We start from the raw sequence: 56,318 nt of genomic DNA on the forward strand, positions 1-56,318 counted from the left end.
GGAGATCGGGGTTTGATTCCCGGGTCTGGAAGATCCCCTGGAGAAGGAAATGACAACCCATTCCAGTATTCTTGCCTGGGAAATATGGACAGAGGAGCCTGGCAGGCTATGGGATTGCAAAGGGTCAGACAAGACCGAGCGCACATTCACACACGCACTGTAGGGATAGAGGACACGTCAGTGGTTGCCAAGTTAGAAGCAGAAGGAAGAGCACGATCTGCCCGGGTGGTGGGGACAATTTCATCCCGGTGGTGACCGAGGGCCTGTGTACCTTCAAAAGCCTGCATGCACCAGGTGATCCACTGTGTGGAAATTGTACCTCCGAAAACCCGACATAAAGAAATGCGAATGGCACTGATATATTTTAAATGGATAACCAGCAAGGACCTGCTGTACAGCACAGGGAACTCTGATCAATGTTATGTGGCAGCCTGGATGTGACAGGAGTTTTGGGGAGAGTGGGTATATAGGGCTGAGTCCTTCACTGTCCACTTGAAGCTATCACAACATAGTTAACTGGCTATAATCCAATAAAAAGTAAAAAGGTTTTCTTAAAAAAAAAAAAGAAATGCAAGAGGTAAGACATTTATTGCAGCAATGTTTAGAGGAAATACCTTTAAATGCCCCATTGTAGAGAATGATCAAACAAATCATACCACCTCTGTATAATGGAGGGATGCACAGCTACTAAATGGTAGAAAGAGAGGTTTATGGACCAAAATGAGATGATCTCCAAGAGTTACAATTATGTGGAAAACAGTGGGTATGGTGTTTATCATCTATGTAAAAAAGATATAGATTGATATAAGCTTGTATGTTGGAGAAGGCAATGGCACCCCGCTCCAGCACTCTTGCCTGGAAAATCCTATGGACGGAGGAGCCTGGTGGGCTACAGTCCATGGGGTCGCTAAGAGTCGGACACGACTGAGTGACTTCTCTTTGACTTTTCACTTTCATGCATTGGAGAAGGAAATGGCAACCCACTCCAGTGTTCTTGCCTGGAGAATCCCAGGGATGGGGGAGCCTGGTGGGCTGCCGTCTACGGGGTCGCACAGAGTCGGACACGACTGAAGCGACTTAGCAGCAGCAGCGGCAAGCTTGTATGTGCATAAGATATCTCTAGAAAAATGCAAAGATCTGATAACTGGATTTTATCTGAAAAAACTGAAAGTAGCTGAGTGGTGAGAAAATCTAACCTTTACACTCATAGATATTGCTTACATTAATTTTTATTTATTTATTTTTGTTGAAGTGTAGTTGATTTGCAGTGTCATGTTGGTTTCAGGTGTACAGCAAAGTGATTCTGTTTTGGGTATGTGTATATATATGAAACTGTTAGTCTCTCAGTCTTGTCCGACTCTCTGAGATCCCGTGGACTGTAGCTCGCCAGGCTTCTTGTCCATGAAATTCTCTAGCAAGAATACTAGAGTGGGTAGTCACTCCCTTCTCCAGGGGATCTTCCCAACTAGGGATTGAACCCTGATTTCCCGAATTGCAGGCAGATTTTTTACTGTCTGAGCCATCAGGGAAGCCCATATAGATTCTTTTTTGAGATTCTTTTCCATTTTTAGATTTTTTTTCCATCATGGGTTATTATGAGATACTGAATATAGTTCCCTGTGCTATACTGTAGGGCCTTGTTGTTTATCTTCTATTTATAGTAGTGTATATCTGTTACTGCCAAATGCCTAATTTATCTTTCTCCCCACCTTCTTTCCTCTTTGATAACTATAAGTTTGTTTTCTATGAGTCTATTTCTATTTTGTAAATAATTTCATCTGTGTCATATTTTAGATTCTACATATAAGGGATATCATATGATATTTTCCATCCTAAAGGAAATCAGTCCTGAATATTCATTGGAAGGACTGATGCTGAAGCTGAAACTCCAATACTTTGGCCACCTGATGCAAAGAGCTGACTCATTGGAAAAGACCCTGATGCTGGGAATGATTGCGGGCAGGAGAAGGGGATGACAGAGGATGAGATGGTTGGATAGCATCACTGACTCAATGGACATGGGTTTGGGTGAATTCCGGGAGTTGGTGATGGACAGGGAGGCCTGGCGTGCTATGGTTCACGGGGTCGAAAAGAGTCGGACACGACTCAGTGACTGAACTGAACTGATCTGATATTTGTCTTTCTCTGACTCACTTCACTTGGTCTGATCATCTCTAGGTCCGTCCATGTTGCTGCAAATGGTATTATTTCATTCTTTTTAATGGCTGAGTAATATTCCATTGTATATAGTATAATGTATATATATATATACATGTTTTTAGATACGTGATCACATTGATACTATTGCCATTAACATTTAGTGCTTTATAAATACCCTGAGGCTTTCTGGACTATTTCTTGGAATTCTTCAATACAAAAACACTTCCTGGGTGGGATGTCCCATCTCTAATGATCCTGCAAGCACTCTAGGTCCAGAGGGGGCCCAAAGCCCACCCTATAAGATGGGAATCTCAAGCTTTCTTACAGTCTCACTGTGGAAATGAAACAAATGAGTTTATGTAAAGCCCTATGTATACAGAGGTGCTTAATACATTTCTCTCTGCCTTAATCATCTAGTACCCACTGCATTTTTCAGTCCAGGTTTTAGGTGACTGGGGAGAAAATTCATGTTAACCATCACACTCCACTAACAAGGGCCATTTGAGGGTTGACTGTATTGTCTTTCTCGTTTCAAAAGACGGAAGAATACAATCAGTAGAATAGGGTTACGTGTGTGTGTGCTAAGTCGCTTCAGTCGTGTCCAACTCTCTGCAACCTCATGGACTGCAGCCGGCCAGGCTCCTCTGTCCATGGAATTTCCCAGGCAAGAATACTGGAGAGGGTTGCCATGCCCTCCTGCAGGGGATCTTCCCGACCCAAGGATTGAACCCACATCTCTTACATCTCCTGAATTGTCAGGGGGGTCCTTTACCACTGGGACCACCTGGGAAGCCCTCAAAAGGGAGAGGGGACCCCACAAATCAAGCACCCCTCTTGTCGAATATCTTGAGACTTTATTGCCACTCCCACCAACCAAGGAGGGGAGGAAGTTTCTTGATGGAATGAAAGTATTGGTATAGAATGGAAGGTTGAATGCTTTTTCTGGAGTAACAAAACCCTCAACCTAGACTCCCATTCATCCATTTAGTCCTGTGTCAGGTGCTGGGAGTTAATGGCGAAGCCAAACAGACGTGGCAGAGCCCTGCCAATGAGCTCACATCCCTCACCTTCCTTCTTAAGTTCAGGTTTGTTGAAGTATAATTTACATACAGTAAAAACCATCCCTTTTTTTGTTGCTCAGTTGCTCCGTTGTGTCTGACTCTTTGTGACCCCATGGACTGCAGTGACCCCAGGCTGTCCTGCACTATCTCCCAGAGTCTGCTCAAACTCATGTCCATTGAATCGGTGATGCCATCCAACCGTCTCATCCTCTGTTGTCCCTTTCTCCTCCTGCCTTCAATCTTTCCCAGCATCAGGGTCTTTTTCCAGTGAGTCAGGTTTTCACATCAGGTGGCCAAAGTATTGGAGCTTCACCCTTTTTAGTGGATGGTCCTATGAGTTTTGACAGATAGTTGCATAACCCCATCACCATCAAGATACAGGACAGTGCTGCCATCATTCCCAAATTTTCTCCTTCCCCTCCGGTCAATCTCCCTCTCACCGCCAGCCCCATCGATCTGTCTTCTGTCCATGCAATCATACAGGATGTGAGTCTAGCTGCTTCCACTGAGCTTAATCCATCTGAGATTCATTCCTGCTCTTGTGTGTGCCAAGAGCTCATTCTGATTTTTTACCCCTGAGTGGTATCCCATGATGTGCATGGACCACTCTGGTGCCATCCTGGGGACAGAGAGAGAAGGGAAACAACTAGCCTTGACCACCTTGACCCTGAGTTGATTGGAGGTACTGGAGTGGACCACATTCTCCCATAGGCAGAGTTAAGTGTGGAAAGGCAGATTTGATTATTTACTGAAAATATACAAATGCCATTTCTTGCACCTCCAACTCTTGTCGACTGAAAAACTCATTCATGTTGTTGGTTGTTTTGTTTGGGTTTCCATTGGGCTGCTATGGTCCCAGCAGGGGGTAAGTGAGCCGGTGCAGGGTGGGGACGGCCAGGGGGCCGCCCAGGAGGGCACCACTCCCAGGCTTTATGACAATAGCACCGAGTCATAGAGGCCCTGCCCATCCCTAAGAGAAGCCCCTTCCCCTTCCTGTGGTGCCTTGGCCTCCCCAGGGTAGACTTTTGCCCTAGCGGGGCTGATGGGGGAAGATGGAGTTTCTTGGAACGACTCAGACCGCCACTTACTGTGGTCCCAAGAAACCCTGTGGCGGGAGCGCGCTGCCCTCGGTGGCGTCCGGCCCGACCGTCCAGGAGTGCTACCAGCCCTACTACTTGCCAGGGTACCGCTACCTCAACGCTTGGAGACCCAGCCTCTTCTACAAGGTGGCCAATGCCCAGACCTGCCTGGACGAGGGGGCCACCTGCCGCAGCGCCCTGCGGCCGCCCACCATCCTGCCGGCCGTCCGCTCCGCCCTCTTCTGTCGCTACAGCCCCCAGGACTGGGACCAGTCCAACCGGCTGCAGTTATGTGGGGCTGAGGCGTCACGGCTCTGGGCCGGCCGGATGACGGGCGACTCCATGCGGCTCATGCAGGACAAGGATCAGCTGACGCGCCAGATGCAGGAGGGGACCTGCCGGAACCTGGGCCAGAGGCTGTCGGACATCGGCTTCTGGAAGTCGGAGCTGAACTACGAGCTGGAGAGGCTTCTGAACGAGAACCACAGCTTGGATGCCATTAAGAGGCGGCTGGAGTGTGCGGCTGAGGAGCTGGGGTGTCCATTGCAAGTGAGCATGCGGCAGGGAGGGGGTCCTGGGGGTGACTGGGATGTCAGCCCTGCAGTACAGTCCCACACACCTCCCTTGAGTGAAGGTCAAGTTGACAGGCATCTTGAAGCTCAGTTTGAGCTGCATCATCATCTATCAGTTCAATTTAGTCGCTCAGTCATGTCCAACTCTTTGTGACCCCATGGACTGTGGTACCCCAGACCTCCCTGTCCATCACCAACTCCCGGTATTTACTCAAACTCATGTCCATCAAGTCGGTGATGCCATCCAACCATTTCATCCTCTGTTGTCCCCTTCTCCTTCTGCCTTCAATCTTTCCCAGCATCAGGGTCTTTTCCAATGAGTCAGTTCTTCACATCAGGTGGCCAAAGTATGGGAGTTTCAGCTTCAACATCAGTCCTTTCAATGAACATTCAGGACTGATTTCCCTTAGGATGGACTGGCTGGATCTCCTCGCTGTCCAAGGGTCTCTCAAGAATCTTCTCTAGCACCACAGTTCAAAAACATCAATTCTTCGGTGCTCAGCTTTCTTTATAGTCCAACTCTCACATCCATACATGACTACTGGAAAAACCATAGCTTATGGACTAGATGGAACTTTGTTGGCAAAGGAATGTTTCTGCTTTTTAATATGCTGTCTAGGTTGGTCATAGCTTTTCTTCCAAGGAGCAAGCGTCTTTTAATTTCATGGCTGCAATCACCATCTGCAGTGATTTTGGAGCCCCCCAAAATAAAGTCTCTCACTGTTTCCACTGTTTCCCCATCTATTTGCCATGAAGTCATGGGACCAGATGCTGTGATCTTAGTTTTCTGAATGTTGAGTTTTAAGCCAACTTTTTCACTCTCCTCTTTCATTTTCATCAAGAGGCTTTTTAGTTCTTCTTTGCTTTCTGTCCTAAGCGTGGTGTCATCTGCATATCTGAGGTTATTGATATTTCTCCCGGCAATCTTGATTCCAGCTTGTGCTTCATCCAGCTCAGCGTTTCTCATGATAAGTTTCTCATGATAAGTTAACTCTGCATATAAGTTAAATAAACAGGGTGACAATATACAGCTTTGATGTACTCCTTTCCCGATTTGGAACCAGTCTGTTGTTCCATGTCCAGTTCTAACTGTTGCTTCCTGACCTGCATACAGGTTTCTCAGGAGGCAGGTCAGGTGGTCTGGTATTCCCATCTCCTTAAGATTTTCCCACAGTTTGTTGTGATCCACACAGTCAAAGGCTTTAGCATAGTCAATAAAGCAGAAATAGATGTTTTTCTGGAACTCTCTTGCTTTTTCAATGATCCAATGGATGTTGGCAATTTGATCTCTGGTTCCTCTGCCTTTTCTAAAACCAGCTTGAACATCTGGAAGTTCGAAGCCTAGCTTGGAGAATTTTGAGCATTACTTTAACTAGCATGTGAGATGAGTGCAATTGTGTGGTAGTTTGAGCATTCTTTGGCATTGCCTTTCTTAGGGATCAGAATGAAAACTGACCTTTTCCAGTCCTGTGGCCACTGCTGAGTTTTCCAAATTTGCTGGCACATTAAGTGCAGCAGTTTCACAGCATCATCTTTTGAAATAGGATTTGAAATAGCTCAACTGGAATTCCATCACCTCCACTAGCTTTGTTCATAGTGATGTTTCCTAAGGCCTACTTGACTTTGCATTCCAGAATGTCTGGCTCTAGGTGAGTGATCACACCATCATGATTATCTGGGTCATGAAGATATTTTTTGTACAGTTCTGTGTTTTCTTGCCACCTCTTCTTAATATCTTCTGCTTCTGTTAGGTCCATACCATTTCTGTCTTTTATTGTGCCCATCTTTGCATGACATGTTCCCTTGGTATATCTAATTTTCTTGAAGAGATCTCTAGTTTTTCCCATTCTATTGTTTTCCTCTATTTCTTTGCATTGATCGCTGAGGAAGGCTTATCTCTCCTTGCTATTCTTTGGAACTCTGCATTCAAATGGTTATATCTTTCCTTTTCTCCTTTGCCTTTTGCTTCTCTTCTTTTCACAGCTATTTGTAAGTCCTTCTCAGACAACCATTTTGCCTTTTTTCATTTCTTTTTCTTGGGGATGGTCTTGATCCCTGCCTCCTGTACAACGTCACGAACCTCCGTTCATAGTTCTTCAGGTACTCTGTCTATTAGATCTAATCTCTTGAATCTATTTCTCACTTCCACTGTATAATCATAAGGGATTTGATTTAGGTCATACCTGAATGGTCTAGTGGTTTTCCCTACTTTCTTCAATTTCAGTCTGAATTTGGCAATAAGGAGTTCATGATCTGAGCCACAGTCAGCTCCCGGTCTTGTTTTTGCTGACTGCATAGAGCTTCTCCATCTTTGGCTGCAAAGAATATAATCAATCTGATTTTAGTATTGACCATCTGGTGATGTCCATGTGTAGAGTCTTCTCTTGTGTTGTTAGAAGAGAGTGTTTGCTATGACCAGTACATTCTGTTGGTAAACTCTATTAGCCTTTGCCCTGCTTCATTCTGTACTCCAAGGCCAAATTTGCTTGCTATTCCAGGTATTTTTTGACTTCCTAGTTTTGCATTCCAGTCCCCTATAATGAAAAGGACATCGTTTTGGGGTGTTAGTTCTAGAAGGTCTTGTAGGTTTTCATAGGTCTTTTCAGCTTCTTCAGCATTACTGTTTGGGGCATAGACTTGGATTACTCTGATATTGAATGGTTTGCCTTGGAAATGAACAGAGATCATTCTGTCATTTTTGAGACCACATCTAAGTACTGCATTTCAGACTCTTTTGTTGACTATGATGGCTCCTCCATTTCTTCTAAGGGATTCTTGCCCACAGTAGTAGATATAATGGTCATCTGAGTTAAATTCACCCATTCTAGTCCATTTTAGTTCGCTGATTTTACTCCTCTGATTCCTATCATCATCTATAGTCAGCTTTAAGTTAAATATATATGTATGTATATATATATATATATATTTACATGTGTGTGTGTGTGTGCTTAGTTGCTCAGTCATGTCCAACTCTTTGCAACCCCATGGACGGTAGCCTGCCAGGCTCCTCTGTCCATGGGATTCTTCAGGCAAGAATACTGGAGTGGGTTACCACGCCCTCCTCCAAGGGATCTTCCCAACCCAGGGATCGAACCCAGGTCTCCCACATTGCAGGCAGATTCTTCACTGTCTGAGCCACGAGAGAAGCCTATGAGCACTGGAGTGGGAAGCCAATCCCTTCTCCAGGGGATCTTCCTGACCCAGGAATTGAACTGGGGTCTCCTGCATTGCAGGTGGATTCTTAACTACTAAGCTATGAGAGAAGCCCATTTATACATATGCATATATACATAATATATATTGTTGTGCATATATATTATGTATGCATACATATATTATGTATATATACATGCATATTATATACATATAAGTTATATATAACTTAGTCAGTTGACAATAATCCCAGTGCAATCAGGGTTCCTCAAACTGAACGGAATTTCCTTTCTCCTGAGGTTACAGCAGAATCACAGGTGCTTCATAAAGACATCACAAGCACACATGTATGTATATGTACGTGATGGTTTTTAGAAGACGTGTTTCAATTAACTGCTTTATTTTTCTCCGTAGCCCTTGAGACCCTGCTAATATACTAGATAATTTACATTTTTTTCTTATTTACTGTTTTGCTCCATGCACTAGAATATAGGCTCCTCGAGGGCAGGGATTTCTGTCCCCTTTTCCAGCAAAGACTGCTGTTCAGCTGCGAGGGACCAGTATGTCTATGAAAAGTGAAATGAAAGTGTTATGTCCCACTCTTTGCAACCCCATGGACTGCAGCACGTCAGGCTTCCCTGTCCTTCACCATCTCCTGGAGTTTAGCCCATTTGCTAGAACTCTTATAGGCTTCCTGGCTGCAGAGGAGTCTGAGTAACTGAGAATTTGTCCCTGGGTCCTGGCCCAGACATTTTGGGTGGAGGGACTGGCATTATCCGCCTTGGGCTGTGGAAGATTATTGTGGCCACACGAGACAGTGTCCTGCTGCTTCCTGGAGCACGTGGGGACGCAGACATCCTGCCTGCCGACCTCCTACATCTGCATCTGCTCTTTGTCAGGCATGGGGACACCTGAGGGGCTCTGCCTCCAGATCCCTTGGAGACATGGAACAGGTTCTGACCACTATGGGGTGGTGGGGGTCCCAGCTGTTTCCCTACACCCCCAGGTTGCCCACCTGGAAGGACAGTGGGCAAGGACTGCCACTCAGAGATCCAGGGTAGCATCCGAAATCCAGAGCTCCCCCCACTGCCTCCAACCCTCCTCACTCATCGAGCCTGTCTGGAAAGCCCAGCTCTGCCTCATTATGTATGGCCCCCTGTGACAGCCAGATGGAGGCACAGGGACCAGAGACATATTACTTCTATGCACTTGTTTCCAAGTCCAAGCTGACCACCTTGTTCCAGGTGCTTCTCAGTGAACCATGATGACAGCCTCCTTCCTGGCCTCCTGACTTCTGCTCCCTTCAACCCATTTTCCAGACAGTAGCCAGAGGGATGGTTTTAAACATTAAACTAGATCTCTGCTCCTGCCCACTAAAACCCCACAATGGTTTCCTCACGCATTGGAGGGGTTAACATCCGAGTTTCTTGTCACAGCCCCAGTGCTTCCTGTCTGCTGCGCCTCCTACCCCAGTGTCTTTGCACCAGCTGTTCCTGCTTCCTGGCACAGTATCCCCATTCATTTCTGCTGCTTCTCATAATTCAGTCATGATCTGCCACCTCCTTAGGGAAGTCCTCCCTAACCACCCGGTCATTCCTTCACCACCCACTCACAGTCCCTTATTTTCATCCCAGCCCACATCACAGTCAGAAACAACTGAGATTCCTTTCTCTGTTCACGTGTGTTTATGTTCTTGCTTTTCTATTCAAACTCCACATGAGCAAGGGCTGTCTGTTTAGTTCACGCAGTGCCCCCAGTACCTTGATGGATGGTGACACAGAGAAGAGGGGGCCGTCAATTCTCCTGAAATCAAGGGCTCCTCCCCCTCCTTCCTGAGTTCCCAGATGTTTTTGCATCCCGATGCCAGATGTCCTGCTATGCTCCCTGACCCCTTCTCCTCCCATGCTCTTTGTGACACCACAAGCCCATGGCCCGTGACCATTCTTTCTCAGTCTGCTGCTGCAGGAGCTGCTCTGAGCATCTGCTCCCCTGACTGCTATTCCACTCTGCTCATGTCACATCTTTCATGGCTCGTAAGGGCCATGTGGCAGGGTTGCCTGGGTCTCACTTGGCCTCAGCCACTTTCCAAAGCTCTCCCCCCATTTAGAGATCTCCAAAGAGGGGTTTTCACATATACGTATTCATCGGTGATACTTACAGACAGTATTTTAAGTGCTTTATACTTGTCGAGCTGACTTAACCAGCATGACCTACTTGAGGTGTGCACTAATTTTACACCTGTGTACCATCTCAGCATCCCACAGCCCCCATCTCCCTTAGCATCTCGAAGCCCCCCCCTGATGGAGAAGGGGAGGCAGAAGCCCAGTCAAACACACAGTAATGGGGCCCCATGAAACATCCAGGTTTCCCAGGAATGAAACACATCATGGCAAAGGTATAAGCGAGTCACTTCCACTCAGGGTCTACAAACAGCCGCAGGGAGAACACACGATTTCTCATCACTCCATGCAGGTGGCCCTGGAGTGTCTGTACCAGCGAGAGAAAAGGATCGGGATTGATTTGGTCCATGACAACGTGGAGAAAAATCTTATCCGGGTAAAGTGCCCCCTGGGTCTGGCCAACTCCCTAAGGGAAGTGGAAGATCAGCTGGTCAGAGAGGTTTCTGAGCTGCCAGTCAAGAGTAGAAGCCACATGAGTCCCCCCCTCCCCGACCCAGCCCCCCCCACGCCATGCAAAGTTAGGACTCAGAAAGTGGGGCAGGGGTTAGGTTGCAATTTAGAAATAGTGAGAGATGAGGTCATTTGACCTGTTCATCTCCACAGTGGGCATTATGATAGTGTGCGCTGTGGTGTCACTTCAGTCATGTCCCATTCTTTGGGACCCAGTAGCCCACCAGGCTCCTCTGTCCATGGGATTCTCCGGGCAAGAATATTGGAGAGGGTTGCCATGCCCTCCTCCAGGGGATCTTCCTGACCCAGGGGTCAAACCTGAGTCTCTTGCATCTCCTGCATTGGCAGGTGGGTTCTTTGCCACTAGCTCCACCTATCATGATAGTAAAGTAAAGTACAAAGTAAAGTAAAGTTGCTCAGTCGTGTCCGACTCTTTGCGACCCCATGGACTATAGCCTACCAGGCTCCTCTGTCCATGGGATTTTTCCAGGCAAGAGTACTGGAGTGGGTTGCCATTTCCTTCTCTAGGGGATCTTCCTGACCCAGGGATCGAACCTGGGTCTCCAGCATTGCAGACAGACGCTTTACTGTCTGAGCCAATAGCCAGTGTTTATTGAACACCTATTGCATGTCACACACTGTCACATATCGTTTCATACGCATTATTTAATTCAATGATAAGATGTTCTATGCATGGACCCGTGGCACATAGTAGGTGCTGCATCTTCTTTTATTCTGGAGGTATGTAAAGGAAAGGACAGGAGGGACATAGAACGTACAGCTTCCACAATCGACTGTCAGTTGCCCGGCCAGGGGATCATGCGGGTTGAGGCTGGAAATGGACTCCACCCTGACATTTCACCTCATGGGATGGAGAGTGGGCAGTGAGAGGTGAGGGGTGGGGCGCTGGCCTGGGAGACAGGGTGCTGAGTTTCTGAGCTCTTTCTGACATCTTTCATTGCAGGAAGTAGATATGATAAAATGTTGCCAAGAACAGATGAGAAAACTAGCTCAAAGGATTGATATCCAGATGCGGTAAGAGCTGTTTTCTCCTCCTCCTCTTGGAGTTTGTTTGGGGTATCCCAGGTTTCTAGGGGGCAAGACGGAAGGGTCCCCCATCTCCACGTGGTTCTTTTGATCAGTGGTGTGTTGGTAAGAGTTTAACAATCAGCTCTCCCCAGGAAAAGAGAGAAATCCTGATTTGTCACGTTTGTCAATTTCAGGGATGTAAATACTACCCCCATGGCTGATCTCAGTCTACCAATAGGATGCTACTGATTGATTTTCATGAGTCAGCACATCACTGGTGGTTCTTGTTGGCAGTGTGAGTCCTTTGGCAAAAGAAATTAGGTTCCCTGAGGGTCCTCTTAGCCTGTGGCTTCCCCGTGTGAGTCGTGAACTTTGGGATACATCCAAGAGTGAGTGGCATTGGCCATCAAGGTGAGGGGGCCTGGGAATCTCCAGAAGGGAGCTGATGGACGTCTTGAGCCATCATTCCTTTGAGTCTTCAAAGGAATCAGCTTTTTTTTTGTTGGAAGATTATGCACCTGGTGTCATGACAAGCCAGGAACCACCCCACCCCGAACCCCCCCAGCCCCCCTATAATTGAAGGGGAGGCTTGAGTTTTACAGGACTTGTGAGATTCATAGCTGAGCCCTTGGCACTCAGATCGCCTGGAGGTAGCAGCCTGGTTCTTGAGCTGGGCACTTGCAGGGCAGGCTGTTCTACTGGTTTCTCCATTCTTCATTTAGATGGGCTGGCAACCTTACCAGGACTGCCCCTTCCTGCTGTGTAGGGCAAGTGGGCAGCCTGTATGGGATGCTAAAGGGTCTGGGAGCTTATACTCAGGCTCTGGGAGCTTGGTACCCTGGTCCGCTGTATCCCCAGAAACAGCAGTCACCCCCACCTGATAAACACAGCAGCTCCCTGACCCCACTGAGGCTGTAAAAAGGGTGGCAGGGTTGGAGAGAATTGTCCAGGATAAAATGTCATCCAGGGCAATGTCGAAAAGCTACCTGCAGATCTAAGGGTGCAGTCAGGGACAGAGGAGCTGGGAAGACTCAGGGAGACCTCAGAGGTGGAGAAATGTCAAAATGAGATGCAAATACAGTGGTGACTGAGGTGGCAGTTGAATGGATGAAAGGAGAGTTGAATACCATATTTGTGCTTCTGTCCTGATTTCTGGCAGTTCATCTACTGCTTGGACTAAATTTGCTTAATATTTGTCTATAAATTAACTAACTTTTAAAAAAGGCTTCAGCAGTTGTATTTAGAACAGGAAAGTTTTAACAAAGAGAATTCTCTGGGCAGCAAATGTCTTTATTGGATTTTTCTTACCTTTATGTTTGTTGATGTTGTTGTTGAGTCGCTATGTTGTATCCGACTCTTATGAGATCCCATTGGACTGTAGCCCACCAGGCTCCTCTGTCCATGGAATTTCCCAGGTAAGAATTCTGGAGTGGGTTGCCATTTCTTTCTCCAGGGGATCTTCCTGACCCAGGGATTGAACCCGAGTCTCATACATCTCTTGCATTGGCAGGCAGATACTTTACTACAGAGTCACCTGGGAAGCCCTGCCCTTATGTTTATGATTGCCTATTTTTTTTTTTTTCCCAGCAAAGGAGCATGCTTTTGCATTTGTGGTTGTCTTGGGGCTGTGACAAAATTCTGTGTCGGAGTGACAGGAGGCCTGTAGTTTGGGAAATGGGACAGTTTGAGCCGAAAAAGTGAACAAAATCCAAGACTTGAAACTGGGGAACTGGACCCTGGAAGAGAAATCTTGAAACTGGAGTGAGCAGAGGGCTGCTTGTGCAGGAAAACTAGAATGACCAGCGTGGTCTCCTTGACTGGGAGACATAGGATGAGAGAGACAGAGCGAGAGCTGGTGTCAGAGGGAGAGAGAGACAGAAAGAGAAAGACATGAAGCTGTAAACAGAGAGAGATGACGAGCAGAGAGACAGAGGGCCAGAGAGGGACATAGACATGCTGGACAAACAGAAAAATCAAGACTGAGAGAGCTGGAAAAGACAGACACGGAGAAAGAGCAAAAGAGAACAGGAGAGGCTGGGAGGGAAGCCGTCGAGGCAGTGCAAGTCTGGGGGAGATGAGAGCAGGTGGACGGGACTCTGCTATTTGCCAGGATCAGAGGTCTGCTCACCCTGGAGAGAGTGACCTTGGGCAGCGGCTGACCTTGTGTGTCAGAGGATGCCTGTCATCTCGGAGGGTGGTGGCTCGAGTGGCCAGGGCAGCCCGGCTAACCAAGAACTGGCCGCAGCCTCATCAGAGGGTCAGAACTCAGTATGCCCTGACCCCGTGGGAAGGCTCTATCACTGACCCACCTGGGGCCACCCTGGCCCTGAGCAGGTGCTGGGCTGTGGACTCAAGGTTTTCTAAACGAGGCCTGAGGCCTGCATCTGGGCAGGGTTGAGTCCTCACCTTGCCAGATGCCCCAGCAAAGCAGAAAAGGCTTTCCTGACTGGGCAGGAGCCAAGTTCAGGCTTTTCCCGGTGGGACAAGCTTTGGCACTGGCCAGAATCTCCTACTGGGGGTGACGGGCTGCCCCCTCCTTCCCTGGGCCTCATTAGCTGGGGTTAGGAGCTGGACCGACTAACCCGTGAGTCTGAGGCCCCAGGTCCTCCTCTGATGCTCTGGTATGCGTCTCTCCTACATTCTGGTCTTTTTTTTTGTTTTTGTTTTTTTAATCTTTTGGCCTTGCCACGTGGCATGAAAGTGAAAGGGGCTTCTCTCGTGATGCAGATGGTAAAGAATCTGCCCATAATGCAGGAGACCTGGGTTCGATCCCTGGGTCGGGAAGATCCCCTGGAGAAGGGAATGGCTACCAACTCCAGTATTTTTGCCTGGCGAATTCCATGGACAGAGGAGCCTGGTGGGCTATAGTCCATGGGGTCACAAAGGTGCATGTGGGATCTTATTTCCCAGACTGGGGATCGGAACCCATGCCTTCTGCAGTGCAAGTATGGGTTTTAACCACTGGACCACCAAAGAAGTATCCCATTCTGGTCTGTCTTCACATTCTGGTTCATAGGGTAGGATGGAGCCCCATTTCTCCATGGCTTTGCCAATTCCAATGGCCCCAAGGGCCCCAGTAGGGCTCTTCCTGCCCCAACATGACTCTCGGTGCATCCTGATGGGGGGAGACCCAGCGTGAGGATTTAATTTATTTGCTCCTGACCTGTTTTTGAAGCCTTAGGTCAGCAAACTACAGTCGGAAGGCCAGAACTGGCCCACCATCTGTTTTTGTCAATAAAGTTTTATTGGAACCCAGCCATGACCATTCATTTACAGATTAGCTATGACTGTTTTCCTACATAGTTGAGCAGTTAGTTGCAACAGAGACCACATGACCCGCAAAACCTAAAATATATAGTATTTGACCCTTTACAATAAATGTTTACTCTCTCCTGTTCTAAGTGACAACAGGTCTGTTTGGACTGGGGGGATGGGAGGGAGAGTGGGAGGAGGCCCTGGGTGTGTGGTGGGGCCTTAAGGTGGGAAGAGGGCTGGAAGTTACTGGGGGTGGACAGAACATCCTCCTGGGGTCCAGAGACTCGGTTTCCAGCAGTGGCTCTGCACTGATCTCCCCTGTGACCCTGGGTGAGGGACTCTGGGTGGAAGCACAATCTAGGGACACGTCCTTGCCTCCTAGTGATAACCGAGATGCTCAGCATGCCCTGGAGAGGGACCTCGAGGACAAAAACTCGGCCGAGTTCATTGATGAGAAGTGCCTTAACCTACGGAACACGTCAGACTGCATCAGCTTCTTCCACGGGGTGGAGAAAATTGATGGCATGTAAGTACCGGGCTCTCAGTCCCCACCTGGCTGTGCCCGAGGGGAGCCACGAGGGGGCTTTGGGTCCACTCCTGCCAAGGAATGGAAAAGGGGCATCAGGCCCCAGTCAAGTGTGGAGCCGTGGGCTGAATGGGTCGTGGGTTGAATTCAGTTGCATGCCACAGAATCTGATTCTGGCTAAGCTATGATGGAATTTACTGGAAGGCTGTCAGGGAGCCTGAGGCTCCAGGGGAAGGCTGTAGGGGGAGGTTCTGGAAGCCTGAATGAGCTAATCGGCTTTGGTGTTGGAGCACCACTGTCTTGCCCACTTCACCAAGACCCAAGTTCCAGGAAGGGAGCACAGCTGATTGGCTTGTGAGGGTCCCACAGCCGCTGCTCTTGGGGTACCTGGGTTGGCAGGTGCATTGAACAAATTACAAGACAAGATGGCTTTAACCAGGAGGAGGAGGAACAAAAGCTTGGTTGGGAGAGCCGATTGATGCCTGCCCACTCTGGTTAAGTGTGAGTTCTGGGACTTCCAGGGCCTAAAATTCCATACTTTCAATGCAGGGGGTGAGGGTTCAGTCCCTGGATGGGGAACTAAGATCCCACATGCCTCACTGTGTAGCCAAAAATAATATAAAAAGCTTAAAAAAAAGAGTGGATTCTGGAGCCAGGTTGCCTGGTTTCAGATCCAGGCTTCAATTAACCCTCAGGACAAAGGACTTAATCTCTCCGGGCTCCATTTCCCCGCCTCTACCACTGGAATAAAAATAACATCCACCTCCCAGAGTTTCTGTGAGAGTGGAAACGTGGGCGTCTGAGGCACCGAGCACAGATCCTTGCGTCGGGAATGATGATGGCTAACATTTATTGAGCGCTTGCTGTGTGACCTGATTTTCTTGTCACAACAACCATAAAATAGGTGCCTCCTGTCTGCCTGGACTGCTGTGGGCATGTCCCAGCATCACGGAATTGCTTGAAAATGAAAGCGAGCTTTCCCCATTGGTAGTTTGAGGCCTGGGATAACGACGGATGGAGAGATATGCTCTGGGTACACGCAGAGGATGGGGTCTCGGATTTCCTTCAAGAAAAAAACCCTCTAGCACATAGAATTGTGCTTTTCACATAGTCAGTGTGCAATAAATGTCTGTTGACTGAGAAAATGAATGAAAGGGAGGAGGGAGGGAGGGGAGAGAAGGAAGGGACCCTTGGCTCATGCTGGGGTCGCTTTCTGGATTGTATTAAACATGCGGCTATTGAAAGAACCCTTTGGGGTTTCCTGCAATGACAACTTCCAGGGGCCCTTCTCCTTGTCTGGGCAAATTTGACTTCCCCACGGCGGTGGCAAGGTGAACAAGGCCTTGAGGGGGGCCCAGTCCCCTCAGCCACAGCTGCCTATTTGGACAGGGAATCTGGAAGGTTCCCTTCCCAAGTAAATGTCTTCCTGGAAGCTGGGAGGCCAGGCTGGTTGGTGGAGACTGATTTCCATGCCCACGAGGGGTCTGCTATTTCAAGGAGTCTGCTATTCCAGTGACTCCAGCTGGAAGGCCAGAGCTGCCATTTGGGATGACTAACTGCTCCCTAGATGTGCTAACTCGAGGCTTTGTATATGGTTTTTTTTTTTTTTTTGCCACACCTGGCTGCACGTGGGATCCTAGTTCCCCAACCAGGGATCAAACCCAGGCCCCCCTGCATTGGTAGCATGGAGTCTTAACCACTGGACCACCAGGGAAGTCCCAGTGGGGTTTCTTAAGGCGAGGCCATGTCTCGGTAGGTCACAGCACGTTTGGAGTTTGCATTGCCGTAACTCTGTTCATGGAATTTCTCATCACCTTGGATGATGTGGATGAAGATGCTAGCCGTTGCCTTTTACCCGCTGTTTGCTATAGGCTGGGCACTATGCTGAGCCCCTCCAGAGCATTTCGTGAAAAATAAACATTTATCAAGTGCTTTCTATTGTCAGGTGCCATGATAGGGGGTCTCACATTTAGTCAGTCAGCAGCCTCCAGGGAAGGCACCATTTTTATCCCCATTTCACAATGAGGAACCTGAGACTCAGAGACGTATAGTGACTGGTCCAAGCTCACACAGCAAGTGACAGAGCCTCAGTCTGAGTCACGTGGGACACTGGGACCCTGTTTTACCACCGTGCCTTCCTGCCTTCCCAGCAAAGCCTGCTGTGTCCTCCTGTTTTTAGAGGACACAGGCTCCAGAAAGCATGTCCCCCCCTCCTGAGGCACGCCACCCGTGAGGAGACAGGCTGCCGCGGCAAACCTCCCCAGGGAGAGTGTGAATAAGTGGGCTATTTTCCCTGCGGAGCTCAGCTGTCTGCTCCTGGGGAGGGGGGCTTTGCAGCTGCTGCCCTTGACTTTGATAGCATCCCACTGAACAGCAGCAGGTACCCTCAGAGTCCATCTGTGGGTGGTTCTTTGCTCTCTTTGGTGCCTCCTCCTTCCTCGATTGATGGTGAGTAGCTGTGTGACCTTGGGGAAGACACTTCACCTCTCTGAGCCTCAAGTCAGTGTTGGATGAAAGCTCTGGATCAGACTCAGTGGCCTCTCACATCTCTAGAAGCCGAGACCTCTCCAGAAGTTTGATTTTAACTCCTGCAAAAGCCAGACAAAACAAGCACATGTTGTATGCTTTTTAAAATATTTCTAGTCACCATGCAGTCTAAGTGCTTTAAAATGTCCTGAAAGAGCCTTCTATTTCAGATGATTGAATCTCTTTTTTCCTGCTGTCTGAGAATAAAAATCTGCTTTATTTTAAGAACTGGAGACTTCCCGGCTAGAAAAGACCTCAAAAATGTATCTAATCTGGTTTACCTGGGGACTGAAGTCAGCTCAAAGGAACATGTGTATGTGTCTCTCTTTCTCAAAGGCTTCCCGGAGGAGAAAACTCTTATTGCACGGATTTACATACTCAACCGGGAAGAACTTTCTCTTCCCTAAACTGAATCCCTTATGTGTCACCGCCTCCAAGAAGCCTTCCCAGCCTGCCTTTTCTAATGTAGCCTGAGCTCTCTTCATCCTTCCAGATCCATTCTCTAGCTGCCCTGGTGTGAGTCCGATAGAGGAGTTTGCCCTCTACAAACTGCCTTTCCTGGGTGTTTGCCATCTGGTTCCCAGCAGGGTTCAGCCAATAAGAGGGTCACCAGAAGGAGATGAAGGAGAAGGATGTTGAGGATTTATTCTCCATGGCTTCCTCTCTTTTCCTTTCACAGCTGGGGTGGTGACAACTTTGTGCACTCGCTAATCTATGAGCCCCTCCGTGTTCTCTGAGTATAAATTCCATCTATTTCCTTTTATGACCTAGACTGACACATAATGACCCACTCTACTTGTCTCTCTTCCTCATTCTGCTTCTAAATTCCTTCCCAGAACGTAACACCAGGTGTAAACATCTTATTAATTTATTGTCTATCTCCCTCCCCTGGAAATTCATCACCATGAGGACGAGGATGTCACCTGCTCTATCCCAGGTGACTGGAAAAAGTCTTGGCGTGTGGTAGGTGTTCAGAGAACATTTGCTGAGTGAATAAGTCAGTGCAAGTAGTGTGGCCACAGGCTCATCCCTGAATGGAAGGGGCCCTGCAGCCAGCAACATGCCTGATGTCCCCTTCTTGAATCTATGTTTTTGGTGGAGAAGGAGGGAAGGTTAAAGAAAAGAACCCATCCAGGGGATCTCTCCCCTCTTGCAATTCACCAAGTGCCCTTTGAGGAAGCCAGCCAGGCTGCAGTTGCTTTATCTGTAAATGAAGGGTTTGGATCAGCTCAGTGGCTCAGCTAGGGGTCATTGTTCCTCCTCCTCCAAGGAACATTTGGTAGTTAGTGTCTAGAGACATTTTGGCACCCCAATCCAGTACTCTTGCCTGGAAAATCCCATGGACAGAGGAGCCTGGTAGGCTGCAGTCTGTGGGGTCCTGAAGAGTCAGACACGACTGAGCGACTTCACTTTCACTTTTTACTTTCATGTATTGGAGAAGGAAATGGCAACCCACTCCAGTGTTCTTGCCTGGAGAATCCCAGGGATGGGGGAGCCTGGTGGGCTGCCGACTATGGGTTGCACAGAGTCGGACACGACTGACGCGACTTAGCAGCAGCAGCAGCAGAGACATTTTTGACTGTAACAGGGAGAGAAGCATTACTCCCGGCATCTATCTAGTGGTTAGAGGCCAGGGATGCTATTAAACATCCTACAGAAGACAGCCCATCATCCCCACCCCAACAAAGAATTGCCTGCATGTGTACTAAGTCGCTGTGTCCAACTCTGTATGACCCTATGAACCGTAGCCTGCCAGGCTCCTGGGTCCATGGGATTCTTCAGGCAAAGATACTGGATTGGATTGCCATGCCCTCCTCCAGGGGATCTTCCCGACTCAGGGATTGAATCCGAGTCTCTTACGTCTACCTGCACTGGCAGGTGGGTTCTTTACCACTAGCGCCACGAGGGAAGCCCCAACAGAGAATTATCCTGACCCGAACGTCAGAAGCGCCAAGGCTGAGAAACCCCGGATGCAGAGATCTCCAAGCCTGCCGCAGATCCCCCATCCTCCTCGCCTGGTAAATTCTCTCTCCTGCCTCTCCTAGGATCTCCGTACCAGAGACGTGGGCCAAGTTCAGTAACGACAACATCCGGCACTCGCAGAACATGAGGGCCAATTCCATCCGGCTGCGGGAGGAGGCGCAGAACCTCTTCGATGTGTTGGCAGACCAGCTGTGGAGGCAGTTCACCAACACCAACCTGGCCTTCAACGCTCGCATCGCGGAGGAGACTGACGTGAAAAACAAGCTGCAGACGCAGTTGGCTAAGGTAAGCGAGATGCCCGGGAGGACCGTCGTCCACGCTGCCAGGACCTCACCACGTGCCTCCCCTCCCCCACTCCTGGATCTCCGCGGCTTCTGGTTGCTGCTGCAATGGTCCACGGTTTATGAGCCTGTTCACCCAAAAGGGGGTGGAGGCTGTGAGCTTCCTGAGGAGACTCCAGCATCCTGTGGGTAACTCTTCCTTGCTCACTAGATGATGGAGCTTGGCCTAGCTGGCATAGCAGCACCCAAAGAGGCTGCTGATGGCCCCCAGGGTCCTTCAGTCTACCTGAGGGCGACGTGGCTGAGCGTGACCAGTGAGAATGGTTGTCAATGCCAGACCCCCAGGAAACAGGTCTGAGCTAATCTTAAGATCTTAAGAAATGTCACATCAACATCTTAAGAAATGTAACCTCTTGACCTTCAAAGGCTTCAAGGGCACCCCCGTGGAGGGGTGGGGTGCTTTTTGAATTGGAGGAGCCACAAGGATAGCTTAATCCTGCCAGAATCCTCTGCTATTTCCTCACCGACAAGCCCCTTTCCTTACTGCTGCATCTGAACCATCATGCTGTTTCCCAACCCTGGGGGAAGCTCTGCTGCATGGAATCTATCCTCTCTGCTAAATTTAGAGCACCTACTGGGTACCAGATGCTGGGCTAGGGACTGGAATGAGAAGAGGAGCCACACGAACAGTCTCCTGGTACCCATCTTCAGGGGGCTTATGGTAGCTGTGGTGGGAAGCAGTGGTGGCTGCCAAATTTATACACAGTAAGGACTTAGGGATGACAATCTGGTTCGGGTGCGGGGGAGGCAGGGGACTAGCATTGAACCTGAACTTGCAAACACTACCCCTTTTTATTGTATATATGTTTGGTGAGGTTTAGTGGGCTGCAGCCAGGGTTTAATGGATATTATGGGGGCACTCTAAGGCCACCCACATAGGCCACCCTTTGGCGTGGAGTATGGAGTGCTATGCTTAGTCACTAAGTCATGTCTGACACTTTGTGACCCCATGGACTGTAGCCTGCCAGGCTCCTCTGTCCATGGAATTCTCCAGGCAAGAATACTCGAGTGGGTTGTCATGCCCTCCTCCAGGGGATCAAACCCAGGACTCCTGAATTGCAAGTGGATTCTTTACTGTCTGAGCCACCAGGGAAAGCCCAAGCATTCTGGACTGGATAGTCTATCCCTTCTCCAGGGGATCTTCCTGACCCAGGAATTGAACCAGGTTCTCCTGCCTTGCAGGCAGAGTCTTTACCAACTGAGCTACCAGGAAAGCCCAGTGTTAGTCGCTCAGTCGTGGGGTCACAAAGAGTCGCTCAGTGTTAGCCGACTCTTTGTGACCTCATGGACTGCAGCCCGCCAGGCTCCTCTATCCATGGGATTCTCCAGACAAGAATACTGGAGTGGGTAGCCATTCCCTTCTCCAGGGAATCTTCCTGACCCAGGAATTGAACCCAGGTCTCTGGCATTGGAGGCAGATTCTTTAGTTTGAGCCACCAGGGAAGCCCATAAAACAGAAGTTCCTCTAAATAATTGCAAGGTTGTAATAAGTGTTAGTGAGAGAAGAAGCAAGGAGATTTGCCAGAGATCTCCTGGGGTCCTTACTTCAGGTAGATCAGACAGGCAGTTGTCGCAGTTACATCAAGAGCAGGTGGATAGGGAGTTAGGCAGCCGAAGGACTGGGGTGGGGGCGAGTGTTCTCAAGATGATGCAGGTGGGATGAGTTTGGAGGGAGGGGAAGACACAGGAGGTCATGCGGATTCTTTCTTTCCTCCCTTCCTTTCTTCCTTCTTCCTTCCTTCCTTGAAAAATCAGTCTATTATTGTGATAAAATATACATAACAAAGTATTTGCCATTGTCTTAGTTGCTTTGCACTGCTATAACAAAAATACCATAGCCTGGGTGACTTATAAACAACAGAAATTTGTATCTCAGCCTTCTGAGGACTGAGAAGTCCAGGATCGAGGCCCCAGAAGGCATGGTGTTTGGTGGGAACTCGTTTCTTGGTTCTTGGATACTGTCCTCTGCCTGTGTCCTCACATGGCAGAGAGGTGTGGAGCTCCCTGACCTCTTTCAGAAGGGCCCTACTCCCATTCATCAGGCTGCTGCTGCTGCTAAGTTACTTCAATTGTGTCCGACTCTTAGCGATCCCATGGACTGCAGCCTACCAGGCTCCTCCGTCCATGGGATTTTCCAGGCAAGAGTACTGGAGTGGGTATTCATGAGGCTACTGCTGACCTAATCACCTCCCACAGACTACTCCACTTCCCAATACTGTCACAATGAGGGTTAGGTGTCAACATCTGAATCTGGGGGGACACAGACATTCGGTTCATAGCAACCATTATTAAGTGTATAGTTCCATCAAGTCCGGCTTTCCTGGTGGCTCAGATGGTAAAGAATCTGCCTGCCATGCAGGAGACCCAGGTTCAATCCCTGGGTCAGGAAGATTCCCTGGAGGAGGGCATGACAACCCATTCCAGTATTCTTGCCTGGATAATCCCTATGGACAGAGAAACCCGGTGGGCTACAGTCCATAGGGTTGCAGAGTCAGACACGACTCAGCGACTAATGCTTTCCGTCATGTTATGTATCTTCACATGATGCAAACATCACCACTATCCATCTCTAGAACATTTGTCATCTTCCCAAAGTATAAAGAACCCTGTGTTTAAACTCTGTGTCCATTAAACCATGACTCCCCATCCCCCTCCCTTTCCCCTGGTGACCACCAATTCCACTTTCTGTCTCTATGAATTGACTAGGTACTTTAGCTAAGTAGAATCATATGGTATTTGTCCTTTTGTATCTGGCTTATTTCACTTAGCACAATGTCTTTAAGGTTCATCTGTGCTGTAGATTGCATCAGAGTATCCTTCATAAAGCTGAATGATATTACATGGATGTATATACGATTCATCCCTCGATGGATGCTTGAATGGCTTCTACTTTTGGGCCGTTTGTGCAAGTGATTTCTTTAATTTGGTGTTTCCTGTAGCGGATCAAATACAGTTCATCATCAGGTTTTACCACATGAGTCTGAGGCCTGGAGGTGACTTGGGATTAAGTTGGGTCACAGCGGCTGGTTTCTCACCTGTGAAACTGGGGGTCAGGATTCCTGTCTGATGCCGACAGTGTGAGGATTAGTGAGTTGATCTTTATGGATCCCTTAGAATGTGCTTGGTACACAGTAAACTCTCAATAGAGGTGTTTATTAATCTATTTAATTAATAAAATCAATACATTATTGATAAAGAAAAAGGGATCTTTTGGGTGAGGGTAGGGAGCAAACATTTCCCCTTTCCGTGTATCTCCAGGGAAGTTTTCAAGGATTACTAACAGCCTCATCACTGCTGATCAGTTTTTGCCACCAAGTGGATTTTTATTAATCATCATTATTTAATTACCAGTTCCTTTGCAAACAAGCCAGTACTCATTCTTGCCTGGAAAATCCCATGGACGGAGGAGCCTGGTGGGCTACAGTCCACGGGGCTGCAAAGAGTCTCAGACATGACTGAGCAACTAAGCACACAACTATCTTTTTCTGTGCTGCACAGCAATTATTGACCCGGTGGTCATAGGAATTCACTTTGAAAGACCAGGTCTACACAGTTCCCTAAGCAGATTTTGAATGTCCCAGTGGTTCAGGGCTGTGTAGACAGCCTTAGCTGTCTACCATGATCATGGGGGTCTATCCCCTAGGCCAAACCCCAAGCCTTGGAACTTATCCTGGGTCCTCACACTCTGGGGCCTTGGGATGTCACCCAGTCGTACTGACCACTGCTTAACGAACGGTGGGTGGCCTCTTTGAGCTGAAGCAGTTGATGGTCACAGAGTGAGTTGCGGCCTTTGAGAACTGATAGCTCCTGAAAACCAGGCTCCCAGTGGGGGGCGTGGCTAGGGAAGGGGCGAGGCCAGAGGAGGGGCTTGTCTCTGGATTACCCAGTCCAAGGTGCCCTTTACAGGGAGACTCAAAGTTGTGGGGCGAGAGGGGGTGGTGGGGAGGGTGGAAGATACAAGGACCTCGGGGGAGGGAGGAGGGGGGAGGGGAGGCAGTGGGGGAGAGGCGCTGCGGTCCCACAGAGCTTGTTCTGCAGTTGTGGGCGTGAGGTCCCGGCAGGGGAAATGACTGGGTGTGTAAGCAAGGACGCAGCATTAATAGCATGCAATCACATGGTGAGAAGGTATTTCCTCCTTCTTAACGTTTTGGCTGTGCTGGATTTTCACTGCAGCATGTGGGCTCTTCACTGGGGTGCACAGGCTTCTCTAGTTGTGGCACGGGCTTTGTTGCTCTGCCTCAGCACGTGGGATCTTAGTTCCCAGACCAGGGATGGAACCCATGTCCCCTCCATTAGAAGGCAGATTCCTAACCACTGGACCATCAGTGAAGTCCCCTTCAACCCTTGTGATGCTCTCAAGGGGAAATTCTCCATCGGATGCTAGAATGCCTTCCTCAGCTCTTTAACTCCAACTGATCTCCCTTTGAAGCAGAGGATGTGGACCTCAGGCTGAGACCTTTGGGCTGGCAGCTGTACCCAGAGTTTAAATCACACGCTTTTACTCTCATCTTGTTCGTACATTTTAATGGTTATTTCCCTTATGGCAGATGATGCCAATTTTCCACTGATAATAGTGATATAACGTTTTATTTTTAAACAGATACATTTTTTTTTAATTTTTAAAAAGACAGTTGATTTTATTATTATTTTTTTTTTTGACAGGTAATAGAACACACTTTATTCATAAATAAGTCTCCATGGAGTTAAAAGCAGGGGTAGTGTCTTTTTGAAAAAAAAAAAAAGATAAGAAGGCAACATGCCATTTGATTTAAAATAAAAAATTAGCTTTTTGAAACAGACAATTGGGTATCATTCAGTTCCATGCCAGGTCCTCTGATTTCTATAAAACACACTAAATCTTCAGTCCTAAACAGTCATTTCAGAAGTTGCCTTTGAACATAGATCTCATTTCTTCTCTTCTAGTAAGTTACATCATTTGGCACACAGAGAGAATATAGTATTCAGATCGTTCTGTGACTGCATTATGTAAGAAACTTCCATGTCTTCAGAGCTGGTTTCATCATCTCCACTTTCAGTTTCATTTGACAAACGGTACATGCATGCTTGTTTTGTGACGACACACGACACGGGCATTTCAGCTGTGTCTCCGGAGTTACTTGACATATACTTGATTTTAGTCTGAAGCAGAAGAGTCTCCTGGAAAGTCTGACCAATCCCCAGCACAAGTCCATGTCAAAGAGAAAAGGACTAAGAGTCCTCTTAATCCCGAGGAAGGCTTCATTGGCTGAGATTGGAAACGAAATCCCACTTGAGAAAAAGACAGTTGATTTTAAAAGATTATTAACCATGTTACAAATGGTGTGAAGGGATATGCCTATAGTGGTAAAGATGGTGGGTGAAAGCCTGACTCTTGTGTGCATAAGTCGCTTCAGTTGTGTCCAACTCTTTGCAACCTCATAGATTGTAGCCCACCAGACTCCTCTGTCCATTGGGTTTTCCAGGCAAGAATACTGGAGTGGGCTGCCTTGCCCTCCTCCAGGGGATCTTTTCAACCCAGGGATCGAACCCATGTCTCTTATGTCTCCTGTATTGGCAGGCGGGTTCTTTACCACTAGTGCTACCTGTGAAGCCCCTGACTCTTGGAGAACAGCAAAATAGACTTGGGTCTCAACTATTATTTTCTGTGCTGAAATCACCCATGTTACCTGGGGATTGCATCGAGATGCAGATCCTGACCGAGAAGGTCTGCAGTCGAGCCTGAGAATCTGCACTGTGAACAACCTCCGGGGTCCCCAGTGCTGCTGGTAAAAAGCAGGCAAGAGTGCAGGTTGTAGAGCAAGTTGATCTTGACAATTTTAAGCTGTCTGCTCTTCTCTCACCCCTTCCTCCTCCCTCTGTCTTCCAGACTCAAAAATATTGGGAGAACCAAATCTTTCCAAGAGGCAAGGCACAGTCATCCCATTCTAATCAGATTTTCTCTAATTGCATTTTACTTCCAAGCTTCTGAGCCAAGCCCAGCCGTTCTTCCCTGGAGGGATCCGGCTGGCTCAGGCCGGCTCAGCCCGCCACACAGATCTTCCCAGGTTTATGCAGATGTATATGTCCCTCTGGGGCTTCTGCCGTCCCTCTGAGATGCATGCCCTTGAATCAAAATCTCATTTTCCATCTTGATTACTAATGTGGTGGGAGCGAATGATGTTAGGAGCTGGGGAGTCAGGATGAGGCAGAAGCTTAGCGTTGACTGGCTGTCAGAGAGAGGAATCGGATTTCTCTGCTTCTGCTCAACAGCCTCCCCCCTCTACCTCCCTTCCCCCAACCCTCACTGCACCCCCCCCCCTCCCCCGCCGCCCCTGGCTGAAGGCTTTCCTGTAGCAAACAGAATGAGCCAGCTTTCAAGCTGGGAACTTTCCTGTTGGCTCTCCTTCACCTGGAGCCCCTTCCCCCATCTCAGTTAGTAGCTCTCACTTCCAGATGCTTCCAGAAGCTTCCAGGGCTCAATCCTGAATCTCAGAGTCCACCTGGATGCCGCTCTTTCTCTCCCACGCCCCCATCCTCTCCATCAGTAAATCCTGTTGGTTCAAATTTCAGAAGCTCATCACTACCCCTCCTCCTCTGCTTCCGCTCTGACCTGAGCCTCCATCATTTCTTGCCTGGACCATTGCTGAGGCCTCCTAAGTGCACTGCTTGCTTTTGATGTTGCCAACTAATGGGCTGGCAGCTTGTTGAGAGGGCATTCGGTTCTTCAATAGGCCGACTAGATTTACAGAGAGAAAAAGTTCAATTGCTTTAGATTCTTCAGGAAACCTTGAGAGTTTAACTGGAGAATACAGGTAACAGGCTGTCTCTGCCACCATCTTCACCTTGGCCAGGCCCCTCTGCACCACTGCTGTCATGGGAATTTCTTACCATGCCTTTGCAACCTCAGTGCCTCCCAAAATGCACGGTGCCTGATGAAGTCTAAGTAAATGAGGATGAAGTGGTTTTTCTTTTTTTTTTTTTAAGATTAAAAAAAAAAAATGTAGACCACTTTTAAAGTCTTCACTGAATGTGTTACAATATTGCTTCTGTTTTACGTTTTGATTTTTTGGTCATGAGGCATATGGAATCTTAGCTCCCTGACCAAGGATCAAACCCTCATCCCCTGCAAGAGAAAGTGAAATCTTAACCACTGGACCACCAGGGAAGTCCCTGGAGGGGATTTTAAATTAGAGGATAAATACTTGTAGTCCAGGGGTTAAACAAACTTGGCCCACATATTATTTGGACCCTCACGTTTTTCTTTTAACAGCTCTATTTTTACTTGACATGTAATTAACTGTTTATATTTCAAGTGTAGACTGTAAGAAGCGTTGACACACATATGTCATGAAGCTGCCACCTCAAGCAAAGTAGTGAACATACAAAAAGATTTCCTTGTGTCCCTTGTCATCTCTTCCTCCTGACCCGCCCCCCCCCCCATTCCCAACACAACCACTGATCTGCTTTCTGTCACTACAGATTAGTTTGCATTTTCCAGAATAATTACATAAAGGGCACCATACTCTAGCCACTCTTTTTCATTAGGCTTTTTTCCATTCAGCATAGTTGAGATCCCTAGTTTGTTCCTTCTTATTCCTGAGTCTTACGTGTCTTGAATGGATACTGTGTTGTACTGATAGGTACTATCCCTGGTATATATTGATACACCACAACAACCCTGATATTCCTCAACAGCTCTCTTCTCCTCTTGCCCTCAGTCTTCCCCAGCATCAGGGTCTTTTCCACTGAGTAGGCTCTTCGCATCAGGTGGCCAAAGTACTGGAGCTGCAGCTTCAGAGTCAGTCTTTCAAATGAATATTCAGGGTTGATTTCCTTTAGGGTTGATTGGTTTGATCTCCTTGCTGTCCAAGGGACTCTCAAGAATCTTCTCCAACACCACACTTCCAAAGCATTAATTCTTTAGCGTTCAGCCTTTCTTATGGTCCAATTCTCACATCTGTACATGACTACTGGAAAAACCATAGCTTTGACTATACAGACCTTTGTCAGCAAAGTGATGTCTCTGCTTTTTAATATGCCATCTAGGTTTGTCATAACTTTTCTTCCAAGTTGCAAGCGTTTTTTAATTTCATGGCTGCAGTCACTGTCTGAAGTGATTTTGGAGCCCAAGAAAATAAAATCTGCAACTCTTTCCATTTTTTCCCATCTTTTTCCACATCTGCTCTGTACATTGGAGGAAATGCAAGAAAGCAGCCAGGCCTGGAAAGGACTGTAGAGAACACAGGGGCTCTGAGTTTTCACCTTGTAAGGTTTCTGCTTTCACTCTGAAGTTTCTTTGAGGTTTTGACTTCCAAGGGGTCATTCACACCAGCAGAACCTCTCCTCCCCTGGGAGGGTGTGGGGCAGTAGGGTGTGCGCTATCTATGGGGGTGAGGACCTGCAGTCACCATCTGAGGGCCCCAGTGCCTGCTGCCAGCCCCTCTATTTGTCCAACAAAGCTTGGACCCCATGGTGGAGTGGGAAACGCTTTTGTGCTTCGCAAGCAGTCGGATCCCTTCCAGCACCAGAGCCGGCAGCCAAGCTCCTGACAGCTCGTTTCCAAAACCAGCCAAGCACAAGTGCTGAGGAGCCGGGCTGCCTGCCCCTGTGCCTTGACGGATAGACTGGTGAGGAGTGGATGGGCCAGGCCTTAAAGACCATCGTGTCTACTGAGCACGTTCTTGTTTCAGGTTCCTTCTGTCAGTCCTTCCAACAGTGTCGAGCAATGAGGCCTGATGTGACACTAGTCTGTCTCTGCCATCTCTCTTTTGTTTGGGAATCTCCCTTTCCAGGCAGACTTCAAGTCTCAGGCTGCGCTGACCCTTTGAAATTAAGGTCTTTTCCCATCTTCTCTACCATGATGGGACCCTCTATCTATGGCAGGAGATACTCGCTTTCTACATATGTGAAAATTGCTCAGTTGTGTCTGACTCTTTGTGACCCCATGGACTATAGAGTCTATGGAATTCTCCAGGCCACAGTACTGGACTGGGTAGCCATTCCCTTCTCTGTGGAATCTTCCCAACCCAGGGATCGAACCCAGGTCTCCCTCATTGCAGGTGGATTCTTTATCAACTGAGCCACCAAGGAAGCCCAAGAATACTGGAGTGGGTAGCCTATCCCTTCTGCAGTGAATCTTCCTGACCCAGGAAATGAACCAGGGTCTCTTGCATCGTAGGTGAATTCTTTACCAGCTGAGTTACCAAGGAATCCCTTTCTACATATGGCAATACTATAAAGATGCCATTTCAAATACATTTGTTCAAAGCTGAAAAGGGCATTGATTTGAAGAAATAGATTAAATAACTAGGGGTTTTCCAGGTGGTGCAGTGGTAAGGAATCCACTTGCCAATGCAAGAGACACAAGAGATGAAGGTTGGATCCCTGGGTCGGGAAGATCCCCTGGAGGAGGGAATGGCAACCCACTCCATTATTCTTGCCTGGAGAATCCCCTGGACAGAGGAGCCTGGTGGGCTACAGCCCATGGGGTGGCACAGAGTCGGACACTACTGAGCCATTGAGCCCTTGTGGGTATGTAGATATGGCAGGGTAACCGTCAGGAAAAGCCCCGTGTGCAGTAGGTCTCTGCCTGATGCTCGCCTTAGTACCAGCAGGAATCAACGGTTCCCTGGTGTCATGTGGGCTCAGGTCTCATCACTTTTTTTTTGTGGGGTTGGGGGGGGGTGTGCCTGAGGACACCCAGCATGAGGGGGTCTATGAGAGCTCAGATATAGGTGGCTCTGAGGGCTGTGCCAAATGGTGAGGTGATGGAGGGGGTGCCATGTCCACCAGTTATCTGTTCATGGTGACACTGTGCCAAGTGAGAGAGATGCTGCTGGAATCAGGAAAACAGAGCCAAGGTCCAGAACTGGGAAGGTAGCCAACAAATGCAGAAAGCTGGAGGGACCAGACAGGAGAGTAGGGAGAAAATGAGCAAGGTTAGCTCAGCCAGGGCTGGAGCTGGGGACGCTACTAATGAGGGTGTTTTGAGCTCACTGATGCTCAGGGAAGCTAGGACTGCACTTTGCAGTTGGTATTAGCCAATCATATGCTTTGACTGGAAGCCATGGGCAGGGCAATCCCTGAGATTGGTTACTGCTGAGACAAGAAGACAGTAAGATGCAGCCCAGAGGAGGCAGAGGGCTGCCTGGGTGCCTTCTGGGTATGGGTGTGTGCCAACAGTCTCCGAGTTTCTTCCAAGTTGTGACATCTCCCTCTTTGGGTCCTCAGCTCCTTGCCTTCTTGAGACCCACTGCCCAGCCTCACCTCCACTCCTGGCTTTCACATGGGCTTGCCTCCTGGTCCAGTCTCCCCTTCCGTCTCCCCATGCTTCTCCCACACGTGAGCCCGCACAGTGCCGTGAAGATGGTTGGGTTCACTTCTGGCTCCAGCACTTCCTAACTACGTGGCCAAGGTCAGGTTGCCCTACCTCTTCATGTCTCAGTCAAATGGGAGGAATAATGGTTGGCAAATGTTTGCTCTGGGAATAAGAGCATCCACGCTGGTCACTTCATAAGTGCTCAGTGACTATTAACTGTGAAAATGGTAAAACAAACAAACCACCCTGTGGTCTGATTTATAACCTGCGCTGACAGAGAGGGACAAGCAAACTGAAAGGAAATGGCCTCTGGGATCCAAAGACCAGAGTTGCATCTGGTAAACTAACTAACTCCTCTGAGTCTCAGTTTCCTAATCTCTGAGAGAGGAATAATCCTGTGAGAATGAAAACAAAAGATTGTTGTTGTTCAGTTGCTAAGTCGTGTCCAGCTCTTTGGGACCCCATGGACTGCAGCACACCAGGCTTCCCTGTCCCTCACTGTCTCCACGAGTTTGCCCAGGAAAAGATACAGCTGAGCAATTCTCAACACTCACATGTTGGAATTACCTGCATCTCTAGGGATTGTGACTTGATTGGTTGGGATGTAGCCTGGGCATCCAGCTTTTTAAACTCCCCAGCCAAGGTTGAGAATGAAAGGATCAGCATTCAGACCAGTGGTTCTCAAGGTGCGATCCTGAACCAACTGCATCAGTATCATCTGGGAACTTGTTAGAAGGAAGTGCACATCCTTGGGTCCCATCCTGGACATCCTGACTCAGAAACTCGGGTCCAGACATCCAAGTTTTCACCAGTGCTCCCAAGTGTGCCTGCCAGGTGCAAATGTGCAATAAGTATTTACTAATCCAATCCTCTCTCCCTGAGAGGTATTGGTTTAGCCAAAAAGTTCGTTAGCGTCTTGCAGAAAATCCCGGATAAACTCTTTGGGTGACCCAGTATTTACTAAAAGCACACCCGGTGTGCTAGACTCTGAGTTAGGAGCATGGGGTCCAAGGGGCCCTGCCTATGAGCTTATGTTCTAGTTTGTTGTTTAGCCACTAAGTCATGTCCAACTCTTTTGCTACCCCAGAAATTGTAGCCTGCTGGGCTCCTCCATCCATGGAATTTCCCAGGCGAGAATACTGGCATAAGTTGTCATTTCCTTCTCCAGGGGAATCTTCCAGACCTAGGGATTGAACCTGTGTCTCCTGCATTTCCTGCATTGGCAAGTGGATTCTTTACCACTGTCCCCCCAGCGAAGCCCTATGTCCCAGTGGGACAGACCATTTTTTTTTTAAAGTGGGAACTTTCATGGTGGTCCAGTGGCTAAGACTCTGGGTTCCCAATGCAGGGGGCCTGGGTTCACTCCGGGAACTAGATCCCACATGCCAAAACTAAGAATTTGAGTACTGCAACTAAGACACAGTGAGGCCAAATAAATAGATAAATACTTTTTTAAATAAGCGAAAACCTCATTAATGAAAATGGTGATAAGCGTTAAGAAGATGCCTGAGGGCCTGAGATACTGGATGCCCGTGAATTTTCACAGAGTCGTACAAGTGTCCTCTGTAGCAGGGAGCCTCCACCCCTCCAGGACTTTCAGGACACCTGAACCCAGATGACCTCTGAGCAGCTGGGATGTGTACTGGCCTGGCATTGTCTGAAGGCAGCCTCTGGACAGAAACAACTGTGACTCGGGTTGACTCAACATCTCTCCTCGGAGTAGTAATTCTCACCCTGGCTGAATTTACTCCCCAGCGGCATTTGCCAACGTCTGGAGATATTTTGGTTGTTACAACTTGCCATGTGGAGGGGGAAGGGGGCAGCGTGCTCCTGACAGACACAAACAGTGGGTGGAATCCAGGGATGCTGCTAAACATGTCGATGCACAAAGCAGTCCACCCTCCCGACAACGAAGCCGGGGCCCCAGACATCAAGTGGGCCGAGTTTGAGACTCGCTGCTCTGGCTCTTTCATGACTTGCATTTCTGGCCAAGTCCCTCTGGAGCCCTCCTCCACTAGCTCTCGCCCCTGGGCTCAGCTGCCGTTGAAAATCTTCCACCATTTGACCAGAAAAAGGATTCCAAGCTGCTTTCTGCCTTCCGAAGCTGGGGAAACTGCACTGAGTCAGGCATCTCCTTGGAAACCCCTTGGCTGCACGCAATTTGGAAAACAATAAATTTGCAAGGTTGCACAAAGCATGCAGAAGCCCAAAGCTGGCTGGAACTGCTAAATCCCCCTTTTTTCCCTTCACATCAAAAATAATTTCCCGGTCCTGGAGGCTTTGTCTGCTGTCACAAGATGCAGGCAGATGTTTTGAAATGACCAACACCACTGCCAAAAGCGTCCCCCCTTTCAAAGCCCTTGGGTGGATTTCTGTTCCAGCCGGGAACATCAGAGCACTTTTCCACTGAGCTGAGGTTGGTTTCGTCCTAGGCACGCCTAGCAAGGACGTACCTTGCCATTTGGGGCCAAAGACCATTTCCAGCCAGGACTTAATCGTTTCCCCAAGCCTGGGACTGGAGCTTGCCGTCACAAGGTCTGAATGTGGATGATCACCATCTAGTTTGTCATCCTATTGCAAGTAGAAGGTGAAAGAAAAAACTCTCCATCACAAGAGGCATATTAACCTCACTCCGTGCAGCTAGAGTTCTAAGTGCTTTTCTAACGTTAACTCATTTTCCCTCCTACAACCCCGTGTGTGTGGTGTGTGTGTGTGTGTGTGGTGTGTGTGTGTGTGTGTGGTGTGTGTGTTTGTGTGTGTGCACGCTCAGTCATGTCTAGCTCTTTGCAACCCCATGGACTAGAGCCCACCAGGGTCTCCTGTCCATGAAATCTCCCAGACAAGAATACTGGAGTGGGTTGCCAACAACCCTGTGAAGAAGGGATTACTTTTAGCCCCATTTTACAGATGAGGAAACCAAGGACAAATATTTTCCTAAAGCCCTTACCTAGTGCAGCTAGTAAATGGCAGAGTCAGGATTTGAATCTACGTGTTCTGCTCCAGAGTGTATTCTTTAAGTCAGTGTGAGCATCTTCCCTGCTCCTAACAACAACAACAACAATAATGTCTAGATCAGTGCCCTCCAATGGGACGATTTTACACCAGGGAACATCTGACAATGTTTGGAGACACTTTTGGTCGTTACGACTTGGGAGGGGCTGCTATTGGCACCCAGTGGGTAGAGACCAGGGATGCAGCTGAACACCCTGCAGCACACAGGGAAGCACCACAGAATAACAGAATAACCCTGCCCCAAATATCAATAGCGCCAAGACTGAGAAGACTCGGTCTCCTGGCATTAAGGTTTGACTTTTTAAAAAAAAGAAAGGAGGGAATTCCCTGGTGGTCCAGTGGCTAAGACTCTGCGCTCCCAATGCAGGGGGCCTGGTTTGATCCCTAGTGAGGGAACCAGATCCCACATGCTGTGTGCCACAAATAAGACCTGGCGCGGCCAAATAAATATTTTTTAAAAGAAAGGATAAAAGGTAGAAGATAGGTAGACATGGATGGATACATGGATGGATGGATGGATGGATGGATACGTAGGTGTATATATGGATGGATGGATGGATGGGTACATAGGTGGATATATGGATGGATGGGTGGATGGATGGATGGGTACGTAGGTGGATATATGGATGGATGGGTACGTAGGTGGATATATGGATGGATGGATGGGTACATAGGTGGATATATGCATGGATGGATGGGCACATAAGTGGATATATGGATGGATGGGTGGATGGATGGATGGGTACGTAGGTGGATATATGAATGGATGGGTGGCTAGATAGAAAGTGCTGAGGTCTACAGAGTGCTTGTTAGGTGGCAGCCATTGTGCTTAGCAAAGGGTACCTAAATTAACCCTCACAGTCACCCTCTGAGGTAGACATTGTTATTATCTCCATTATACAGATGGGGAAACAGGCCCAGAGAGGTTTGGCCATTTGCCAAGCCCATGTGCTCAGTGGTGTGGTGCTGGCCTTTGAACAGCAGCCTTCTGATTTTAGGGGCTGGCACTTCCTCCCTCAGCTCACTCAGACCATTACGGCGCACCACATTTTGCCCTTCGTGTCCTCTCGTGACCTTGTTCCCTCTGCGTCTCTCCATCTGGACTCGGTGTGGGCCCTCCTGCCTCTCAGTTCCTCACTGGCCATCTTCTTCCCAGCTTTGTGCCCTCTGCCCACCCTCCTAACGGCAGCCGGAGAGATCTGCCTCAAACAACAAACCCGACCATGTCCTTCTGCTTTAAAACTTTAACCGTGCATGTGGTCACCTCAGCATTTTGTTAAAATGGCGCAGCACTTTGGGAGGTCTGGGCTGGGGCCCGAGACTCTGCGTGTATGACGAGCACTCAGAGTCCAGCCATGCTGGTCTGCAGACCACCCCTTGAGTAGCAAAGCTGTTGGAGAAATTACTCTCTGAACGTGGGAAACCTTGAAGAAGCAGCAGCCTGTGCGTGATGGGAGGCTTAGAGGGATCAGGACTTCCTCTGTGATGAGCTACAGCCTGCGTGCACGCTCTGTCATGTCTGACTCTTTGTGACCCCCATTGGTCTGTAGCCCGCCAGGCTCCTTGTTCATGGGATTCTCCAGGCAAGAATACTGGAGTGGGTTGCCATTCCCTTCTCCAGGGGATCTTCCTGACCCAAGGATCCATCCTGCATCTCCTGTATTGGCAGGTGGATTCCTTACCCATTGAGCCACCTGGGAAGCCCATCAAACTATCAGCCCTGGGGCCAAATCTGCCCCTCCCCCGACTGTTTTTGTAAATAAAGTTTTATTGGAACACAGATTCCCCCATACATTTCTGTATTGTCTGGGGTTACTTGTGCACTACCTTGGCTGAGTTGAGCTCAGAAACTCAGAAACTATATGTGACAGAAACTATATGTCTAAAACCGAAAATATCTACTTAGAGAAAAATGTGTCCACTGTCTACAGCATCTTCAAGGTGCTCCAGAAGGCTATGTACTGGGACTCCCAGCCATCTGAGGGGGGTTGACTTGAAGACTTAAAATCACAGACGCATACCTGCACATACACACATGTGCACACACACAGCCACACCTGCAGCTCTTAACAGCAGCTCTCAGACTGCATCTCAGAGGACGTGGCTCCGGGCACACGGAGGTGATGGTGATGGATTAGAGCTTGAACTTGGTCCAGGAGCACTTTCAGTGCCCTAACCAGTCAGGGAGACAGGTCTTGAGTCCCCATTTGCTGGATAAGGAAATTGGGGCCCCCACAGCCCGGGGCTCTGAGTGAGGTATGAGTTCCACAGCTGGTTTGTGTTAGGGCTTGGATGGGACCCCAGTCTCCTGACTTCCTGCCCAGGACTCTTACCTCCAAGACACCCTGCAAGGAGGCCCCCCGTGGCTGAGAATCTGCCTGGAGCAGGGGCGGGGGGCGGAGGGGGGAAAGGGGTGGGGAGGAGAGTGGGGAGTTGGGAAGGTAGAGGGGTGTGGTGAACAAAACGCTCTTTGGTTCCTCAGGCAGGGCTGGGGGGCTGGGGGGTTGGGGGGTTGGGGTTTGGGGGACTGACCCACCTTCTACCTTGAGCCGACCCTCCCTGAGCCGCATTCTAGAAGCTGAGAAAGAGGACACTCCTCCTCCGCTGCACAGGCAACCCCTGCCTTGACCCCTTACACCCTAATAAGTGGGTTGATGGAAGTTGAGCCCTGGACTGGACGTCTGAGGGGACTGAAGTCACCTGCAGAGACAAACTCTGAGGTTCCTATTGTCTGACATTAAACAACAACAATTATCCCAAAGGAAAAACCTCCTAAGGGACTGAACACTGCAGGATGGGAGCTGGGCGGAGGGTGGGCAGGAGGGACAGCCTCATGGCACGTGTCTGCACTGGACTAAGCATTTTATATACAGTATCATTTAATCTGCACGGTAACCTGGTGGGTGATTTGTTATTATTATTATGCAAACTTTATAGCATGATAATAAAAGCATGGGTTTCCCAGGTGACTCCATGGTAAAGAATCTGCCTGCCGAGCAGAAGATGGGGGTTCTGTCCCTGGGTTGGGAAGATCCCCTGGAGAAGGAAATGACAACCCACTACAGTATTCTGGGCTTCCCTGGTGGCTCAGTTGGTAAAGAATCCGCCTGCAATGTGGGAGACCTGGGTTCAATCCCTGGGTTGGGAAGATCTCCCGGAGAAGGGGACTGACTACCTACTCCAGCTTTCTGGCCTGATCTCAAAGAGTCGGACACGACTGAGCAACTTTCACTTTCACTTCACGTTCACAGTATTCTTGCCTGGGAAATCCCATGGACAGAGGAGCCCTGTGGGTGTATAGTCCATGGGATGGCAAGGGGTCGGACATGACTTAGCAACGAAACAACAACAACAACAAAAAGAACAAGTGTCCTGTACAATGTCTGGCCCCATAGATGGGGCTACTGAGTGAAGAGGCTCAGTGGATATCGAATACACGAGTATATACGGCACAGATAGGGTAAGCGACCGGTTGAAGGGCACACAGTGGGGAAGAGCCGGAGCTGGTATTTGAACCTAGATCTGTGTGACTGCAGAGGGACTCAGTGAGCTGAAGGGACCTGCCTTCCTTGCCCCCTGTGCCTGGCACACGGGAGGCTTAGAACTACCCCTTTCTCAGTCTAGGGCCTGGGGACCCTCCTTCCCAACTGAGTTCCAGCTTTGGACCAAGGCTGCAGAGATTCCTCCCATGGGGTGAGCCCCTGGGCCAATCCCACAGCAGGCAGCCCTTCGCCCTGCCCCAGGAGGTTTCCCCAGCTCAGGGACTGGGGAGAAAGGCAGACAGGGAAGGAGGGCGAGAGCTCTTTAGCTGGCCAAGGGAAGATGGAAGGAGGGGCACGATGGCTTTTCCCAGGGCGTGTTTGTGGGAGGAACACGCACACACAGGCACGGGCTTGCTTTGGGAAGAGCAGGACTTGGTGCCAAGGCTTTTCAAGTTACCACAAAGGAGTGTCACTGGCTTCGTGTGCCAGCAGTGAAGGGCTTTATATACTTGCTAAGGTTTCCAAGAGCTCCTTCTCCAAGGCCTGGCACAATGGCCTCACCTCCACTCTGTGGAGTGGCTGTGATCCCCATTTTACTAGAAAGGCTCAGAGAGCCTAGGACACTTGCCTAAGGTCACCCAGCTTGGATGTGCTGGGGCTGGGATTTGGAGAGATTCAGGTTGTCTGGTGCCAATGTCTCTGCTTTCTACTTAAGCAAACACCTCATGGTGTGCATTGGTCCATCCAGGGAGGAAGTGTTCATTAAGCATCTACTAATTAGTCGGTGGGCTTCCCAGGTGGCACAGTGGTAAAGAATCTGCCTACCAATGCAGGAGACTTGGGTTCTATCCCTGAGTCAGGATACTTGGGTTCTATCCCTGAGATCCCCTGGAATAGGAAGTGCAACCCACTCCAGTATTCTTATCTGGAAAATTCCATGGGCAGAGGAGCCTGGCAGGCTGTAGTCCACAGGGTCGCAAATAGTTGGATGCCACTGAACGACTGAACAATTGGGCAATACATACAGCTTTTAGCAAAATGCCTGGCACCCTGTCAGCACTATTTTAAGTGTTAGGTGATATTATTACTATGTCCCGGGCACTGATTGGTTTAGGCAGTGGGAATTCAGCAGAGAGCAAAACAAAAATCCCTCCCCACATGGAGCTTACTCCCTGGTAGAGGATGATGGACAACATTAATGAATTGTTGTTCAGTTGCTCAGTCGTGCCCAACTCTTTGCGACCCCATGGACTGCAGCACGCCAGGCTTCCCTGTCCTTCACTATCTCCCAGAGTTTGCTCAAACTCATGTGCATTGAATCGGTGATGCCATTCAACCATCTCATCCTCTGTTGCCCCCTTTTCCTCCCACCTTCAATCTTTCCCAGCATTAGGGTCTTTTCCAGTGAGTAGGCTCTTTGGATCAAGTGGCCAAAGAACTGGAGCTTCAGCTTCATTATCATTCCTTCCAATAAATATTCAGGGTTGATTTCCTTTAGGATTGACTGGTTTGATCTCCTTGCTGTCCAAGGGATTCTCAAGAGTCTTCTCCAACACCAGAGTTCAAAAGAATCAATTCTTTGGCTCTTAGCCTTCTTTATGGTCCAACTCTCACATGACTCATGGTCTAAATACGTACATGACTACTGGGAAAACCACAGCTTTGACTATATGGACCTTTGTCGGCAAAGCGTTATTTCTGCTTTTTAATACGCTGTCTAGGTCTGTCATAGCTTTTCTTCCGAGGAGCAAGCATCTTTTAATTTCATGGCTGCAGTCACCATCCACAGTGATTTTGGAGCCCAAGAAAATAAACTTGGGTTAATAAAATAAAGACTGTTTCCATTGTTTCCCCATCTATTTGCCATGAAGTGATGGGACAGGATGCCATGATCTTTGTGTTTCGAATGTTGACTTTTAAGCCAGCTCTTTCACTCTCCTCTTTTACCCTCATCAAGAGGCTCTTTAATGAATAAAGCACAGTATGTCAGAAGGTATAACGACTATAGAGAAAAGAAAGCAGAATTTGAACAATTGGGAGTGCTGGCTGGTTTGGGGGTTGTAAGTTTAAAGGAAATGATCAGAGAGAGGTCTTCTGGGCATTTTAGCCATAACCAGAAGGGCATGAGGGCATGAGCCATGTGGAGATCTGGGGAAGGAGCGTCCCTGGCAGCGGGAACAGTCTATGCAAAGGCCCTGTGGTGGGAGCATGCTGGGTTAGATGTGGATTGTGAGATGCACCAGCTCCATGGGCAGGTGGTGGGTGAGTGGGTAATTGAATGCCTCAAACACCTCTATCTTCTTCCCCCTGCAAAGGGTGGTGAAGGTGTTCGAGACGCTCATTCCGTGTGTGTGTGTGTGCGCGCATGCGTGCCCACATGCATATTACAGGCGCCTTGGGTCTGAGCGATTCTGAGCTGCAGAGCATGTACAGACTTGCCCGGCAAGGCTGCCTGTGCTCTGAGCTTCCTGCCTGCCTGGGCTGGGGTCTGGATTGCCTAGGTGACCACAGTGCGGGACAAGGGCACAGCTCTGGGCTGAGCACCAGGATTTCCAATTGCTGACATCAAATTTCCCCCAGAAACTTGAAAACCCTGTGATGAAGCAGCCTCCTTTCCCCCAGGCCCCTTGCTGGAAACCCAAGCCCATGGTGCTCAGGTCACCCACATGCACAGCTCCAAAAATATTTTCAAGGGATGAAATTACTCCAGTGACTCCACCTGGAGTTTTCCTGCCAAGATGGACAGTCTTGAGTTGCACATCCAAGTCCTCAATCCATCTCCTTCCCCTTGGGACTCTTTAGCATTTGCACATCTCTATCACCTGCATCAGTGTTTCGTGACTCTGGCTGCACCTGTAGGGAGTTCCTAAAACCTTTTGACACCCACTGCATCCTGGGCCAATGAAATCTGAACCTCTGGTGGAGGGGGCAGACAGCTGCAGTTTAAAAAACTGTCCAGATAATGCTAATGGGCAAACAAATGCAAGAATTAACACCCATTACAATTAGATAGCATTTTGTCTTTAATAGAATTTCTCCCTTAGAAAAGTTATTTTAAAAGGAAACCTTAGCTCTGATAGGATTATGGGGATTTTTTTCTCCTCTTTTGATCCTGGGGAAGAGAGGTAAGTTTATCATACGTCTTGGCTCCTGGCACATGTGTTTGTACAAAGCCCCTCATTTCCTTGTTTATACCCTTTTATCCCTAAACTTCAAGGTAACTCCTATTCTCCCATAGCTGACCTTGCCCTCAGGGACTATTTGAATGAATGAATGAATATGACCTCTTTAAAGAATGTTGACCTATTGATTTAAATGTTGTTCAGTCTCTCAGTGGTGTTTGATTCTTTGCAGCCCCATGGACTGCAGCACATCAGGCTCCTCTGTTCTTCACTATCTCCCAAAGTTTGCTCAAATTCATGTCCATTGAGTCGGTGATGCAACCTAACCACTCCTCCTCTGCCACCCGTTTAAATGTGTTCTTATAAAAAACGTGGATTGCCATTGCTTGTGCATGGATCTTTACTTTTCTCAAAAGGGATTGTATCAAATAGCTCAATCTGTTTCCCAGTTTCCTCACCTTGCATCGTTCCTATGGATGTGAGGTTAATCCATCTATGGGCTGCCAAAATCCTCCACCTGCTCATTTACTGTTTTTTACATGTCCGTCTCTGTGGTCACAAGCAGCTGGGTGCTGCCAGCTCACTGAACCTCCTTGACACGTATGTTCCAGAATGGTCTTGGGCTCCTTCAGTGTATATAGTATAGACCAGGAGTGGACATGCTGGGATATGTGGATTACCCTCTTGGACTCCAAGTTCTTCTCCTTGGGGGACATCATGGAATTTGGGGTCTTGGGACCAGAGCTCAGTCTTGGCACCTTAGCTTCCTGCTAAGCCTGAAGGCCAAGGCTGTTCTGTCTCCAGCCCCTGCCTCTGGTCAGCCCACGTGGTCTCTGCCTCCTGTCCCTTGGGGGTCACATTCCTCAAACTTCTGGAAGCTGAGTCACTGCCTCCAGGGCTTTTGGAGGTGCACAGGTTGGCAGGACTGTGGTAGGCATCAGGGGCTGCCCCCAAGAAGGAGTGTGTGTGTATCTTTTTTCTCCCTTCCATTGAAGAGGACCCTGGCTGTGAGTGATGGAGGCTGGACAGGAGGTTTGGAGAAATATTTTCTCGGCAGAGTTTAGACCCGCCTGGGCAGATTTGCCTTGGGTGTGAGTCATCAGTGGGTTCTAGAACAGCCAATTCTGGAAAACCCCTTCTGTTCTGGAAAATCCACAGGCAGGCCTGTTCAAGAAATGCAAGGGGGTGGGGTGGGGTGGGAAGGGGTGGTGGCATGGGGAAAAAGCAAGAGTCGGTTCCAGCTGCCCCACCACGCCGCCAAAAGCCAGCCCCGAGGAGGAGACGGGGGGCAAGTAGCTTCACAGTGCCCCTCAGCACCCTCCTTCACCGTCACCCTTCCTGATTTTACCTGCCTGCCCCTCCCCCACCCCCGCCCCGCCACCTGGGCTGTTACTCACTTTACATGTTTCATTCACGTGGTAAAATGTAATTATGTTATTCTATGGATGGAAAACCAACAGCGTTTGCCAGGAGTAGAGAGTAGCTCAGTCTCCCGGGTGGCACAAGTGGTAAAGAACCCGCCTGCCAATGCAGGAGACATGAGATGTGGGTTTTGATCCCTGGGTCAGGAAGATCCCCTGGAAGAGGGCATGGCAACCCACTCCAGTGTTCTTGCCTGGAGAATGCCATAGACAGAGCCTAGCATGCTACAGCCCATAGGGTCGCAAAGATTCTGACACACACACACACACACACACACACACACACACACACACGGTAGAAAGATACATATAACGAAAGCAGAGCAGGCTTGTTAACATGTAACTGGAGCCTGTTGCCTGCAGAAGTCTCTGGATCCCCCAGCTGCTCTTTGCCAATCAAGGGAGATGAGCAAGTGTTGGGAGGCTGTGCCAGGACAGACTGGCCTCATGCCCCTGGAAGTGGTCCTCAGGTTTGAAAAACAATTAGTAAGCTTTAGTTTTCCCTGAGAGCTGCTGTCTTCCTGCCTCACTGCTGGGCTCACATGAGAGTTCCCAGAAAACTGAAATGTACTGGATGCCTCCTAGTGATGGCATCTCCCACCAATATCCTGCACACTAAAGGCATTCAAATTTGTGTTGTTAACAGGGAGAGAGGAACTTGAACTTCTGTGATGGCAAAGATGGTCACTTCCCAGGTGATGCTACTAGTGGTAAAGAACCCAGCTGCCAATGCAGGAAACGTAAGAGACATGGGTTCAATCCTTGGATCAGGAAGACCCCCTGGAGGAGGGCATGACAACTCACTCCAGTATTCTTGCCTGGAGAATCCCATGGACAGAGGAGCCTGGCGGGCTACAGTCCATAGGGTTGCAAAGAGTCAAACACGACTGAATCAACTTAGCACAGCACAAAGACGGTTGCAGTTGTAGTAAGGGCTTATGGGTGCTAAATGTGTGTGCGTGCTTAGTCACTTCAGTTGTGTCCAACTCTTTGCAACTCCATGCACTGCAGCCCACCAGACTCCTCTGTCCCTGGGATTCTCCAGGCAAGAATACTGGAGTGGGTTGCCATGCCCTCCTCCAGGGGATCTTCCTGACCCAAGGATTGAACCCACATCTCCTGCATTGGCAGGCAGGTCCCTTACCACTAGCACCATCTGGGAAGCCCAGGTGCTTAATAAATCTTGCCTAAAGAAGTGGGCAAATAATCCACTAGAACAGGGGTCCCCAACCTCTGGGGGATCTAATGCTGGATGATCTGAGGTGGAACTGATGTAATAATAGTAGAAATAAAGTGCACAATAGATGTAATGTTCTTGAATCCTCCTGAAACCATACCCTGCCTCATTGGTCCATGGAAAGCCTGTCTTCCATGAAACTTTTCTCTGGTGCCAAAAGGTTGGGGACCGCTGTACTAGAATGTAACTCCTTGAAGATGGTGTTTTCTACCTGTTCTGTGCACTGCTGTGTCCACTACCTACAACAGTGCTTAGCACCCAATAGGTGCCTCAGCCACAGTTAAGTCAAAGACTGAATCAGTGAATCCATAAATTAGTGAGTGAATGAAGAAATCAATGAGCATGTGAATGAATGTCCGCCTATTCGCTAGAGTCAAGGGATAGGCCCTTTCATCATCAAAGAAAATATACAGAAAATAAATGCTGGAGAGGGTGTAGATAAAAGGGAACCTTTCTACACCATTGGTGGGAATGTAAATTGGTGCGGCCACTGTGGAAAAACAGTATGGAGGTTTTTCAAAAACCTAAAAATAGAGTTACCATATGATCCAACAATCCCATTCCTGGAGAAAACTCTAATTCAAAAAGATACATATACTCCAATGTTCATAGTGGCACTATTCACAAAAGCCAAGACATGGAAATGACCTAAAGGTCCATGGGTAGATGAATGGGGAGAACATGTGGTATATAATGGAATGCTGCTGCTGCTAAGTCGCTTCGGTCGTGTCCGACTCTGTGCGACCCCATAGACGGCAGCCCACCAGGCCCCACAGTCCCTGGGGTTCTCTAGGCAAGAACACTGGAGTGGGTTGCCATTTCCTTCTCCAATGTATGAAAGTGAAAAGTGAAAGGGAAGTCAGCTGCTCAGTCGTGCCTGACTCTTAGCGACCCCATGGACTGCAGCCTTCCAGGCTCCTCCGTCCATGGGATTTTCCAGGAAAGAGTGCTGGAGTGGGGTGAATGGAATGCTACTCAGCCATAAAAAACAATGAAAGAATGCCATTTGCAGCAACATGGGTGGATCTAGAGAAGATTATCACACTAAGTGAAGTAAATCAGAAAGAGAAAGACAAATACCCTATGATGGCCCTTATACATGGAATCTAAACTATGATACAAATCAACTTATTTACAAAACTGACTCACAGACACAGAAAACAAACTTATGGTTACCAAAGGGGGAAGGGGGTGGGAGGGATAAATGAGGAGTTTGGGATGAGCAGATACAGGCTTCCCTGGTGGCGCAGACAGTAAAACATCTGCCTGCAATGCAGGAGACCAGGTTTGATCTCTGGGTCAGGAAGATCCCCTGGAGGAGGGAATGGCTACCCACTCCAGTATTCTTGCCTGGAGAATTCCGTGGACAGAGGAACCTGGTGGGCTATAGTCCATGGGGTCACAAAGAGTTGGACACCACTGAGCTACTAACACTTTCACTTTGGTGATGTGAGTTGAGGGTCCACACACTTCTATGTATAAAATAAACAACAAGGATCTCCTATACAGCACAGGGAACTGTGTTCAGTATCCTGTAATGAGGCATAAGGGGGCTTCCCAGGTGGCTCAGTAGTAAAGAACCTGCCTGCCAAAACTCCTCCTGCTTGGCAGATGGATCCTTTACCACTGAGCCACCTGGGTTGGAAGGCCCAGTTTTCTTCTACAGTGTGTTCGGCATGCTCTCTGAGCTTTGCATACCTGTATATCCAAAGGGTAAGTTTCTGAGAAAAATCCCCTGGGCTTCTAAGGAGCTGTTCTCCCCGCTCAGTGGAGTGTTTACCTTCCCATGCTGGGCACGGAACATTCTTATGGGATAGCGTTTAACCAGCCTCTGGTTGGCATTGCTCTGGTCTGGGTGGCCCACTGAGGACCAGGTGAGGGGCCAGTCTCCCTCCTTGGTGGGATTTGAAAGAGGCAGTGTAGCACCCCCTCCTACCCCACCCTCAGATAACTCTGCCTCTGTCTCAGCCCAAGTAGGAAAAGGGCATGCTTTTGTTCTCTTGAAACAGAGACGTGTTCTCTTTGTAGGCTTTTTTTTTTTTTTTTTCCGTAACATAGGGCTTCCCAGGTGGCTCAATAGTAAAGAACCCACCTGCCATTGCAGGAGACACAGGAAACTTGGGTTTGATCCCTGGGTGGGGAAAATCCCCTGGAGGAAGGCATGGCAACCCATCCCAGTATTCTTGCCTGGAGAATCCATGGACAGAGGAACCTGGCAGGCTACTGCTCATAGGGTCGCAAAGAGTTGGATGCGACTGAATGACTAAGCCGCATGCAAATTCATTATTGACCAGGGCATGCTGAGTGGTTTTTCCAGAAACTAGTGCCTGTGGCTAGGGATTTTTATTTTGGCTGGCCAAAATTAATTCCTGTTATTTCACTAACACTCTGTGGGTTATTATATTCAGTAGTTTCCACTGTGTGTGTGCGCGCTAAGTCGCTTCAGTCGTGTCCAACTCTTTACGACCCTACGGAATGTAGCCCACCAGGCTCCTCCGTCCATGGGATTTCCCAGGCAAGAGTACTGGAGCGGGCTGCCATGACCTCCTCCAGGGGATCTTATTGACCCAAGGACTGAATCTGTGTCTTTTGTGTCTCCTGCATTGGCAGGTGGGTTCGTTACCACTGTGCCACCTGAGAAGCCACACCTGTAAAGTCTTCTCCAGCACCATGAGTTTCATTTTCACTTTCCATTTCAGAATCCATCCCTAAGATTTTTTGTCTTTTTTTTTTGGTCTAATATTCACATCATCTGAATCAGAATTATAATCTGAAGAACTGTCATCTTCTAAGATACTGGTATATGTGTTGCTCAGACAATCAGAAAAAGTATCTGCATAAAATTCAATGAAAAATACTTCTTTACTCAAAATTTTGTAATACATCACTTTTGAAAATTTTTGGTAATAAACTTGCATTTATAATATACATAGTTCAGTTCAGTCGCTCAGTCATGTCTGACTCTTTGCGACCCCATGAATCGCAGCACGCCAGGCCTCCCTGTCCATCACCAACTCCCGGAGTTCACTCAGACTCACGTCCATTGAGTCAGTGATGCCATCCAGCCATCTCATCCTCTGTCATCCCCTTCTCCTCCTGCCCCCAATCCCTCCCAGCATCAGAGTCTTTTCCAACGAGTCAACTCTTCGCATGAGGTGGCCAAAGTACTGGAGTTTCAGCTTTAGCATCATTCCTTCCAAAGAAATCCCAGGGCTGATCTCCTTCAGAATGGACTGGTTGCATCTCCTTGCAGTCCAAGGGACCCTCAAGAGTCTTCTTCAACATCACAGTTCAAAAGCAGGAATTCTTCGGCGTTCAGCTTTCTTCACAGTCCGATTCTCACATCCATACATGACCACTGGAAAAACCATAGCCTGACTAGACGGACCTTTGTTGGCAAAGTAATGTCTCTGCTTTTCAATATGCTATCTAGGTTGGTCATAACTTTTCTTCCAAGGAGTAAGCATCTTTTAATTTCATGGCTGCAGTCAGCATCTGCAGTGATTTTGGAGCCCCCAAAAATAAAGTCTGTCACTGTTTCCACTGTTTCCCCATCTATTTCCCATGAAGTCATGGGACCAGATGCCATGATCTTCGTTTTCTGAATGTTGAGCTTTAAGCCAACTTTTTCACTCTCCTCTTTCACTTTCATCAAGAGGCTTTTTAGTTCCTCTTCACTTTCTGCCATAAGGGTGGTGTCATCTGCATGTCTGAGGTTATTGATATTTCTCCCAGCAATCTTGATTCCAGCTTGTGCTTCTTCCAGCCCAGTGTTTCTCATGATGTACTCTGCATAGAAGTTAAATAAGCAGGGTGACAATATACAGCCTTGACGTACTCCTTTTCCTATTTGGAACCAGTCTGTTGTTCCATGTCCAGTTCTAACTGTTGCTTCCTGACCTGCATATAGGTTTCTCAATAAGGTTGGATCAAAAACCCCTGAGGGAGAAAAATGTGAATGATAATGACAGAAGTTGGATAATGAATCTTTGATCAACTTTAAGTTCTAACAACTTCACGCAGTGATGTTAATTGTATCACTGTCTAAAAACGTATTGATACATCTCCAGTCAATAACATTTGGGTGATAAAAGATATATTAATACGTCTCCAGTCAATAACGTGTTAAGGTAATAGGGAAGCCAGGACTTTACTTCTTTGGGGAAAAAAAATCTCTTTTAAGCAATTTCTTGTTGCCCATAAAATATGGGCCCAACCCAGGTAAAATAGTCATGTTATGATTTGTGAGTATTTCATCAGTTCAGTTCAGTTCAGTTTAGTCGCTCAGTCGTGTACGACTCTTTTTGACCCCATGGACTGCAGCACGCCAGGCTTCCTTGTCCATCAGCAACTCCAGGAGCTTGCTCAGATTCATGTCCAAAGAGTCGGTGATGCCATCCAACCATCTCATCCTCTGTCATTCCCTTCTCCTCCTGCCTTCAATCTTTCCCAGCATCAGGGTCTTTTCCAGTGAGTCAGTTCTTTGCATCAGGTGGCCAAAGTATTGGAGTTTCAGCTTCAGCATCAGTCCTTCCAATGAATATTCAGGACTGATTTCCTTTAGGATGGACTGGTTTAATCTCCTTGCAGTCCAAGGGACTCTCAGGAGTCTTCTCCAACACCACAGTTTAAAAGCATCAGTTGTTCGGCATCAGTTGTTTCTCTTTCTCATGTCAAAGAGAAAAACAATATGGTTACAAAGTCCCTAAAAGTGAGACAGGGTCTTAGACTTGCAGTCCCCACCACATTCAGGAGCACTGGTATACTCACATGTAACAGTTCTCTGCATATTAAAATCTGTGACAGGACCATATACATTTCAGGGCACACTGGTCCAAAACTTCAGTGTGCATAAGGACCCTTGGGCAACTAACTAAAAATCTAGACTTCGAGGTCCCACTGTGATTCATTCGTTCATTCAATGGATGTTTATTGAGCTCCTACTATGAGTATGAGCATAATAAAATTCTATATTTAGCAAATAAGAATGCAGGATGTCCAGTTCAACTTGAATTTCAGATCAACAGCAAACAACTTTCTAGTGTAAGTATGTGTTATGCAATATTGAGACATATCAGTAAATCCCCTACATATGAACCTTCAAGTTGTGAACTTTCAAAGATGTGAACGTGCATTGCATTAACATCAGGAGTGAGTGAAATTGCAGCTTGCCTTCCTGGGTCAGGAAGATGCCCTGGAGGAGGAAATGGCAGCCCACTCCAGTATTCTTGCCTGAAAAATCCCATGGACAGAGAAGCTTGGTGGGCTACAGTCCAAAGGGTCGAAAAGAATCAGACACGACTAAGTGACTATGCACACACTGTCTCCTATTACTGACGATCCTTCGGCTCTACCATCTCCCACCTCCTCTGCTTCCTCGAGTCAGTAATTCTTCTTGCCTGTTCACTTGATGCCAGCCCCTGTATGGCAGCTGTAGTACTGTAGTACTGTAGTTTCAAGGTACTGTACTGTAAGAGTAAAAATGTTTTATTTTATTTTTTTATCTATTATTTGTGTGAAAAGTATTATAAACCAATTATAGTACAGTACTGTATCACCAACTGTGTTAATTGGGTATCTAGGCTAATCTTGTTGGATTTAGAAACAAATTGGACTTACTGTACTAAAAATGCTTTGTTGTTGATCTGAAATTCACATGTAACTGGGTGTGCGGTATTTTATCTGACAGCCCTCACTCTGCACTAAGCTCTGTGCCTGGCGATGGGTGGAGGGGATGCAGCAATGAATAAAGCAAAGCACCTGACCTCTTGGAGCTCACATGCTAGGGAGGGAGACAGACAAGCCCATAGATTAATCGAAGGAAGGGTGTTGAGGGACACTGTGGCAGGGTGTACCATTCCAGGCTTGTCCAGAACAGAGCACACGTCACCTCGTTATTTGTTGTTGCCGAGTTGCTGAGTCGTGTCCAACTCCTTTGCGACCCCAGGGACTATAGCCCGCGAGGCTCCTCTGTCCAGGGGATTTCCCAGTCAAGAATACTGGAGTGGGTTGACAATACCTCCCCATTGGGCCCTGACAAGTCTGGGAGGGGTGTCAGCGCAGTCCACCTCTAAAGAACCTTCTCTCAGGTGAGGGGCACCATGAAAACTAGAACTGCTCATACATAGATCTAGAGCTGCCGGAGATGACAGGGAAGAGAACGGACGTTTTATACACGGTGGCGTGTCATACTTTTAGTACACTCAGTTCTGGGGGGCACTTATGGTTGGTTAAGTGCAAGTTCTTCCCTGGTGGCTCAGTTGGTAAAGTTGGCCTGTGATGCAGGAGACCTGGGTTCGATCCCTGGGTTGGGAAGATTCTCCTGGAGGAGGGCATGGCAACCCCCTTTAGTATTCTTGCCTGGAGAATACCCATGGACAGAGGAGCCTGGCGGGTTGCGATCTACGGGGTGGCAAAGAGTCAGGCACGACCGAGCGACTAAGCACACAAATGCAAGTTCAGGTTCCTTCTGATACCGCAAATGTTCCCCGAAGACGCTGCAGGAGATCTTCCAGACGGAGAACACCATCATGCTGCTGGAAAGGTCCATCATGGCCAAGGAGTGCCCGCTGAAGGTGGCACAGACGAGGCTGGAGTGCCGGACCCGGCGCCCCAACGTGGAGCTGTGCAGGGACAGCCCCCAGTTCAAGTGAGTAGCGGGGTGGGGGTCAGGGGCCGGCAGGGGAGGGGCAGGTCTCAGGAACTGGGAAATGGACCCTCCACCCATCAGGAGACCGGGGTCTACGACTCCACAGCGCACTGGGGGCCTGGGGCTCTGAGGATGCCCTTGGCAGTCTCCCCACCAATGGAGGCCACCCCTTTGCGCTGCCGCCTTCTCATCTAAGTGAGGACGGTTTTGTAGGCCTGTTCTGCTGCGGGAACTCTCCAAGCCAATGAGAAGCTGCCGCCCAGCCTGGAGGCGTGGTCGTTGCCCTTTGATCGCTCCAACCGCCCCCCACCCTGCCCGCCCCGCCCCCCCAATCCCCGCCCCGTCTCTCCAGGCTCCTGTGAAAGAGATGCTCAGCCCACACCTCACCCATCCTCCAGCGCCCTTTCTGTGAAATTCTCACCTGCAAGCCCTTGCTGCTAAGTCACTTCAGTCGTGTCCGACTCTGTGGGATCTCATAGACGGCAGCCCACCAGGCTCCCCCGTCCCTGGGATTCTCCAGGCAAGAACACTGGAGTGGGTTGCCATTTCCTTCTCCAATGCATGAAAGTGAAAAGTGAAAGTGAAGTCGCTCAGTCGTGTCTGACTCTTCGCGACCCCATGGATTGCAGCCTACCAAGCTCCTCCGTCCATGGGATTTTTCAGGCAAGAGTACTGGAGTGGGGTGCCATCGCCTTGGAACAGCCCAATCCTGCCCGTCCCACTTAGCTAAGGAGGAACTGCTTCTTTTGACGGGAGAGTGGCACAAAGCTCACTGCAGGCCCAGAAACAGGGTTTTTGGAGTCTAGGGGTGGGGGTTTGGGATGGCACGATGATCAGGCAAGGAAGGAAATGGCCACTGGACTTGGGGAGTGTTTTTCCTGTGACCTGCTGTGTGACTTGGGGCTGGTCGCTTGACTGCTCTGTCCCCTCCAAGCTCAGGACACTGTCTTCATTCTCTGTGGCCATGTGACAGGCTTCCCCCACAACTCAGTGGCTCGTCTTCCTTCTGAGCTGAGATAATGAGGCAAACAGAGCTGGAGGAGAAAGAGGAGGAAGAAAAATATTCAGAGAGAAAATGCTGAGTGGTGCCGTGTGCTGAGGTTTCTACAGCCTTGGTCACTGCCTGGGAATAAAATTCAGGTTCTTATTTGCACAAACTGCATATCAAGTGGTCAGAAGCTATGTGTGGCTGGAGGCGTGGAATGGACTGTCTCCATCGCTGCTGAAAATTCTGCTGGACAGCGCTGGCTGAGAGAGCCCTAAGGAAAGAAGGGTCTCCAGGCTGCTGTTGTCACCTTTCTCTAGCTCAGGCTTGTCACTGGGAAGCTCACCCTGATATCAACCCGGGTCCTCCCAGCAGCGTGTCCTCCAGTTCTGAGCACTGTCTCTCCCCCAACCTCCAGGTGAGTCCCAGCCCCACAACCAACCCACCATCACAGCTCACCAGGTGTATTCATGACCCAAGGCTGCTGTGACAAATGACCACAAGCTGGGTGGCTTAAAACAACAGGATTTCTCCTCTGAAACTTGCAAAGGCCAAACCTCAGAAATCAGAGTATCGGCAGGGTTGATTCTCTCTGGGGGTTCTGAGAGTGCGTCTTCACCCGGCCCCTCTCCTGGCTCCTGGTGGTGGCTGGCAGCCCTTGGCTTGTAGCTGCATCATTGCATCTGCCTCCATCTTCACATGGCCTTCCTCCCTGTGTGTGTCTGTGTTTCAAATCTCCCCCTCCTTTCTCTTATAAGGAGATCAGTCATTGGATTTAGGGTCCATCCCTGGTGGCTCAGACAGTAAATAATCTGCCTGTAATGGGGGAGATCCGGGTTTGATCCCTGGGTCGGGAAGATCCCCTGGAGGAGGGCAGGTAAACCCATTCCAGTATTCTGGGAGAATCCCATGGACAGAGGAGCCTGGCAGGCTACAGTCCATGGGGTCACACAGAGTCAGACAGGACTGACTGACTGAGCACAGCACACTTAATGGAGGATAATTTCATCTCAAGATGCTTAACTGAATTCCATCCACAAAAATCCTTCTTCCAAAAAGCATCACATCACAGGTACTGGGGTTCAGACGTGGTGTCTGGTATCTTTCACTCAGCATCATGTCTTCAAGGTCCATCCATGTTGTGGTACATATCAGCACTTCATTCCTTTTCATTCAGTTCAGTTCAGTTCGGTTCAGTCACTCAGTCATGCCCAGCTCTTTGCGACCCCATGAACTGCACCACGCCAGGCTTCCCTGTCCATCACCAGCTCCCAGAGCTTGCTCAAACTCACGTCCATCAAGTCAGTGATGCCCTCCAACCATCTTGTCCTCTGTTGTCCCCTTCTCCTGCCTTCAATCTTCCCAGCATCAGAGTCTTTTCCAATAAGTCCGTTCTTTGCATTCCTTTTCATTACATCTGAATAATATCCTCATGTGGGGACAGAGCATATTTTGTGCATCCATTCATCTTTCGATGGACATTTGGGTTGTTTTGACCTTTTGACTCTTGTTATTTGTGCCGCGGGCTTCCCTGATGGCTCAGACGGTAAAGGATTTGCCTGAAATGCAGGAGACTGGATTCAATCCCTGGGTAGGGAAGATACCCTGAAGAAGGGAATAGCTACCTACACCAGTATTCTTGCCTGGAGAATTCCATGGACAGAGGAGCCTGGCCGGCTATAGTCCATGCAGTTGCAAGAGTCAGACACAACTGAGGAGCTAACACTTTCACTGGCTTTTCATTCGCGCCACACGAGTATTTGTGCAAGGATTTGAGTGTCTGTTTATACTTCCCTGGTGGCTTAGCTGGTAAAGAATCTGCCTGCTGTTCAGGAGACCCTGGTTCGATTCCTGGGTTGGGGAGATCCTCTGGAGAAGGGATAGGCTACCCACTTCTGTATTCTTGGGTTTCTCTGGTGGCTCAGCTGGTAAAGAATCCGCCTGCAATGTGGGAGACCTGGGTTGGAAGATCCCCTGGAGAAGGGAAAGGCTACCCACTCTAGTATTCTGGCCTGGAGAACTCCATGAACTGTATAGTCCATGGGGTTGCCAAGAGTCGGACATGACTGAGCGGCTTGCACTTCACTTCACTTTTGGTTCTTGTGGGTCCTGTCTTGAGTCTGTGCTTAAGTGAGGTAACACCGGCTTGTTTTCCTGAACACCCCGTCTGTGTCTCGCTTTGTGCTCACCGTCCTCAGCAACTCTACAGGGTGTTCACCCACCTGCCTGCCCGCCTCTGTCTTTCCTGCTGGCTGAGCCCCACCTACCTGGCTCTCTGAGTTCCCCAGCGCCTGGCACATGGGAGAGGCACATATGGCCTCCGGCTGGCCGAACCCACCTTCCCCTCTGCTCTCTCCCCAGGCTGGTGAACGAGGTGTTCACCATCGACGACACCCTGCAGACCCTCAAGCTGAGGCTGCGGGAGACCCGGGACACGCTGCAGCTGTTGGTCATGACCAAGTGCCGGCTGGAGCACGAACTGGCCATCAAGGCCAACACCCTGTGCATTGACAAGGAGAAGTGCATGGCGATGAGGAAGACCTTCCCCAGCACCCCGTGCATGGGCATCTGCCCTTGAGCCTGCCCCTCCCTCCACCCCCACCCCGCCCCGCTCCACGCACACTCCTTACATAACACAGAATTTGCAAAGGCAGAAAAACAAAAATAAAAGAAAGTGTCATTTTTCTCCCTTTCCTCCTATCATGAAAAAAAAATAATATGTATATATATATGTAAAGAGCCAAAATAAATGTGCCCAAACCAGAGACCTGGGAGCTTGTTCCTTGCTGCGGAACCGGCCTCTCGATGGATCCCAGGGTGGAGACATGCTGTTATCCGTCGGGGACCGAATGTTGTGAGGTTGTCAGCCTCCCCAGGAACGGAAGAGGCCGCATTTTTAAAAACCTGTTTGTCTGTTAAGGAGCACAGCATAGACCATGGTGTCCAAAGACTGGACATCGGAGCTAGGAGTCCCGAGGCCAGCTGTGACTTAGGAGCCGAGGGGCCTTGTACAAGTTCCCAGACTGAGCTTGTTTCTATAAAACAAGGTTGGTCCAAGGTGGAGGTGACTGTCAGCCATGTGGGGCGGTGCAAAAGAAATTAGGAACTGGAGCCAGAAGTCCTGGGTTTGAATCCTGCCCTTAATAGACAAATTTACTTATTTATTTACTTTTATTTTGTAATAGAGTATTGTTACAGTATAATTGACTTCCCTGGTGGCTCAGATGGTAAAGCATCTGCCTACAATGCAGGAAGCCTGGATTCAATCCCTGGGTTGGGAAGATCTCCTGGAGAAGGAAATGGCAGCCCACTCCAGTACTCTTGCCTGGAAAATCCCATGGAGGGAGGAGCCTGGTAGGCTACAGTCCATGGGGTCTCAAAGAGTCAGACACGACTGAGCGACTTCACTTTCACCGTATAATTATCTATAATCCATTACATTATTGTTATAGAGTATTGTTGTTGTTGGGGGCTCCCCTGGTGGCTCAGATGGTAAAGAATCTACGTGCAGTGCAGGAGATCTGGGTTCAAGCCCTGGGTCAGGAAGATCCCCTGGAGAAGGGAATGGCAACCCACTCCAGTATTCTTGCCTGGAGAATTCCCTGGACAGAGGAAGATGGGCTACAGTCCATGGAGTTGCAAAGTCACTAAGTTGTGTCTGACTCTTTGAGACCCCGTGGACTGTAGCCCACCAGGCTCCCCTGTCCATGGGACTTCCCAGGCAAGATTACTGGAATGGGTTGTCATTTCCTTCTCCAGGGATCGAACCCGGGTCTCCTGCTTGGCAGGCAGATTCTTTACCACTGAGCCAACTAACTATACTTCAAGTCAAAAAAAAAGTGCAGAATAAGATGTCATTGAAACTGCTGGTTTCTTATTTGTTTATATTTAATCATCTACAGTGAACATGTGTTCCTCTTTAATCAGGAGGAAATGCTTTTTTAAATAGAGTTTTAAATTGTGCAATATGTTTAGGTTCTTAGAAAAGTCGCAAAGACAAGGTGGAGAATTTCCATGTACCCTTCACCCATCGCCCTCTAATAACTGTTGGAACTGTTTGTTATGGTTCATTTGTTAAAACTAAAAAGTAACATTAGTGTATTACTATTAACTAAACTCCAGAATTTGTTTTTCCTGTTTGCCTTTATCTGTTCTAAGATCCAATCCAGGGTATATTACACTGTACTTCATTATCAGCTCTCTTCTGTTGATGGCTGTATCTCCATCTTTCCTTGTTTTTCATGATCTTGACAGTTTTGAAGAGTCCTTCTATTTGTTGGTATTTGAAGGTATTTGTTAAATGTCCCTGAACGTGGGTTTGTCTGATGCTTTTCTTGTGATTAGTCTGGGGTTACAGATTTGGCAGGGAAGACCAGGGATGCAGTGTCTTTCTCATTCCTTCCTGTGAAGGCATTCATGATGTCTGCGTGACATCCCTGTAGAGGTTAAACTGGTCATGCTGGTCATGGTTAAGGGGGCATCTGCCAAACTTCTCCTCTATGCCCGTTACTGCTCATCCCTTTCCATACTCCACTCTTTAAAAGTGTGTCGTTAAGTCCAGCTTACACCCAAGGTGGGGTGGGATTAAGCTCCATCTCTGGGAGATGTATGTATGTACATGTATTATTTGTAATATATGTATGTACATGTATTATTTGTAATTCTTCTCTAAGAAAATATCTTCACTGTTATTTATTCTACCATTTATTTATGTCAATATTACTCATGGATATATATTTTACACTCTGGGCTATAATCCAATACTACATTATTTATTGTGTTGCTCAAATTGTTCCAGCTTTGAGCATTGGAAGTTCTTTGGGTTGGATCCTATGTCCTGTGGTTCCTATGTCCCTTTGACAGCCCCCGTCCTGTTGTTTTTTGAGCACTTCCTTACTTCCTGGCCCTATAAGATGCTCCAGGCTCATTTCAAATTTTTCTGCTCCAGTCCCGGAATCAGCCATTTCTCCAAGGAACCCTGTTTCCTTTTACTGGAGAATGGTATTTAGAAACCCAAAGTCTGGGGTGCTCGGTGCGCTATTAGGATTTTTTTTCAATTTTTCTTACTATGATAAAATCCATGTGATGTAAAATTTATCTTAACCTAAAAATAACCTAAAAGTAGTTGTACAATTCATTGGTAACAAATAACATTCATAATACTGTGTGGAAAATTCTTAAAGAGATGGGAATACCAGACCACATGACCTGCCTCCTGAGAAATCTGCATGTAGGTCAAGAAGCAACAGTTAGAACTGGACATGGAACAACAGACTGGTTCCAAATAGGGAAAGGAGTACGTCAAGGCTGTATATTGTCACCCTGCTTATTTAACTTATATGCAGAGTACGTCATGAGAAACGCTGGGCTGGAAGAAGCACAAGCTGGAATCAAGATTGCCGGGAGAAATATCAGTAACCTCAGATATGCAGATGACACCACCCTTATGGCAGAAAGTGAAGAAGAACTAAAGAGCCTCTTGATGAAAGAGGAGAGTGAAAAACTTGGCTTAAAACTCAACATTCAGAAAACTAAGATCATGACGTCTGGTCCCGTCACTTCATGGTAAATAGATGGGGAAACAAAGGAAACAGTGACAGACTTTATTTTTTGGGCTCCAAAATCACTGCAGATGGTGACTGCAGCCATGAAATTAAAAGACTCTTGCTCCTTGGAAGAAAATTTATGACCAACCTAGACAGCATATTGGAGAAGGCAATGGCACCCCACTCCAGTACTCTTGCCTGGAAAATCCCATGGACGGGGGAGCCTGGTGGGCTGCAGTCCATGGGGTCGCT

General features: G+C 48.4%; 1 protein-coding gene across 1 annotated transcript; it reads left to right on the top strand.

The window, feature by feature from the left end:
- Window positions 1-4,217: 4,217 nt before the first annotated feature.
- TEKT5 (tektin 5) lies at window positions 4,218-53,285 on the top strand. Its single transcript, XM_086375798.1, has 7 exons — window positions 4,218-4,849; window positions 10,498-10,581; window positions 11,620-11,690; window positions 15,322-15,465; window positions 20,037-20,259; window positions 49,381-49,535; window positions 52,882-53,285. Exons 1-7 carry the CDS (start codon window positions 4,274-4,276, stop codon window positions 53,096-53,098), a joined length of 1,470 nt encoding a protein of 489 aa, XP_086231924.1. The 5' UTR covers window positions 4,218-4,273; the 3' UTR covers window positions 53,099-53,285.
- The last annotated feature ends 3,033 nt before the right edge of the window (window positions 53,286-56,318 follow it).

This window comes from Bos grunniens, chromosome 25 (assembly GCF_055505025.1).
Source record: "Bos grunniens cultivar Pamir isolate PY7600 chromosome 25, Bosgru_T2T1.0, whole genome shotgun sequence".
Classification (NCBI taxonomy): domain Eukaryota; kingdom Metazoa; phylum Chordata; class Mammalia; order Artiodactyla; family Bovidae; genus Bos; species Bos grunniens.

Excerpts from the sequence above, each read along its gene's own strand:
- TEKT5 (XM_086375798.1), top strand. The coding sequence starts at position 4,274 with ATGGAGTTTCTTGGAACGACTCAGACCGCCACTTACTGTGGTCCCAAG. Across the intron at positions 10,582-11,619 it reads TGGAGAAAAATCTTATCCGG|GAAGTAGATATGATAAAATG; the intron begins GTAAAGTGCCCC and ends CTTTCATTGCAG. Across the intron at positions 20,260-49,380 it reads TGCAGACGCAGTTGGCTAAG|ACGCTGCAGGAGATCTTCCA; the intron begins GTAAGCGAGATG and ends TGTTCCCCGAAG.